The following is a 66,627-nucleotide window of genomic DNA, read 5'->3' as shown; positions in this document are numbered from 1 at the left end:
TCACGTGTTTATAATCAGGCATTGACCAAAAGTAGAGATAACGTCTCAAAACCTTACTCAATTAAAGCAGAAGAATACTCAAGTGAGTCTAAAAGTTGTTAATTTTAAATGTACTCAAGTATAAAAAAAAGTGAACAGTAAATTATTTTCAGCTGATGAAATTAAATTATTCGTGTTTCATGTGAAAAAGTAAGTTGTATTCCTTGTCGACAACAATCAGATGATTTTCATTTTAAAGCAAGTCTAAAATGAACATTTTACCTGAAAACATCATTCAATGTCTCCAAATAAGTTGTTGCTCATTTACAAGAAAAACGCAACACACGAATGAATGAATGAATCAGAAACAAAATATCCTTGAGTAAACACCCCATATTTACCATTAATAAGAATGTGGCAGGGCAGCACGGTGGTGTAGTGGTTAGCGCTGTCGCCTCACAGCAAGAAGGTCCGGGTTTGAGTCCTGTAACCAGCGAGGGCCTTTCTGTGCGGAGTTTGCATGTTCTCCCCGTGTCCGCGTGGGTTTCCTCCGGGTGCTCCGGTTTCCCCCACAGTCCAAAGACATGCAGGTTAGGTTAACTGGTGACTCTAAATTGAGCGTAGGTGTGAATGTGAGTGTGAATGGTTGTCTGTGTCTATGTGTCAGCCCTGTGATGACCTGGCGACTTGTCCAGGGTGTACCCCGCCTTTCGCCCGTAGTCAGCTGGGATAGGCTCCAGCTTGCCTGTGACCCTGTAGAACAGGATAAAGCGGCTAGAGATGATGGATGGATGGTTCAGCAACACGCTCTGCCATTTTGTTTTTGTTGTGATGCGCCTCTGAGGGATTCTCACAATCAACGGGCAGAGACTGGTGTTGAATCTGCTGCCGGTGTTCAGTTATTTTTCTTGTACATTGCAAGTACATCGAGTTAATTATTAAATAAATATATGCAAAACATTCTGAAGATTTAACAGTTATTCCACGAAATCGAGTTACAACCCCGATTCCAAAAAAGTTGGGACAAAGTACAAATTGTAAATAAAAACGGAATGCAATAATTTACAAATCTCAAAAACTGATATTGTATTCACAATAGAACATAGACAACATATCAAATGTCGAAAGTGAGACATTTTGAAATTTCATGCCAAATATTGGCTCATTTGAAATTTCATGACAGCAACACATCTCAAAAAAGTTGGGACAGGGGCAATAAGAGGCTGGAAAAGTTAAAGGTACAAAAAAGGAACAGCTGGAGGACCAAATTGCAACTCATTAGGTCAATTGGCAATAGGTCATTAACATGGCTGGGTATAAAAAGAGCATCTTGGAGTGGCAGCGGCTCTCAGAAGTAAAGATGGGAAGAGGATCACCAATCCCCCTAATTCTGCGCCGACAAATAGTGGAGCAATATCAGAAAGGAGTTCAACAGTGTAAAATTGCAAAGAGTTTGAACATATCATCATCTACAGTGCATAATATCATCAAAAGATTCAGAGAATCTGGAAGAATCTCTGTGCGTAAGGGTCAAGGCCGGAAAACCATACTGGGTGCCCGTGATCTTCGGGCCCTTTAGACGGCACTGCATCACATACAGGCATGCTTCTGTATTGGAAATCACAAAATGGGCTCAGGAATATTTCCAGAGAACATTATCTGTGAACACAATTCACCGTGCCATCCGCCGTTGCCAGCTAAAACTCTATAGTTCAAAGAAGAAGCCGTATCTAAACATGATCCAGAAGCGCGGATGTCTGGAAAGACACCATCAATGCTGAAAGGTATATCCAGGTTCTAGAGCAACATATGCTCCCATCCAGACGACGTCTCTTTCAGGGAAGACCTTGCATTTTCCAACATGACAATGCCAAACCACATACTGCATCAATTACAGCATCATGGCTGCGTAGAAGAAGGGTCCGGGTACTGAACTGGCCAGCCTGCAGTCCAGATCTTTCACCCATAGAAAACATTTGGCGCATCATAAAATGGAAGATACGACAAAAAAGACCTAAGTCAGTTGAGCAACTAGAATCCTACATTAGACAAGAATGGGTTAACATTCCTATCCCTAAACTTGAGCAACTTGTCTCCTCAGTCCCCAGACGTTTACAGACTGTTGTAAAGAGAAAAGGGGATGTCTCACAGTGGGAAACATGGCCTTGTCCCAACTTTTTTGAGATGTGTTGTTGTCATGAAATTTAAAATCACCTAATTTTTCTCTTTAAATGATACATTTTCTCAGTTTGAACATTTTAGATGTCATCTATGTTCTATTCTGAATAAAATATGGAATTTTGAAACTTCCGCATCATTGCATTCCGTATTTATTTACAATTTGTACTTTGTCCCAACTTTTTTGGAATCGGGATTGTATATATGAGCAGATAGCTGACAAGGCGCATAGCTATAACCGAGTTGTCTATAATCCGTGTACGATGAGATTGAGTGGAATAACTGTTTTATTCTATCCACATTCACTGGATTTTGAGAAACAGAGCATTTTTATTTTTTGCAAATTCGATAAATAGAAACTTTGTACAAAACGTCCGACAAAATCATTTCCGCTTAGAATGTAAACAAACCAGGGAGCGTTGTGGCTCAGGTGGATAAGGTGCCATACCATAAATCCGGGGACCCGGGTTTGATTCCGGCCCGAGGTCATTTCCCGATCCCTCCCCGTCTCTATCTCCAGCTCATTTCCTGTCTCTACACTGTCCTATCCAATAAAGGAGCAAAAAGCCCAAAAAAAATCTAAAAAAAAAAAAGAATGTAAACAAACCGGTGAAATGACAGGAGCAATTTGTGAAAAATACAATAATAATTCTTGAAAAAAAAAAAAGTTCTTAACATCAAATACTTTTATTTCATATTTTGTTGCTTTTTAAAAAATATTTTTTGGGTTTTGTTTTCAAGTCAATTTTTTATTTCGTCCTCGGTTGCTTCAGCAACACGCTCCGGCATTTTGTTTTTCTCTCCTCACGGTATATGAGCTGATATCCTAGGAGTAGAGTAGCCAATCAGAACGCGTGATTGCTCATATCCAGTGAATGTGGATAGAATAAAGTGTATATAGTTATTGGTTTGATGAGAAGGTGAGATCTTGGAGAATTCTAAGTAGCAGTATGTTGAAGGTCTAAATAAAAATGTGAGAAGTAAAAAAAAAAGTACTCGACAAACGTTCAATTTTAATTTTATTCAAGGAATGTATAACTACCAAAATAACACTTAACTATAGTGACAGAGTACTATTTCCACCCGTGCTTTCAATCTTTTCAAACTCATCTCGAAACCTTAAAGGGAGACTTCAGGATTTGTTAACCTGGGCCCTATTTTCAAATTCTTTCTAAGGACAAAAATGATTGAAATCGGTCCAGTATTGAGTTAGAACACTAACCGGCAACCGCAAAACGGCTATACAGTGTAATACTATTGGGCAAACATCTGCTTCAAACGTCTCGTCTCATCTCATCTCATTATCTCTAGCCGCTTTATCCTGTTCTACAGGGTCGCAGGCAAGCTGGAGCCTATCCCAGCTGACTACGGGCGAAAGGCGGGGTACACCCTGGACAAGTCGCCAGGTCATCACAGGGCTGACACATAGACACAGACAACCATTCACACTCACATTCACACCTACGCTCAATTTAGAGTCACCAGTTAACCTAACCTGCATGTCTTTGGACTGTGGGGGAAACCGGAGCACCCGGAGGAAACCCACGCGGACACGGGGAGAACATGCAAACTCCGCACAGAAAGGCCCTCGCCGGCCCCGGGGCTCGAACCCGGACCTTCTTGCTGTGAGGCGACAGCGCTAACCACTACACCACCGTGCCGCCCCTCGGGTTATTTATATGAAGGGCAAATACGATCACGTAACGCCTGTCTTATAGGAGCTGCATTGGCTACCAGCTGAATTTAGAATTATGTTCAAGATTAATCTACTTACTTTTAAATGTCTGAATGGCAGAGGTGGACAGTAACGAAGTACACTTTTTGAGTATCTGTACTTTAGTATTTTTTTTTTTGGAAACTTATGACTTTAACTTCACTACATTTGAAAGACAAATATCGTACTTTTCACTCCACTACATTTCTATCAAGGTCCTCGTTACTCGTTACTATGAAGCAGCTTTGAAAGTGGATGTTTTTTGTTTTCTTTTCTAAAACATGATTGGTTTTTTCGCAGGTGACACTGAGAGCCGATCAGTAATCACTAGGGTCACGTCACGTCCATAGACTGGATAAAATCAAGTTCAGTGATTTCTCAGCAGCGTTATTTGAACACGATCAGTCGATGGCGGAATGGAAGGAGGCGGTTTTTCTGGAGAATGCACGCACTCATGACCCATGAACCCATGTTTCAGTTTTCTGAAAAGATTAAAGATTTGTTTCGTTTTAAATATTTGCTTTGTTTGCCGAAAACGAACCACATCACGGCGTTCAAAAACTTGCCGTCCAACCTGCAGAAGCATATTGAGGAATGTAAACATTTTATTCCAAGAGAAAGCTTGCAGTGAAGTTGTCTGTGCTTTTAGCGCTAGCGATAACGTTACAATAGCTATGCAGTCTGGTTAGTCAAATGACTTTCTATGGATTTGCCCGCCAAGCTGCCGTAGCCTTGTCCACGGCTAACGATTATACATAGCTAATTAACTTGGACACTGTTAGTTAGCATGTAAAAACGGAGTTACGCTAACATGAATAATGTTAACTTTAGCATAATCTTTCTTTTCTAGTAACGTTAGCGACCCAGTATGATTTCGAGTTTGAAAAGAGTTTGTTAGCATGTCAGCTCTACAGGTTCTACAAACTAGTCAGAAAATCCAGTCGGTTGTTTCAGAGACATTAGGTTTTGTAAGTGTTGTGGCAATAATACAACGATGCATTGGCAGAAAATGTACTTTTAATACTTAAGTATTTTTAAAAGCAAGTACTTCAGTACTTAAGTAAAAATTTGACTGGAGAACTTTCACTTGTATCGGAGTCACATTTAACCAGTGGGATCTGTACTCTGGGGCAGCACGGTGGTGTAGTGGTTAGCGCTGTCGCCTCACAGCAAGAAGGTCCGGGTTCGAGCCCCGTGGCCGGCGAGGGCCTTTCTGTGCGGAGTTTGCATGTTCTCCCCGTGTCCGCGTAGGTTTCCTCCGGGTGCTCCGGTTTCCCCCACAGTCCAAAGACATGCAGGTTAGGTTAACTGGTGACTCTAAATTGAGCGTAGGTGTGAATGTGAGTGTGAATGGTTGTCTGTGTCTATGTGTCAGCCCTGTGATGACCTGGCGACTTGTCCAGGGTGTACCCCGCCTTTCGCCCGTAGTCAGCTGGGATAGGCTCCAGCTTGCCTGCGACCCTGTAGAACAGGATAAAGCGGCTACAGATAATGGATAGATCTGTACTTTGACTTAAGTAATAAACTCAGGTACTTCGTCCACCTCTGCTGAATGGTCTTGCGCCTTCCTACCTACAAGAGCTTTTGACAGTGTATAGACCTAGAAGAACCTTATGTTCCTCTACTTCCGCTATCCGGCTTGTTCCAGTCTCCTACAGACCGAACAATTATGGTTTGAGGTCTTTTTCTTCACATGCTCCGTTTCTTTGGAATAAATTGCCTGACCATGTCCGCATTTCCGAGAACGTTAATGTTTTCAAAGCCAGATTTAAGATGCATCTTTTTAGGCTCGCTTTTAATCTATAGCTGTTTAGTCTTTAGTTATTAGCCTTTTTAATGATTATTTACTAGTTTGGGATTGTAAAGCACTTGGAGCATATTTGTATAGGTGCTACTGTATATTATTATTCGAGTAGCCAATTAGCCTAACTGCATGTCTTTGGACTGTGGAGGAAACCCACACAGAAAGGCCCTCGTCGGCCACTGGGCTCGAACCCAGGACCTTCTTGCTGTGAGGCGACAGTGCTAACCACTACACCACCGTACCATCTGTATTTCTACTTCAATAACTGTTTAAAAAAAACAAACAAACTGTAAACAGACACAGGCGTATCTCTGTCGGGATTCTTTCCATGTTGTTAGACACTTACGTATAATAAGCTGGTCACTGACCAAAACATGTGGTTTTGTAATATCTGTATTATACTGAAACGTTCGTGACAAAGCTGTAAATTATTAGCATCCGTGATGCAGCATCTGTATTAAAATCCGTTACAACACCGCATTTTGTATCCTTTTTGATTATATTTCCGTAATCCGTGACCTATCTGTATTTTATCAACCACCGGAGGGTGTACATGGGTTGTTTTGGAGTCCAAGCTGTACAGTATGACCCGGAATAACGTGCTACTACTTGGAAAACATTTCCACGACTATTCCTAAGTTGCATGCATTTCTCTACCTGAGTGTCAGGACCGAGTGATATTATAGTCGGGATTATAGCTGTTGTGTTTCTGTTCCAGACTGGAACTAAATTCAGGTATAGGTATAGTCATAGTTTTCGGTGTTGTGGGACCGGGCCCTTAGGGTTCTTTGGTTGTCCTTCTGCAGGAACCATAACCTTTGGAATAGAAATAATTCCAGGTAGAACAGTTTAAAGGTATTCTTAACTCTCCTTGGAGAAGTAAAACAGTCCCAAAAAGGTATGAAAAAAAAAATCATATAAACCATTTGAGTGAAATCATTTAATAGGAAACAAAAAATAGATACAAAACAGTTTTGTACAGCGTATTTACAGCCCATGATTTATAGCTTGAACTTTTACGTATGTACAGAGTTGCATTATGGGTCGAGGCGGTGTATTATTGGCTTTCATACTGAGTGAGTGGACAGTGGATTAATTAATGACAAGATCAACTGGGCAGAAAAAAAAAGTGAAGAAAATGAAAGTGAGCGTCTTAATTAACGAAGGGACGCTTTAAGACGTAAACAATATCAACATGTAAACCCGAGTTACAGCTGTAGGCTGAAGAGCGTGTACACAGGGGGGAAAAAAAAAAAAAAAGTGCTTTTACTGTCACAGCGAAGAACAAAAAAACAAACCAGAAACAATACAATTTCAGGATCACCCTCTGGAACACACACACACACACAAAAAAAAAGTTACGTTAAGTTTCTTTCCTCATAACTGGTTATGATTTGCTCGTTAATCACAGCAGCAGTCGTTTTTTTCAGGAGTCTTGAGTACATCTCTTCAGTCGCGCGTAGTCCAGCGTTTCTTCAGTTCCCCACTTACAACTTTCATCTCATCTCATTATCTGTAGCCGCTTTATCCTGTTCTACAGGGTCGCAGGCAAGCTGGAGCCTATCCCAGCTGACTACGGGCGAAAGGCGGGGTACACCCTGGACAAGTCGCCAGGTCATCACAGGGCTGACACATAGACACAGACAACCATTCACATTCACACCTACGGTCAATTTAGAGTCACCAGTTAACCTAACCTGCATGTCTTTGGACTGTGGGGGAAACCGGAGCACCCGGAGGAAACCCACACGGACATGGGGAGAACATGCAAACTCCGCACAGAAAGGCCCTCGCTGGCCACGGGGCTCGAACCCAGGACCTTCTTGCTGTGAGGCGACAGCGCTAACCGCTACACCACCGTGCCGCCACTTACAACTTTCCTTCCTGCAATTCGTTCCTACGCAAATCATTATTAGGTCACGTTGTAGGTTTAATGAATAATGATTGTTGCCTGATTTGTGACGAACAATGTGAGATCCCAGTTGAACAGATATTCAAGTCAGTAATTGTACTAACCCACCCATACAGTGTCCTCCATAATTACTGGCTCCCCTTGTAAAGATTAGTAAAAAGATTAGAGGAAAAAAAAAAAATCCACCTTTTGGTGAAGTTACTTCATCTCACACTGGGGGGGGGGTGTGTACGGAAGCCGAGAGAGGCCCTTCATATAATCCTTTATTTATTTATTTAGGATCTCGAGAAAACAACACAACTAATTCGAGATCTCGAGAAAACAAAACCGTTATTTCGAGATCTCGAGAAAACAAAACCGTTATTTCATGATCTCGAGTAAACAGCTGAGAAATGGTTCATTCAGGTGCGCCAAGAGACTTGTGATATGCTGACTTTGGGGCTATTTCTCATTCTGTATAGACGCAACTTTGGTCATTAGAATGTCTGGAATAATCGATCTCCTAATAAGGCAATATTTTGATCAGGGGTTGACACAGGGAGAGATTGCATTAAGTCTTTTAATAAGGGATGATGTTCTCCTCTGGGACCCCCCTCTCTCTCAAGGCATCGTAAAAAGCCATTTCTGCTCTGTTACATGCCCGCCAATTTCTAAGTCTTCGTTGTCTGACCCACAGGGGGCGCAGCTCTGCTAGAAATCTCAGCTGTTTTCTCGAGATCATGAAATAATTGTTTTGTTTTCTCGAGATCTCGAATTAGTTGTGTTGTTTTCTCGACATCCTGAATTAATTATGTCGTTATCTCGGGATAACAAGGTGAATAAAAAAAGATTATATGAAGGGCCTCTCGCGGCTTCCGTAGAGAAGTCCAAACTTTAATTGAATAATTTATTCAGAGAGAAACAAATCCCTGATCAAGAAATAATTATCGAACAAAACAAAAACAACCCCACCATGTGTCATTATTATTGGCACCCCAATGATACTGAAGCATGTTTCCCATTATATTTGTACATTTATGAGTTGATTGGGGCGGCACGGTGGTGTAGTGGTTAGCGCTGTCGCCTCACAGCAAGAAGGTCCGGGTTCGAGCCCCAGGGCCGGCGAGGGCCTTTCTGTGCGGAGTTTGCATGTTCTCCCCGTGGGTTTCCTCCGGGTGCTCCGGTTTCCCCCACAGTCCAAAGACATGCAGGTTAGGTTAACTGGTGACTCTAAATTGACCGTAGGTGTGAATGTGAGTGTGAATGGTTGTCTATGTGTCAGCCCTGTGATGACCTGGCGACTTGTCCAGGGTGTACCCCGCCTTTCGCCCATAGTCAGCTGGGATAGGCTCCAGCTCGCCTGCAACCCTGTAGAACAGGATAAAGCGGCTAGAGATAATGAGATGAGATGAGATGAGATGAGTTGATTGGAGTGTGGAAGAACTTTCAAGTTGTAATCCAGGACTTCCTGATTAACTGGGGAATAAATATAAGGTGACGCATACAGATGACAAATTCCCTCAACCAAATAAGAGAGAAGTGTGTTGACCTTCAGAAGTCAGGGAATGATTATTGTGGAAAAGAAAAAAAAAACCCAAAAAACCAAACACACACGTGTGTGTGTGTGTATATATATATATATATATATATATATATATATATATATATATATGATGTTTTTTTTTCCTTTTCCGCAATAATCATTCCCTGACTTCTGAAGGTCAACACACTTCTCTCTTATTTGGTTTGTGTGCTCGCTTCTCTTTCCCATGTTGATGTTGAGGGACTTTGGCTTCTGTATGCGTCACCTCATATTTGTTTCCCAGTTAATCAGGAAGTCATGGATTACAACTTGGAAGTTCCTACACGCTCCAGTCAACTCCGACACGTGTTTTTGTTGAAAATATATATTTCTTGATTAGGGATTTGTTTTTTTTTCTGGATAAATTAATTTCAATTAAAAGGGTGGATTTCTCCCATTTTTTCAGCGTGAGATGAGGCGACTTCACCGAGAGGTGGATTTTTTTCTCATCTCATCTCATTATCTGTAGCCGCTTTATCCTTCTACAGGGTCGCAGGCAAGCTGGAGCCTATCCCAGCTGACTACAGGCGAAAGGCGGGGTACACCCTGGACAAGTCGCCAGGTCATCACAGGGCTGACACATAGACACAGACAACCATTCACACTCACATTCACACCTACAGTCAATTTAGAGTCACCAGTTAACCTAACCTGCATGTCTTTGGACTGTGGGGGAAACCGGAGCACCCGGAGGAAACCCACGCGGACACGGGGAGAACATGCAAACTCCGCACAGAAAGGCCCCCGCCGGCCACGGGGCTCGAACCCGGACCTTCTTGCTGTGAGGCAACAGCGCTAACCACTACACCACCGTGCCGCCGTGGATTTTTTTTTTTAAACCCTTTTTACTCATCTTTACAAAGGAGTGAGAATAATCATGGAGGTCACTGTACATGAGATGGACTTCACTAAATAGCCAAATAAAAAAATGGACAATCTGAGATGTTTAATGTATCGGCATTAAACATCACTAACTAAGTTAATGCATGATTTAATACAGTGCAACATAAAGCCTTTCTACGCAGAAACCTTATCCGATTTCCAGCACCATCAAAACTGACACGACAATAAAAAAAAATAAAAATAACGATCCTGGACCATGCCTTGACATTTTTTTTTTTTTTAATTCCCACTGTCCTGTTTCAAGTTTCTCAGCCTCGTTTAAAGACACAGCCTGAATAGAAATACCACCAAAAAAAAAGCAGCAGCTCGAAGTGGGTGTTCCTTCAAGACCATAGATGGGAATGTGGGTGTGTCTGAATCCCCCAGAAAGGCTTTCACAAGACTTAGGCCTCTTGTTAGCCGACTAGCTCTCACGAATTCACCTGACGGAATTTCTGGACTGCATTTTAAATGTTTTCACAAGAGACAGAATATTTCAGGAAATACACTCAAAATTTCTCAGACGCATCCATATATGGGCTCAAAGACACGCCCACCGATCCCCCTTCCAGAAGATGACGCTGTTGATCGAGGCTGGATTCGCCTCAGGAAGTACACGGTACACGTGTCAGATTAACAGCCGAATCTGCACAAACTAAAGCTACAGACAGCAGTGGCATCTTTCCCTCTTTCTCAATTCTTTTTTCTCTTCTTCTGTCTCTGGTACAAGAACAGATCCAACACCTTTGCCTTCTCTCTCTCTCTCTCTCTCTCTCTCTCTGCGTGCTCAGTGCAGGGTGTGACGGAAAACAGGGATGTTCGTGACGTCCGAGGTCATCTCTTGACTTTGGCGTCCTCTTTGATCTTCCATATCATGAGCTCCATGCAGGCGGCGGCGTCTTCGCTGGAGTCGTGGCCCTCCACTAGAATGAAAACGATGAGATAATGTTTAAAAAGAAAAAATTAAAAGGGAGATAAGCACTGGCTGCTATTTTGAAGGAACAGGAAAATGAAAATTTCCTCCAAACGGACTCTTAAGACTAAGAGCGTCTTTAACTACCTCTTAAGATCCATTGTTAAGCTAATGTGGTTTTCCCGAGCTAGTTCGCGCTTAACTTACGATGGACCTGGATCACTCTTTCACAACAAAAGAGTGACACAGAATGTGATGCGCCTCTGAGGGATTCTCACAGTCGACGGGCGGAGACTGGTGTCGAATCTGCTGCCGGTGTTCAATTATTTTTCTTGTATATTGCAAGTACATCGAGTTAATTATTAAATAAATACACATTTTTTTTAACACGCATTAGGAATATTTAACCGTTATTCCACAAAATCGAGTCGTACATGAGCGGATAGCCCACGAGGAGCGTAGCTACCGTATAACCGAGTTGGCTATAAGCCGTGTACGACGAGATAGAGTGGAATAACAGTTTTATTCTATCCACATTCACTGGATTTTGAGAAACGGCGCATTTTTATTTTTTGCAAATTCAATAAATAGAAACTTTATACAAAACTTCCGAGAAAATAATTTCTGCTTAGAATGTAAACAAAGCAGCGAAATGACAGGAGCAATTTGTGAAAAAATGCGATAATAATAATAATTCTTGAAAAAAAGTTCTTACCATCAAATACTTTTATTTCATATTTTGTTGTTTTTTTGGGGTTTTGTTTTCAAGTAGACTTTTTATTTCATCTTTGGTTAGTTCAGCAACACGCTCCGCCATTTTGTTTTTCTCTACTCACGGTATATGAGCTGATAGCCTAGTAGCAGAGTAGCCAATCAGAGTGTGCGATTGCTCATATCCAGTGAATGTGGATAGAATATATTATTTATATTAGTGCTGTCAAGCGATTAAAATATTTAATCGCGATTAATGTCGCGACTGTCATAGTTAACTCGCGATTAATCGCAATTTAATCGCACATTTTTGTCACATGAAAAACCATGTAATTCTCTTATCAGCATAAAAAAAGTGAATGGGCTTGCTCACCGTTCGAACTATGGGGGTACTCGGGGGATCCGAGATCCCCTGAAACAGACATGAGATCCCTTGAAAACATGATTTGGGAAATGTTGGGGGGTCTCTAAAATATTGGCAAAATGATGTTTATTGACATAGCAATCGTGTGTAACGGGAAGCATTTGCATATCCGAAGTGAGCGCGCGATGGAGAGCCGCGCTCTGAGACAAGCGCAAGCACCCCCTCCCCCCCCAAGGGAAAAAAAGGGACCCCCCGAAAATATCGGCATAGTTCGAACACTGGTTGTACCAATGTTTTTTTTTTTTTTATTGCAGAGCATAACACGTCTTGTCACAGCCACTGCAAAGTCGGGCTGGAGCCGTCGATGGGAAAACGAAACCTAAGCCGAGCACCGTGGCTCTTCGGGGGAGGGCAGAGGACTCTGGCTGTGCGGGGCGTGGCATTACAGTCTAGCTGCTATCGTTTTTCTAAGCAAAGTCTCTGTTCCAAGTTCCTGGCAGTTTCAAAAGCTTATGAAAAACCTACATCATGTCACAGAGCATTAATCTTGCGATAAAAAAATTATCGCCGTTAAAATTGAGTCAAGTTAACGCGTTAATAACGCGACATTTTTGACAGCACTAATTTATATACAACATTGCCAACTGGGCATTGTGGATAACAACTGAAATAATCCTGACTGCATGACTAGGTAACTGAAATGAGTGGGCACGGGGAAAACATTTACTGAATTGTTTAGCTTATTATTTGTTCATTTTTTCGTATGATGTTAATTTAAATTTAAAAACATGCTTGGAATTAAAAAAAAAAAAAATAGTATTGTCCAAAAATGTAAAATAGTTTCAATTGTTAATTACCACGTTATATATGTAATCTTTAATGACGATACAATATATTAACATATGTTAACACTTTACATTTCATTGGTGGTTTTTTTTTGGTACAAAATGAAATGTCATGTGACCTCATCGATTGGATTTAGCAACTACTTATGCCTATTTTATCTAAATACCCAGGTACAGAGAGTGATTACTGATCCGACATGGGAAGTTCTGGGCGGCTCCTTTACTGAGCAAGATTACTGAGCCCGTCCTTACTGTAGAACCAAAAGTCCAGAGGGTGGAGCTGGACCTGATCCAACTCCTCCTCCAAGCCTAACCCCTCACCCACGAGACTCAACAATCCAGCCTGAAACTTACAGAGCTGTCGACACCCTCCCGACTTTCGGTTCGACTCCGCCCTAGTAGGAGGAACTGGATCTGATCAGGTCCCGCTCTAGGACTTTTGGTTCTGCAGCAAGGGCAATTATGTGCACCCCAGTGAAGGGTTATAAGTGGGAGTTGTTGAATAGTAGGGAGAAGACAGGTCTTTAAATTGAGTCATGAGGATTAAACGGGAATTTATTGGACGTCAACTCGGAAGGTGAAGCTTCAGCCAGGGCCTTTGTTCAAATTTTAGTGAATTTTGATTTTCCATCTTGTCCATGGGTGCTGTACGGTTTTATTATTGCAGTGGGACACGGAGAAGATGGAAATATTTTTGCAGTGGGAATGTGCTGGGTGTGAGTGAAAGAAATAGTGCTGCGCTCACCGTTGTCCTGGATGATGCGCTTGAGGTGATCGGCCATGATGTTGCGCAGGGCGCGTTTGTACGGCAGGCCGAGGCGGTGAGGGAAGACCACGGCCGTGTCGACGACGGTGCTGTGCAGAAGCTGAGAAAGCACAGGTATGGGGTTAAACCACCGAGCTCGATATAAAATCTAGAGAGCTCATAGACTTGTCAGAGTGAAGCCATCTGGCCGCCATCCTACCACTCGCATCGCGTGTCTTTGACTTGTGTGAAACTGTTGCGTCTGATCAAATTTGCCCCAAGAAAAGTATCCCCTGACTTTTTTTCTGCTCCTTTCTTTACCTCCTTATTTTCTCAACTTTACCCCCATTCCTTACATATTTTTATAGCGCTCCGCTTCACTATTATTGTTTTTTCCTTTTCCAGTTCAGTCTCTGATCAATTTTTTTGAACGGCTCTTTTACTACCGTAATTATTTTTACGGAGATTGTTTCAGTTTTTCTCTTATACAGTGCATCTTTCTCTTTCGTATAGTTCTTCTTCCTTTCTATTTATTTATTATGCCAACATAAAGGCAATACAATACTTCCTTTCTGTTTAGGACAGTTGTCGAAACAGGATTATTTTCTTGTGCTATTTGCCATTTTCACTTCGTTTTCTTAGTCACGTCTTAACAGTATTTATTGGTCACATAATTCACTGTCACAACATTCATGCAGCTTGTGACCAATAAATACCATTCAGACATGACTCTGAGAATGAAGTGAAAACGGCAAATAACGTGAGAAAATAATCCTGTTTCAACAACTGTCCTAAACAGAAAGGAAGTATTGTACAGTGTTTGTGTCGATATAATAAATAAATAAATAAATAGAACGGAAGAAGAAATATACAAAGAGAAAGATACACTGTATAAGAGAAAACCTGAAATAATCTCCCTAAAAATAATTACAGTAGTAAAAGAGCCATTCAAAAAAATAAGATCAGAGACTGAACTGGAAAAGGAAAAAACAATAACAGTGAAGCGGAGCGATATAAAAATATGTAAGGAATGGGGGTAAAGTGGAGAAAATAAGAGCAGGTAAAGAAAGGGGGAAAAACAGTCAGGAGATACTTTTCTTGGGGCAAATTTGATTGGATACACTGGTTTAACATGTAAGACAAAGACACGCGATGCGAGTGGCAAGATGGCGGCCAGATGGCTTCACTCGTCTCTACAGCGGGGAATGGGCTCTGAGCTCTCTAGATTTTATACAGAGCTCAGTGGGTTAAACACACACACACACACACACACAATACGAGACAAGATGCCTGTGTGCTTGTGTGTGTTAATTACCTTAAGGGCAAAAAGATCGCTCTCTAAGCTATGGCCAATCAGGATGGACTCTGCGCTGAACATGTTCAGTAAGACGGCCTGCACGTCTCTCAGCCTCATCGTGGCGTTCTCAAGATCCTCCTCCGTCACACCAGAGAACCTGAACACACACACACAAAGAACTTCACTCTTCAAATGTTCATTTACAAATATTTTAAATCCGTTTTTTGACCACATGCCACTTGATGCAAGAACACAGGTCTTAATAACACTCTTACTCCAAATGATTAATTTTCTAATGAAAGTGATATTACAATATTCCAACATACAATTTGGACACACCTCCTAATTCAATGCATTTTCTTTATTTGTATTAATTTAAAAAAAAAAAAGTCACTTCATGTCTTATAGGAATGATGGATGTCGTTTCTCTTTACTTAGTTGTTCGGTTCTTGATCTAATACTCTATGGATCACTACAGTTGTGGATGGAATAGGGCTATTTTATTATCTGTATTTTTATCATTTATCATCATTTACTGTTTGATGTCAAACATATTAAGGCGGCAAGAAACTCGTCCACTAATTAACTTTTGACGAGGCACACCTGTTAATTGGAAAGCATTCCAGGTGACGACCTCATGAAGCTGGTTAAAATAATAATAATAATAATAATAATAATAATAATAATAAACAGCATGCAAAGTGTCATCAAGGTAAACACTGGATACTTTGAAGAATCTAAAATATCAAACATTTTTTTAACACTTTTTTTTTTGTTTACCACATAATTCCATATGCGTTCCAGATGTTATTTCATAGTGTTGATGTCTTCAGTATTGTTCTACAGTGTAGAAAATAGTCACAATACAGAAAACACCTATGAATGAGTAGAGCAGGGGTGTACAAACTTTTGACTGGTACTGTATATATAATAAATAAATCAATATGGTGCTTTATTGGGCATTTCCTGCACTATATAGGCAACTACTGTCATTTTAAACCCTATGTAGTCAGCAGATATGCATTTAGTGAATATGAGTACTGTGCAAAAGTCTTAGCCCCCTATTTTTTTTTCCCACACAAACTTTGTTATAGAGGTTTTCGACCCACGTGACCGTTGCCATGTCGACAAGTAGATGGCGCCATTTTGGCGGTCACAACAATGGCGACTCACGCTAGATCTGTATACCTGTATCCCACATGATCTGTATACCTATGTCGTTAAAAACCCATCGCCATACACAGGTATTGATCTGAAAGCGTATAAGAGTTTGGATGCCTACAAATATTTTGTGTCAGGCTGGGTAACATGCCTACATCAGCAGGTCGTCCCTGGAGCCGGTGGTCGCCATCTTATTACAGCTAAGGTTTGTTCACATTTTCATTTACTTTCGGTCCTCAGGATAAACAAAATGTTATTAAATGTCATTGAAATAACTTCTTAGTCTGTTGAGACATGGCCCGTTATAAATTTGCTGTTACCAGGCAATGACCAAGAACTGTATTATTAGGGTCGGTGTCTGTGTTGTAGCAGTGTACTAGCAGCTAGCTGTTAGCACTAGCTAATGTCAACAACATAGCTAGTATGTTACTGTAGCAATGTTTACGTTCAGTCATTTGGATGACTGTTAAAACCTTTCAGTCTCAAGTTTTTCCTTTACTGTATTTACTAGTTTACTGAGCTAGCGCGCTCGGGCAAGCTGGGAGCTAGCGCGCTCCGGTGCGCGCTAGCTCCCGGCCTGCCCGAGCGCGCTAGCTCCCGGCCTGCCCGAGCGCGCTAGCTCCCGGCCTGCCCGAGCGCGCTAGCTCCCGGCTTGCCCGAGCGCGCTAGCTCAGTAAACTAGTAAATACAGTAAAGGAAAAACTTGAGACTGAAAGGTTTTAACAGTCATCCAAATGACTGAACGTAAACATTGCTACAGTAACATACTAGCTATGTTGTTGACATTAGCTAGCTTGACCTTCAAAATGGCGGACACCGAGGTGTCACGTGACCCTGTGACATCAGGTGAAAAACCTCTATAGATTTCTATTTTATGACTTCTACATTATTCAGTCAGTACAAAAACATTTTAGAGTCCAAACGTTCGTTTTCCAGCACAAAATTAAAACTTTGTATCTGAGCAGCATATTACACAAGAGCCCACTCTTCAGATTAAAAAAGAAAACGTAACGAAGGCTGCTGGGTTTTGGTGCAAAATTAAGACGCGAGTGTGACAGTCATACCTTAGGGCATATCTAACAACCTGTGTCCCCCCCCATCTGTCCCTCTGAGTTACATGTCGGTCCTGGGATTGAGATGCTGGCCTCTTCTGCTCCTCGGACCTGCCTGATCCATCCTGGTGCCCTGTGTCTGGTTGGAGTTTTATCGCATCGCTCCTGTGGAGGACGGCCCCATGAGGACAGTTGAGGGAGGACGCTCTGGACTCTTACAGTAATGCTTTTATAGTTGAAGACTACCGTTGTCTTGCTAACTTTAGGACTGCAGTTGTCATGAACAGTTTTGCACTCAAGTTTCCATCAATGAAGAGTTTATAACATCAACGAAACTGACTTCATGTTAAAACTGTTAATGTTATAGTCATGTTGTCTGTTGTCGCCCAAATGAGGATGGGTTCCCTTTTGAGTCTGGTTCCTCTCGAGGTTTCTTCCTCATGTCGTCTGAGGGAGTTTTTCCTTGCCACCGTCGCCACAGGCTTGCTCATTGGGGATAGATTAGGGATAAAATTAGCTCATGTTTTAAGTCGTTCAAATTCTGTAAAGCTGCTTTGCGACAGTGTTTATTGTTAAAAGCGCTGTACAAATAAACTTGACTTGACAGTCAAAGTGTCCAGAAGAACTGTGGCTGGTTCTGGAAGATGCTCAGTAAAACCTACAGCTCGTTTTCTTATAAAACTGCACACACTGGACGTCACACTAAATATTGACTTTGTTATATTGATTTATGGTGGCTTACTGTTTATAGTATTTAATATTGAAACATTTCATTTTATTATTTTTGACCCATTTTTGGTCGACAGCATTTCTTTACACATGCCTAAGACTTTTGCACAGTACTATAGTTTAAAAAAAAAGAAAAGAAAAAACCCCCGAACCCCTCACAATTCTCGTGTATAGACGATTTCAACAGGGATGGTTAAATATATACCGGTACATCACTGACAAGAAATCTTGGATATATAAATAAAACATAATAATAAATAATTAAAAATACATCATAGCCTGATTGCAGAGTGATTTTTAAAAAAATTTTATATATAAACACTCTTACCGTGTGTTGTAGTCCACCACTTTGCTCTCTGGCTTCACAAACGTGTCATAAACCACTTTCAGGTCAGAGTTGATGACCGTCACCCGGGTCAGCTCCAAACCCTGCTTTGTGTAGCACTAAGGGGAAAAAAAAAAAAAAACAGCTTTGAACCACATGCAAGTATGTGTGGTATAAGCTAGCTCATAATCTTCTTCGTCCAAAATATGCCCCATCTCTAAGTATACAGTATATCGTTGTATTTAGATCTATGCACGTGTGTGTGTGTGTGTGTGTGTGTGTGTGTGTGTGTGTGTGTGTGTGTGTGTGTGAGAGAGAGACTGTTCTTACCATCTCACAGTCCAGAGCATACACTCCTGCATTTCCATCAGATGACGAGGGTTTGCTGAACGTCTTTACGTAGCCCTCTAAAGACTCCTTACGGCTGTCCTGCACGTGTTGCTAAAGTCAAGAATGACAGTTAATTCAATTCAGCTAGTTATTTGTATATAAAAGTATTTATTCAGCGCTGCTTCTAAGTGCTCTTTGCAAATGGGTTTTCATATGTTCCGTCGCCATATTTCTGAGCAATACATGAAACGACTGTGTTACGATTATATTTTCAGTACATTTTGCTTTATGGCTTGTTGAACAAAGCTAATTAAGTGAAACTAAACCAAATCAAATCAAAGTGCCCTGAAAGAAAGCAATTATATAATCAAATTCTCCAACAGAACAAGAAATGCAAATCACAAACCTCAGAGAAGATGTAACATGATCAAATAATAAAAAACAAAGCTAGATTTGTATTTCCTGAATGAAACGTACACTGCTTGGAAAAGACAGGCTTATATTTATTCATGTATTTGACTGTCAAGTGAATTGAACAGATTTAAGTCCATTTTAATTTCAAATATATATATTTTTAATATTAATTAATATTTATTACGTGAGTGGAAAAAAAAAAAAACACTCTACGGCTCCAAAATATAATTACAGTTGGCATATCAGACACTTGCTGGCCGTGCTGTGAAAACTGTCCATGCAGACGCTCATCTAAGTTTCCAAATCTGTCGTTGCTTAACTCTTTTTATATTTTCTATCGTGAATATTATCATTAAAAAGCTTATAATCTCTGCTTTCCAAAGAAATGCATCTGGTTAAGATCTGTTCAGTACTTTGGGAGTAACGGCAGGTTGAAGTCAGTACAACAGAGTAAAAACTCTGCTCGCGGGACGTCAGGAAACTGCCGGAGCTTTTCTTTTTGAGTCACGGGAAAGCGCTCAGGCTCTCTCTCTCTTCTGATCGGTTTCCGACTGGATTACTCGTCAATATCAAACCAGATAACTTTTACAGGGATGTTCTCTCGCTCTCATTGTTTCTGATGAAGGATTCAGCAAAATTTTCCGTCTGCTAGTTTTGATGTTATGCATCACGGGAGACTCTGAAGTGAGTTTTCGTAGCTTTACCTACTTATTTTTTCAAATCAAACTGATTCATGTAAATAAATAACTATTTTAGAATATAACTAGAGTTGCTTTGATGAAAAATATTGAGATCTTAGTGGCCGGAATGATATTTTAAAAAACCCCAAGTCAGAAACGCGAGCGTCAATTTCAGTTCAATTAATGTGAACTGTTTACTGGATGTGGATCAGACGGTTTTTTCGAGGCTCACCTTGAAAGCTGTGAATATTAATCGAAATAATCAATCATTTATATTCTTTCATATAAACACTACGAGGCCCTATTTTTGAGAAATACAAAGGCCTACAGAGCACAAAGAGCGGATTAGAAATAATCTTTTATTACTTTTTTATTGAGTTTACCAATTTAACCTAATTAGCATAATTAATACTAATTAAATGCTAATCTGCTTTTACTAATTTTTCAAACTTTGTATTCAGTATCCAACCATCTATGTGCCTGCCAATTTCCATGTAAATATCTTGAATAATAAAAAAGAAAATGAAGAAAAAACATTTTATCTCATTGGTTAATGAGGCCCATGTTGGACCATGTGATCCTCATACAGAATATTACAGCAGTTTTCTAAAAATTACACCTTTTTTTCCCAATCTTTGATTTGTAATATCTCAAGAATGGATAAACATATTTTAATTTTGTAAAAAGTATGTTGCATTCAATTCTGAACTCAATGAGAGCAGTTTCAAGCAATTTGGATTAAATTTGATTTGTCACCTGATATGTTCATTTACACTACCGTTCAAAAGTTTGGGGTCACTTTGAAATGTCCTTATTTCTGAAAGAAAAGCACTGTTCTTTTCAATGAAGATCACTTTAAACTAATCAGAAATCCACTCTATACATTGCTAATGTGCTAAATGACTATTCTAGCTGCAAATGTGTGGTTTTTGGTGCAATATCTCCATAGGTGTATAGAGGCCCATTTCCAGCAACTCTCACTCCAGTGTTCTAATGGTACAATGTGTTTGCTCATTGCCTCAGAAGGCTAATGGATGATTAGAAAACCCTTGTACAATCATGTTAGCACAGCTGAAAACAGTTGAGCTCTTTAGAGAAGCTATAAAACTGACCTTCCTTTGAGCAGATTGAGTTTCTGGAGCATCACATTTGTGGGGTCGATTAAATGCTCAAAATGGCCAGAAAAATGTCTTGACTATATTTTCTATTCATTTTACAACTTATGGTGGGAAATAAAAGTGTGACTTTTCATGGAAAACACAAAATTGTCTGGGTGACCCCAAACTTTTGAACGGTAGTGTACATATTTAAATAATTCAAGCCTGATATCTGATCAGCATTTATTTATTTATTTTTAAAAACAGTTATAGGCGTCCTTGGCTGCAAAATGTTTGACAAGTTGTTCAGCATGGCTCGGAGCTGTAATCAAGTTATAACTAAAACCGGATTTCCCACCCCAGGCTTATTACATCGAATCACACAGACGTACAGAAAAACAAAAACAGCACCATTCCGTCATTCCTAAAATCATCCGTATTTGATTAATTGATTGCTCTACAGTAAATATGTCCGAATAGATATTTCTAAACCAGGACGCACCCATTTTCCCAAACTATAAAAAAGCTTGACAGCTCAGCGTACTCGGAGCATCAATACTCCGATAATATGCAATGAGAGATTAATGTGACAGATGGCACAGAAAGAACGACAGACACAGGTGGCAGTGCTGGTTAAGACCTCAGTCAGATGAGGAACATGTAGGCGGATGGGGTAAGGTGGGGGTGTGAGATCAAAAGTGCAGGGTCAGAAGACTTACTTTAGCCACCTGACATCCAGGAGAGCCCACGGCACCCGAGCAGCAGCTGTACTGCGTCTCCCAGCCTCCAGACACTGTGAAACACACACACACACACACACACACACACACACACACACACACCAAAAATGGCCAAGATTAATATTAAAATAAGTAAAAACCTCCTTTATTTAGCTTGTTCCTCATTTCCTCTTTCAGAGAAGCAATTTCTTACCCTTGTATCTGCGTAATCTGCCCCAGTGGTGGTCACACTCCTCTTTGCGGATGCAGTTGCCGTTGGCGTTGACTTTATACTCGGCGCCACACCGGCAGCACACCTTAGTGAAGGCTGATGAAACACACAACAAAAACACAACATTAAATTATACAGCCTCATAAATCTAACAAGGTGTTGACCAAAATTGTGTTTTTCTGTCTTTGACACCTGGAACATATTTCAAGCAAAAGATCGTATTGTGCAAGAAACCATTTTAACATTTAAGTTTTACCAGATTTTGGGGGAAAATTTTTTTATATATATATATATATATATATATATATATATATATATTTTTTTTTTATGTGATTAAGAAACATGCAACAGAGAAACATATTTCAGTTTAGGAAAGTCTGTAGTTCAGAAAATGTATTACAAAATACTAAAATTTTCTCAGATGAATGGATAAAATGAATGGATAAAGAGACACGTATGTGAGTCCTCGTGTGTGCTGAGAGGTTTAGGGATATTGGGGTGTTTGTGATGATGTGGGGCTCAGTTAGGGTTGATAAATAATACAGGAATGAGTAAATGACCCATTTAAATGATGGTGTAAGTAATCGTGTATTTGCTAAATGTCCGAATTGCAACCCAGAGACCAGAAAGACAGCAGGCTCTGAGAGCTGAGAGCTGAAAGGAAAGGCAGTATCACCATCTAGTGGTGGAACAACTGCTGAGTGAGAAAGAGAATGAAAAGAGTGAGAAAAGCAAGTGGACAAAACGAAAACGTAAGTGGACAGGGTGAGGAAAGGAAGTGGACAGAGAAAGAAAAGGAAGTCAACAATAGTGGACAGGGTGAGAAAAGGAAGTGCACAGAGAGAAAAAGAAGTAAATGATAGTGGACAGGGTGAGAAAAGGAAGTGGACAGAGAGAGAGAAAATGAAGTGAGTGGAAGTGGACAGAAGGAGAGAAAAGGAAGTAAATGATAGTGGACAGAGACAGAAAAGGAAAATCAACAATAGTGGACAGGGTGAGAAAAGGAAGTGAGTGGAAGTGGACATAAAGAGAGAAAAGGAAGTGGACTGTGAGAGAAAAGGAAGTAAATGATAGTGGACAGAGACAGAAAAGGAAATCAACAATAGTGGACAGGGTGAGAAAAGGAAGTGGACAGAGAGAAAAAAAGTAAATTATAGTAGACAGAGAGAGAAAAGGAAGTAAAAGGAAGTGGACAATAATGGACAAAACGAGAAAAGGAAGTCAACAGTAGTGGACAGGGTGAGAAAAGGACGTGGACAGAGAGAGAGAGAGAGAGAAAAGGAAGTGGACAGAGACAGAAAAGGAAATCAACAATAGTGGACAGGGTGAGAAAAGGAAGTGGACAGAGAGAGAGAAAAGGGAGTGGACAGAGAGAAAAAAGTAAATTACAGTAGACAGAGAGAGAAAAGGAAGTAAAAGGAAGTGGACAATGGACAAAACGAGAAAAGGAAGTCAACAATAGTGGACAGGGTGAGAAAAGGAAGTGGACAGAGAGAGAGAGAAAAGGAAGTGGACAGGGTGTGAAAAGGAAGTGAATGATAGTGGACAGAGAAAGAAAAGGAAGTAAAAGGAAGTGGACAATAATGGACAAAATGAGAAAAGGAAGTCAACAATAGTGGACAGGGTGAGAAAAGGAAGTGGACAGTGAGAGAGAAAAGGAAGTGGACAGAGAGAGAAAAAGTAAATGATAGTAGACAGAGAAAGAAAAAGATGTGGACAGGGTGAGAAAAGGAAGTGAGTGGAAGTGGACATGAGAGAAAAGGAAGTGGACAGAGAGAAAAGGAAGTGGACAGAGAGAGAGAAGGAAGTGAGTGGAAGTGGACAGAAGGAGAGAAAAGGAAGTAAATGATAGTGGACAGAGACAGAAAAGGAAATCAACAATAGTGGACAGGGTGAGAAAAGGAAGTGGACAGAGAGAAAAAAGTAAATTATAGTAGACAGAGAGAGAAAAGGAAGTAAAAGGAAGTGGACAATAATGGACAAAACGAGAAAAGGAAGTCAACAATAGTGGACAGGGTGAGAAAAGGAAGTGGACAGAGAGAGAGAAAAGGAAGTGGACAGAGAGAGAGAAAAGGAAGTGAGTGGAGGTGGACAGAAAGAGAGAAAAGGAAGTGGACAGAGAGAAAAAGAAGTAAATGATAGTGGACAATAATGGACAAAACGAGAAAAGGAAGTCAACAATAGTGGACAGGGTGAGAAAAGGAAGTGGACAGAGAGAGAATGGAAATGTGTTGGATTTATCAATAGTTTTATCAGGTCACTCTCTGTCCATCCATCCAGAAAGGACAGAATGAGATGATGATGATGAAGCAGTAGATGTTCATACGGTCTTGGTTTTTCTTCTCAGGAACGTTATAGATGATGGCGTGGCCCAGGCGCTCAGGATGAGGTCTCGGGTAACCGTGTTCCTGCAGCTGCTCCTCACTCAAAACGTATGCTTTCAGTTTCCGGTAGAGAACTGCACCTGCAGAGTACGCGTGCGCGCGCGCACACACACACACACACACACACACACACACACACACACACACACACACACACACATTATCATCACTTAAAGGTGCAGTTTATACCATTCATTAATTTACACTCGTTCTTAATCATGACTGGAAAAGGTTCCTTGATGTCAGTTGCGTCATCTGTCTTTCTATTTGTCCTCTACAGTCAATAAAAACTGTAAATAATCTCGTTAGAGTGAATGAGGTCGTACCTTTGAGCTGTACGTCGTGCTGTTTGCCCGTGCGGCTGACGGAGTAGCTGGTCGTAGCTGCCAGTCGGCCGCTCAGAACTCCCTCATGAAACTGAGTTTTCCTGCTTCCAGACACGGCAGATTTCTCTGAGGAAGAACAACACAGGAAACACGGCTTGTGGTGAACCGGATTGTAAAGTCATAACCTTCTGTACGGTCAATACAGCAATCGGAATCACTTGTCTGACTTAAAGCCAGGTGCTGAGAAGAGAAGACGAGACATACTGGTGGACAGCGAGGTGGGCGGAGGAGGGGTTGGAGGGGCGGGGGCCGTGCTCTTACTGCGCAGTTTCTTCAGCGTGTTGACTGCGACGTTCAGGTAGATGTTTTTACTGCTGCTCCGGTCGTACACCAGCTTCTCCTCATCCAGAGCCTGGAGGGGAGGAAAAAAAAAAACAACCCACACATACTTAACATCTACAGTATACTCAACACCATACAGTGGGCTATAAACCCACAATTAACCAAAAGAATATGTTTTGGGTTCAGAATTAAAAAAAAAAAAAAAGTCTGAGATGAATGAAAATCAACCAACAACTATCCACTCAAATCCTCCATTTAAACCAAATCCAACAAATATATAACATCGGGCTTTCTTAAAGGTCCCATGGCATGAAATTTTCACTTTCTGAGGTTTTTTAACGTTAAAATGAGTTCCTCTGACCTTCTTAAGTCACCCCAGTGGCTAGAAATTTCATAATGTGTAAACCAAACTATGCCCAACATTTGAGAATGGCGCGTCAAAACGGCGCGTTGATAAGCTCTTCCCTTTACTACGTCAGCAAGGGAGATGATCCCCATGCTCCCCTTCTGGATTCCCACCCACCGTATGAATTGCCCGCCCAGTTGTAGTGAGGAGACCATAGAGGACACAACAACATGGCATCACCTAAGCGAGCGAAACATGGAAGTTGCGCTGTACATGGATGTGACAACACAGAAAGGAGTCTGTTTTTACTGCCGACGGGAGAGCCCCTGAAGACGCAGTGGCTTAATTTTATTTACTCCAATAATACGCCGTCGAGTCTACCTAAGACGGTGTATGTTTGTCGGAAGCATTTTCCTGATGAATGTTTCCACAACTTGGGACAGTACAGGGCAGGTTTTGCACATCAACTGTCACTGAAGCCTGGGTCCGTACCAAGCATCCCTGCCGCATCAGCCACAAACACCGAACAAGTAAGTGTATAACTGTTAAGTCGTTTTGCCGTGTTTTAAAATCGGTGCCATGTTAGCCTTGCAATGGCTACATTAGCTGTGCAGCTAACCGCTTCCTGCAGTTAGCCAGGTACTCTGCGCTACAAAACCAAAAAGCATGCAGCATGCTCTGTTATAATAGCCAATCAAAACAGTTTTTACAAAGACACCCACATTCTTTTTTTTAAGTCACTCGTTCATTTTATTTGTTTGTCTGTTCAGTAAAAACCCAAACATTTGCTGAATTTATTTTATTTCCTCGCGTCGCACCTTAATGACGTCAGCGCGCGGTATTTTTCCCTTCGCGGTTTGTTCCTTCTCTCTCGCCATAGTAAGACACCCACATCCGCTTGTTCTGACCCACTGGAGGTAGCGTCACAGTGCTGTTAGCCAATCAGAGGTAACACATTTACATGTCATGAATATTAATGATAAGACCCACCCCCACCCTTCCCCGCCTCCTGCTTCTCATTAGCAAAACGACGCACTGGGAAAAGCGCTGAAATGGGGCTTTCTCCCAGGAGGCTATATCTACGTGCCGAGGGTTCATTTCGAGAAAGGCTGCGGATATAACATCCGGAAACCTCCACGAGCCCGTTTAAAGCATCAACAAACCACCATACCATGGGACCTTTAAAATTTTATTTCAATAACAGCATCTCTGCTAGTGTTTATTTCCACAACAATTCAGTGGAAATGTTGTGGCGACTGTACTTTCTGAGGAGGCTGAGGAAGTTTGGTATACCACCCAAGATCCTCAGCAACTTCTACAGCTGCACGATTTAGAGCATCCTGACCAACTGCATCACTGTGTGGTACGGCAGCACTACAGCAATGGACCGCAAACGCCTGCAGAGGGTGGTGAAGACTGCGGAGAGGCTCACCAGAACTCCGCTGCCCTCTCTGCAGAGCATCTCCCACCGCAGAGTCCACAGAAGAGCTGCCTCCATCCTCAAAGACCCCGCCCACCCCCAGCACGGACTGCTCACACTTCTACCCGCAGGCCGGAGGGACAGAAGTCTGAAATGTAAGACTGTCAGACTAAAGAACTCTTTCTTTCCCACCGCCATCAGACTCCTGAACAGCTGACAGGAGTCTATAACCATGGACTACCTCCCTGTAAACCGTCCTTGACTGTTTACATCTGTTTACATTTGTTTGCACATTACTGCCATTTTGCTGCCGTTTCCTGGACTGGTTACATTGCACATTCGCACATTACTGTCCTTCTACTGTATTGCCTTATTTTTGTATTACACTACCTATTTTGCACTACATTTACCTTTATTTTGTACTATACTGGGTCTTTTTGCTGCTTTTGCTTTTATTTTTGCACTATATTGCCTTTACTTTGTATTACTTCTTCTGCCTATTTATCTATTTGTAATTGGCATTCATGGTGGACAGCAAACTAAGAATTTCATTGTACAAGTGGACATGTCCTTACTGTGCATATGACAAACACCTTGAACTTGAACTTGTTGCTGTTGAGTGTTCTCCTGATGGTGGACTCATGAACATTAACATTATTCCAATGTGAGAGAGGCCTTCAGTTGCTTAGAAGTTACCCTGGGGTCCTTTGTGACCTCGCCGACTATTACACGCCTTGCTCTTGGAGTGATCTTTGTCGGTCGACCACTCCTGGGGAGGGTAACAATGGTCTTGAATTTCCTCCATTTGTACACAATCTATCTGACTGTGGATTGGTGGAGTCCAAACTCTTTACAGATGGTTTTGTAACCTTTTCCAGCCTGATTAGCATCAACAATGCTTTTTCTGAGGTCCTCAGAAATCTCCTTTGTTCGTGCCATGATACACTTCCACAAACATGTGTTGTAAAGATCAGACTTTGATAGATCCCTGTTCTTTAAATAAAACAGGGTGCCCACTCACACCTGATTGTCATCCCATTGATTGAAAACACCTGACTCTAATTTCACCTTCAAATTAACTGCTAATCCTAGAGGTTCACATACTTTTGCCACTCACAGATATGTAATATTGGATCATTTTCCTCAATAAATAAATGACAGAGAATATATTTTTGTCTCATTTGTTTAACTGGGTTCTCTTTATCTACTTTTAGGACTTGTGTGAAAATCTGATGATGTTTTCGGTCATATTTATGCAGAAATATAGAAAATTCTAAAGGGTTCACAAACTTTCAAGCACCACTGTACAAACCTGCAGAAAACATAGACTTTATATTTATTTGGCCCACGGAAGGTTTTATTTTCTTCTTCAGTAGCATTTTGTGAAAACTGAGTGAAATCGTCTGCAACGACCACCAACTGTGTCTTTACCGTCGTCTGCTACAGCGTGGTCACATGGTCTGGCTCAGCCAATCAGAGCGCAAGAAATCAAATTAACAAAAATGGCGTCGCTTCCAGTCATGTTAGACCCAAATTGAAGACAATTTCGTGGTGAAATAATTGGATTTGCAGCAAAGACGATATAAATCGCTTGAATATTGAAAGGCAAAGTTCCCCCCCCCCCGGGATCGAGTTGCCGGCGCAGACCCTCTGTGTAGGCGGAGAAGACCGCTGGTTACCGGCGCTTGTGGACATCTCTGTATGGGTCTAGGTTACAAGTAATAAAACTCACCATCTGGAAAGCGGTTTCCTCTGAAGGGCAGAACTTCAGACATTCGTCGATGAAGACGGTGAGGTAGCGCTGGCGTACGTTAGTGGGCACTTTCGCTCCAAACTCCGTAGGAATGACTGGCCGCTTCATAGAAGAGCTCTAAATCAAGACAGAACAGAAAAGCAGACGGAGATAATGCGTTACAAAAGACAACATTTTGTTCAGCTGTACAAATAGATTTTTCATTCACAAATACACTACAGTCAAATGAAGACGTTCAAGTCGCTGCCGACTGAATCCTGGATTGTTTTTGCCCGTGTAAGTATTTTTATGCCTCCGCCACCTTAAAGTGCCATTCCACCATTGGATGTATTCTTTGGCATAAAATACAATATATTTTATGACAACATGACTAGACAGAGAAATCTTTTAGCTTCAAAATGATATATCAAACATAATTTTTTGACAACGACAAGTATATTAATTTTGCGACCAAAGTCACCTACCCTTTTAATTTCCGCGCGGTAGTGAAACGTGATGTCATCGGCAGGTTCCCCTTCTTGTGTACCACGTGTCGGTCTATTTTTAGACCAGGAAACCCCCAAAGTGAGAGAGTCATTTCTCCTCGTATATGGGGGCCAAAAAAATTGCGAAAAATTTGGAGTTAATCTTTCAGTTAGCTAGATTTATTGGTATTAGCTAGATTTATTGGTATTATTTTTATCGCGTTTTATCCGCCATTGGTGATAATATGTGCCACGTCACACGGTACACAAGAAGGGGAACCTGCCGATGACATCACGCGCGGAAATTAAAAGGGTAGGTGACTTTGGTCGCAAAATTAATATACTTGTCATTGTCAAAAAATTATGTTTGATATATCATTTTGAAGCTAAAAGATTTCTCTATCTAGTGATACCATTTATATATGTTGTCAAAATATATTGTATTTTATGCCAAAGAATACATCCAATGGTGGAATGGCACTTTAAGGTGCAGGAGGCATTATGATTTCGGGTTGTTCGTCTGTCCGTGCGTCCTGAAACCTTGTAAACACGATATCTCAAAGGCTGATGAAAGTAATTTCACCAAACTTTCACCATTTGTGCATTTGGGGACAAAGATAAACTGATTAGATTTTGAGATCAAAAGGTCTAAGGTCAAGGTCACTGTGAGGTCAAATGTCTGTCCAAAAACCTTGGGAACACAATATCTCCAAGGCTAATACAAGTACCGTATTTTCCGGACTATACGTCGCTCCGGAGTTTAAGTCGCATCAGCCAAAAAATGCATTATGAAGACGAAAAAAAAACATATACATCGCACCGGACTACAAGTCACACTTTTTTGAAGGGTTATTCTATCCATAGAATCTGTGATTCTATCTATAAGCGGCGCGCGGTTACTGCACAACTGCATTGTTTATTTAATAAACGAACAGCTGAGCAGTGATAACGGAGAGTTATTTTTAAAAATGCAAAACAAAATCATTTATAATAGCCCAGAGAAAAACTGGCTGAATATGTACCGTAACATCAAGTTATTCAACAGCCTATAGGCCGAAAATCATTACATAACTTATTTAAATAACTATAGGCCTATCATTAATAATAAAACACAGGTCAATCAAGTTTATCAAGCTGACGATTTCACTCCAAATCAGCAAATCCGTTTAATTCCTCATCCTCCATTTTCTTTTTGACGGCATATTTCTGTTCAGTCGTTGTTGTTGTAATGCTAATTTGTTTTGTTGTTGTCAGTTGTAACGGTATTTTTTTTCTTTCAGTGGTATTAATAGAGTGCACGGCACATACTTGCATGCAAAGCTACATAGCGCCCTCTCGCGGTGAAAAAAACCCCCATATATATATATATATATATATATATATATATATATATATATATATATATATACGTCGCACCGGAGTATAAAGGGGTGTTCACACAGCACATATTTGCATCGATGCTGCACCGATGTATTTTGTTGCGATATATCTTACACCGGTGTAAATTTTGTGGAGCGTTCACACGTCACAACCCTGCTTACTAGAGAGAAGCGTGTTAGCACCGGTGCAGCCCCACTTGCTGTCACATGGCAGTTTTTGCGACCGTGCTATAGTCGCAAAAACTTTATTACTATCAAAGGAAATGATAGTAATAAAGTTTTGATATTTCCTTTTATTACTATAATTTCCGATAGTAATAATGCGGAAATGAAATATGCGCATGCGTGAAAATGTACTTCCTTTTCCCGGTTGTCATGGCATCACCAAGCGCCGGGAAAACAACGTGGATGAAGACACGAGTGTTGCCAGATACCGCTGACGTTTTCCAGCCCAAAATATGTTCAAATCCACCAAAATGCACTTAAAACCGCCCAATCTGGCAACACTGGAAGACACGCAGTTCTGTTGTTGTTGATATTCGCCATTTTGGAAGCGCAAAATACCAGGATGCAAATTATGCAATGCCCGTATGTAATCAACTCTCCTCACGCGTAGCGAGTCTACCCCTGTAGCGTTCAGACGTCCCATTTTATATCGGTGCTGCCCCGCAAACTAGCATTTACTCCGGAGTAAATTTCTTAAACCACCTCCCGAGCAGGGTTAGATTTGCACCGGTTTAAGCAGCTTTCAGGGGCGACACCGGTATAACTTTGTACCGTGTGAACGCTCTACCGGGGCAGCCCCGGTGCTACACCGGAGTAAAAGTTGCCGTGTGAACACCCCTTAAGTCGCATGGCCAGCCGAACCATGAAAAAAAGTGCAACTTATAGTCCGAAAAATTTCACCAGGTCAAGATTACTGTGAGGTCAAATGTCCATCCCCAAATCACAACTTAATAAGGTGTGTAGTCTACCGGGCGGAGGCATCCCCATCGACGCCATTGGCATCGAGTTCTATCTAGTTTTTTTTAAGCTTTTTGTTCACGTCTTTACAACGAAGTGCTGCAAGTTGAAGAGTCAACAAAGAACAGTTGGCTTGATGGAAGAATTTTGTCGCGACCTTCCTTCATGCAAACGGACTTTGTGAGGAGTGAACAAAGAAACAGCTGGGGACTTTAGCGCTTCGTGACTTTAAAAAAAGTAGCGTAAAATAACGACACATAGCAAGAAAAGTACTTGGAGAACAGTAAGGACGTAGCTGAGAGGGAAATACAAACCTTTCACCAAGTGATCACTGCAAACTCGAGCATGCTTCGACTCGGCTCCCTTCGATTTCAGTGAGAGGTTCGAAAGCCACCTTTCTCCATGTCTTTTTGTGAAATCCTGTGTTCGTTCACCCTTTATTAGTTTACGTGGAACGCTGAAGAAACTTATCAGTTTTACGGTTTGATTGATTCAAACAACCTAAAACAACGCAAGCGTAAGGTATTTTTGATGCGAGCAATGCACCTTCTCCGTACAAACGCTTTGTCAACTGAGCTTTGGTCGACCACCAGCTATATATCAGCTGGGAGGTCCGTATCGTGAAATCCCGTGACCGAGGTCTTGAAAGTACTGAGCGAGGCCCTCTGGGCCGAGGTCACGGTATTTCACCATACGGACTGACCTTAAGCTGGTAAATAATATATTCATTTTGTTCTTTACCAAATTCTAACAGAAAACAAGAGCGCCCGAAAGGGAAAACCGAGCCGAGCCGCCATTTTGAATCCTCATTCACGGCTGTAATGCAAATGGCTTCCTCCTCGGTATACAAGTGCACTTCCATGGCAGGAAAAACACTACATTTTGCCGCCTATGTAGTCCCCTATTTATACAAAATTGAGTCATTCAGGATTCAGCCATGTTTTTGCTCGGCGTTAGCAAGTTAGAGGTTTTTAGCTTTCTCCTGAAATGTTTTCTTTTATTTCTTCTTCCTCAGGGTAGTAAAACTCGCTTTCGCTGTGAACACTGTCGTTATCGCTATCCATGCTGTAAAATTAATGCTATTCTCCTGAGAAATGCTGGCAAAAATTTATAAGATTTTTGATAATCTTATAAATAAATCTTATAAAAAAAGATAAATGTTGACAAAAAATGCTACTATGTTTGTTGTTGTTGTGAACGAGCGAGTCGCCAGAGGTCCGTAACCGGGGTCTGTAACTGGGGTCCGTACCGTAGGATACGGACCCGCTCGCCAGCCAATCAGAGCGCAGGATTTGGACTGTGGGAGAAAGAAAAAAAAAAAATGTATATATATTTTAGTGACAGTGTTGTGTGATTGACACACCTTGAGTGTAGGAGTGTGTGCCACTCTCTTTTGCGCCATAGCGGACACGGTTTTGGACAACATGCCAGCTGAGGTGTGTGCTTTGGCCGTCGGTTGATCTGGTACGCCTCTGCTGGGTGATAAAACCCCACGGCTAGCCTGCTGCGACTCTGACAAAACTACACAACACACACAAAATAAATAAAACAGTGAGTCATTCATTATATCACTTACAACACATTCTATGATATCTAACTCATCTTTTTCGATTAAAAGTGAAGTCAATGCTATTTAATTGCATTTTCAGAAGATTTCTTCTGTACCAGGCTTTTTTGCCGAGACGAGGGCAGGGTTCGGGCGGTGCATCACCCTGCGTTTCTCCCCCGACACTGCAGTGCTGGACGGAGGACGTGATGAAGGGGCTGGGTTGCTGGCGGCGGATGCGGCGAGCTGTGCCGCCTGCTGCTGAGCGATCTGCATGCGCTGATAACACATCTCCTGAGCCGTCAGTCTGCGCTGAGGCTTGGGCAAGACGTTCAGCGACGTCTCCGTCTGATCAGCGTTAAACCGGCAAGCAAGAAATAAATAAATGACCGCGTTCGTGTTCTGATTCAGGAACATTTTTCAACTTGATCCAGGTCTACTCACATGTAACAGACGTCTAAGGGCAGGTGTCGAAGTTAAATAAACAAACAAACACTGGAAAACAGATGGACGTATAGTGCAAATTGAAATAAAGCTGTTATGGCTAGACAGAATGAGGAAGGAGTTTATTACAGCTCTTTAAAATTAGAGCAAAAACAACAAAGAATATTTGATTTCTGACTTTTCAGAATTGGAAAGTGCAATAATTCGAGATGTGCTGTTACAGGAAAACAATCAACAACGTGGTGGCAGTGTGATGAAGCGAAGTGGATTATTTTCCAATAGCACCGTGTCCCGAAATGTTTTTATTCCTCTTATTTGCCAAGTATGACATTTTTTAAAATGTATTCAAAAAATGCCACATCAAATGTTTTATCCATTTAGAGCTGCATTGTTTGTGTGTGAAGTTAGTTAGTTCCTGTACTCAGCAGCTATAAAGCCACTTTTTACCAGCCTCGCTTTCACTGTTAAAGCGAGACGTCCTTTCGATTTCATAAATTCGGTGAAATTTAGTTCTGTCTGAAATGTGGTCATTGTGATATATATTTATTTCTGTAATATCTCACAAAATATCAGTCATCATCATCATCATCATCATCATATTTCCGTCTTGGCACATTACTGGCCTTGGGGCGCTCCTGATGGGGGTAGTCTAATGGTGATGATACACGGGGCAACTTTTTGGGCAATGTTGCCGAGAAATGTTGCTGGCAACGGGCAACTAGGTGAGACACAGGGCAACTTTTCAGGGCAACTAACAATGGGCAACAACAGTTAGCAACGGCAGTTTACAGTTAGCTAAAAAAAAAAAAAAAAAAAAAATCGATGTCTTAATTTTTGCTGTGACCATTTAATCAAGCTGTCTTGTTTTTTAGAGCTTTGGTGAGGTAAATTCCTCCATATAGAATATTAAAATAACAACTTACCGGTGTAAAAACAGATGAGGAGTCTCTCCATCTCTTCACTCCACTGACACTGAGCGGCCGCCATATTTGTTTGAAATTTCTGATCCGAACCTCACCGGAGGTCACATGACTCGATACTCGCGTTCTGATTGGCTTATCTCAAAAAGTTGCCAGAGATTATCAAAACCATTCAGAAAGAAACAATGTTGCCCAATCTCAATAGAAAAGAGTCAAAACGCAATTGCCCAGCAACATTGCTCGGCAACATTGCCCAAAAAGTTGCCCCGTGTATCATCACCATGACATCCATCAGTTGCATAAGCCTTGTTTTGTCCATCATACACCGCCTAGCCTGTGTCCTATCCACCCCAAGCAACTTTTCGACCTTAGTCCAGACTTTGGTCGGTGTTCTACAATCAAAAAGAACTTGCTTTTGTATGGCCCAGTTTTGTAACCTGCAAACATGGCCTAGGTATTTCAAATACTGGCGTTGACAGAAGATGCGGATAGGAGGAGCGTTTGTAAGTTTCCTCAGTTTTTCATTGGAAATTTTGTATCTCCAATCTAGTTCACTGTCATCGGACACTTGCTTTTCTCTTGTGGCAGCACTGATGCGTTGAAACCCACCCTTGACCATTTTCCTTATGGTGATGATACACGGGGCAACTTTTTGGGCAATGTTGCCGAGCAATGTTGCTGGCAACGGGCAACTAGGTGAGACACAGGGCAACTTTTCAGGGCAACTAACAATGGGCAACAACAGTTAGCAACGGCAGTTTACAGTTAGCTAAAAAAAAAATCGATGTCTTAATTTTTGCTGTGACCATTTAATCAAGCTGTCTGTTGTTTTTTAGAGCTTTGGTGAGGTAAATTCCTCCATATAGAATATTAAAATAACAACTTACCGGCGTAAAAACAGATGAGGAGTCTCTTCACTCCACTGAGCGGCCGCCATATTTGTTTGAAATTTCTGATCCGAACCTCACCGGAGGTCACATGACTCGATACTCGCGTTCTGATTGGCTTATCTCAAAAAGTTGCCAGAGATTATCAAAACCATTCAGAAAGAAGCAATGTTGCCCAATCTCAATAGAAAAGAGTCAAAACGCAATTGCCCAGCAACATTGCTCGGCAACATTGCCCAAAAAGTTGCCCCGTGTATCATCACCATTAGAAATCCGTTCCAGATCACTTCCACTGTATCCAACTCTTTTTCAGTCAGTGCACATGCCTGTATACTATATAGAAGGCGAGATCGCACGCACGTGGTGAGGAATCTGACTCGAGTTGATAGTCTGACTCGCTTATCTGTGAGGATATGTTTTAACTCATTCCATTTCTGGTAGGCCGCTCCAATTCTTGCAAATAGGAAACGAGACGTCTTTTCTTCATCGTTGGTAACTGTATACCCGAGGTATTTAAAAACCCTTACATTCTTAATTTTGTTACCATCGATGGTGAGCAGACGTGCCTGGCTCTTTATTTCCTCATTTACGTTGAAGGCCATAGTTTCTGTTTTTACATAAGACATTTTCAAGCCGAAGCGTGCAAAGGTTCGATCGTAAATCTCTAGGGTGTTCTTTAGTTCATCTATTGAGTTTGCAAAAATCACCTCATCAGCAGCATACAGCAATTCGGTAATCTGGGTAGTTCCACGTGCTGGGGCCTCGGAGCGGTATTCCCGTGGTGATACTTCATTGGGAATGCAGTATGTAACGTTCACACCTGCTCCTGGGCAATCCCCTAGTACTTCATTTCGTGCTACCCTGACTACAAAGTCCATATAGATATTAAATAGGACAGGGGACTCAAGTGCGCCTTGGCGACATCCTACCAGTGTGTCGAAGAGATGCTTACTTCCTTTCACAAACGCTTTTGTGCCGGTGTACAGTGCATGCAGTATGGATACTAAGACTACGTTCAGACTGCACCCTGAAACGACCCATATCTGATTTTTTTGCCCATATGCGACCCGTATCCGATTTGTTATTGACAATCTGAACGACACAGATCCAATTTTTTCACATGCGACCCAGGCCGCTTGGATATGTGGTCCTAAATCCGATGCTTATCCGATATTTTCACATGTGACTGCAGTCTGACCGGACAGGTCGCATTCATGCGACCTACACGTCATCAACAAGAGACAAACATCACTATTCTGCGTTGGCTAATCCCGCCTCTTTGGTGGAAAACAACAACATTTGTACAGTTTTCAGAATTTAAATAGACTTTTATAGAATTGATCAAGCTAATGGTGGATTTGGTAGGGACCTGGATGTTGATCTGTTGATCATAGGTTTCCCTTATTCTTTCAACAACTATTCCAGACAGGACTTTGGATATCGTGGCTATTATACTGAGCCCTCTGCAATTCTCTGCCAGTGATCTTAAACCCTTCTTGTATAGGCAAGTAATACTAGCTGTTAGCCACTTTGCTGGAACTTGAGCACAAGACCAAATCAAGCTGATGAGTAGTACCATAAAGTTAAGAAGACCTGATGATTGCGAATATTTCAGTTGTTCAGCATATATTTTATCCGTTCCTTGACATTTGCCATTCTTAATCAGGCCGTTCTGTTCTGTGGCTGGGAAATTATTTAATTTGACGGGATTAAAGCAAATAATGTGCATGAAATCGCTCGCTTCACGCAGTCAAGCAGACAGAGGAAGTCCGCGCAGGTTTCCCTTTGAGCGTGCACTGACAGTTCCATCATTCTGTCGCTAAACGAACACTGATCACACCGAGGTGCTCGCTGAGCGCTGATATTTATTAGTTTGGTCCTGCGTTTCCTTTCCTTCGTATATCTAGAACCAAACAAAGGGAACTCGCACACCTATATGCCGATATAATAATGCACTTTTATTGCATATTAAAACAAACAAAAAGTGCTACCCAAGTGAAAAGTGCAAACGTTTCGGTCACAATCAGACCATCCTCAGTGCAAACAATTAAAAATAAAGATACGCCCATATATAGACAAGGCCACGTACACGGAAAACAGGTAGTAGGTCTGCAACCAAGCTTGAATACAGGTTAGGGTGCATGGATAAAGACATCCTATCATCAGTACCGTTCCTGTTATGATTTAACTAATGACATAATTTATAGTCATAATAAATGTCATAAGGAAAGAAAATAACAAAAAAAAAAAACCATCAGGCAATAAACGTAAGACTAAGTGTACAAACTATTCATAGAAAACAAGTCAAATCAAAATCATCATTCAATCCATTCGGTTGCAATGTTTTTAAATAAAAAATCCATCTGGCCTCACATCTAAGTAAAAACTGACTAGTGGTCCTTTTCCACTACCCTTTTTCGGCTCACTTCAGCCCAACACGGCTCGCGTTTCGACTACCTCAGAGCAGCACGACTCAGCTCGCTTCAGCCCTGCTCAGCACCCAGAACTCGCACGGTTTTGGAGTGGGGCTGAAGCGAGCCAAACCGAGCCGAGTGGGGCTAGGGGCGTGAGGAGACACTCCCCTGTGCACTGATTGGTGAGGAGGAGTGTCCTCACACGCCCACACACGCCCCGCGAGCACGCTGGGATCTGTAAACACCGTAAACCCGGAAGAAGAAGAATTACGAATTACAAGAATTTCTGAAGCCTTATGCGCCTCGCCTCATCTATACGCTCTTGCCAGTATCTGTTGGCGTTGTCGGTGACAACAAGCCACAGCACCAAGACCAGCAACACTAACGACTCCATGTTTATTGTTTACTATCCGGGTCGTGAGACTCCCGCTTAAAAGATCACTGATGTCACTGTTTGCGCCGCCTAACGACATCACGTGACGTCCACCCACTTTCGCTAACTCCACCCAATGTGTCCACCCACTTCCAGCCAGCATGGTTCAGCGCGGTTGCAGTGTTGCCAGATACTGCTGACGTTTTCCAGCCCAAAATATGTTCAAAACCTGCCAAAATGCACTTGAAACTGCCCAATCTGGCAACACTGCGCGGTTGTAGTCGAAATGCAACTCCAACAGCCCCACTCAGCTCGACTCAGCACGGCACGGCTCAGCCCAACTCAGCCGCGTTGGTAGTGGAAAAGCGGCATAGTACAGCTACTACGACGGATGGATTGAATGATGATTTTGATTTGACTTGTTTTCTATGAATAGTTTGTACACTTAGTCTTACGTTTATTGCCTGATGGTTTTTTTTTGTTATTTTCTTTCCTTATGACATTTATTATGACTATGAATTATGTCATTAGTTAAATCATAACAGGAACGGTACTGATGATAGGATGTCTTTATCCATGCACCCTAACCTGTATTCAAGCTTGGTTGTAGACCTACTACCTGTTTTCCGTGTACGTGGCCTTGTCTATATATGGGCGTATCTTTATTTTTAATTGTTTGCACTGAGGATGGTCTGATTGTGACTGAAACGTTTGCACTTTTCACTTGGGTAGCACTTTTTGTTTGTTTTAATATGCAATAAAAGTGCATTATTATATCGGCATATAGGTGTGCGAGTTCCCTTTGTTTGGTTCTAGTTATTCTATTGGAACTTACACACCCACCAGGTATCAAATTAAAGGCGCGGTACCTTCATTGGAAAGCACTTTCCTTCGTATATAACAAAACGTCTTTTCTTCTCACTTTCCGTTACTGTAGTCGGTCTTTCACGTTTCATTCGCACACTCACGTCCTCCATTTTTCTCTCCTGTTTCAAATTTGTATCCCACAATGCCTTGCGCGAACGGGGAAAGCCCACCACGTGATGTCATGCATGACGTAGTATCTTGTATTGAGTCATGGTGAAGCAGGAAAAAGTAGTGGAGAATTTCGGGACACGTGGTGCTAAATTGTTCTATTTAAAAAAAACCTCTAATAAAATTGGAAGTCTGTGATTCGAATTCAGTAGCTTTCGGTCCACTAAACAAAAATAATTAGGTGTCGGGGAAAATTCTTTTTATGACCTACGCTTGAAAAATCCGAAAGGCCGTCTAGCTTTAATAAAACAAAAACAAACATTGCTTATGTAATCATGCCACATCAATGATTACATGGTTTTCTTTGTTAAATTGTGAAGTTGTCACGATACAAACAACATATATGAATGAGTGCATTCATATAAACCGTCAGAGCTGCTGTTATAGAAAATCTCATCTCATCTCATTATCTGTAGCCGCTTTATCCTGTTCTACAGGGTCGCAGGCAAGCTGGAGCCTATCCCAGCTGACTACGGGCGAAAGGCGGGGTACACCCTGGACAAGTCGCCAGGTCATCACAGGGCTGACACATAGACACAGACAACCATTCACACTCTCATTCACACCTACGGTCAATTTAGAGTCACCAGTTAACCTAACCTGCATGTCTTTGGACTGTGGGGGAAACCGGAGCACCCGGAGGAAACCCACGCGGACACGGGGACAACATGCAAACTCCGCACAGGAAGGCCCTTGCCGGCCACGGGGCTCGAACCCAGGACCTTCTTGCTGTGAGGCGACAGCGCTAACCACTACACCACCGTGCCGCCCGTTATAGAAAATGTGAAAAAAATAAAAACCTACATCTTTTGATCAATCGGGGTCAAGAATCGGCTCTTTACATCTAGAGGTCACATGCTTGGATACCGCATAGCAACGCCATACTGGAGAGCAAGCGTTCAGGTCAACAAAACCCTTGACAAGGTCAGGAACAAAAGTTTCAGCAGTTTATAGCACTTAATCTCTTTCCTTTTCTAGAAGAATTGTCAAAAGTAGTTTTGTAAGTTTAATTTAAGCCTAGGTCACAACCGGCCGTACGTGCTCCTACGGCCGGTCTACGTGCAAAAAACGCAAGACACGCACGGAGGGCGCGCGTGTGACGTGCTGATTTTCGAGCCGTAGACCGGCCGCAGAGGTTCTTTGTCATGTCAAACAAATGCCGCTTTTCTACTACAAACGCGGCTGAGTTGGGCTGAGCCGTGCCGTGCTGAGTTGGGCTGAGTCGAGCTGAGTGGGGCTGTTGGAGTTGCATTTCGACTACAACCGCGCTGAACTGTGCTGGCTGGAAGTGGGTGGACACATTGGGTGGAGTTAGCGAAAGTGGGTGGACGTCACGTGATGTCGTTAGGCGGCGTAAACAGTGACATCAGTGATCTTTTAAGCGGTAGTCTCACAACCCGGATAGTAAACAATAAACATGGAGGACATGGAGTCGTTAGTGTTGCTGGTCTTGGTGCTGTGGCTTGTTGTCACCGACAACGCCAACAGATACTGGCAAGAGCATATAGATGAGGCGAGGCGCATAAGGCTTCAGAAATTCTCGTAATTCTTCTTCTTCCGGGTGTTTACAGATCCCAGCGTGCTCGCGGGGCGTGTGTGGGCGTGTGAGGACACTCCTCCTCACCAATCAGTGCACAGGGGAGTGTCTGCTCACGCCCCCAGCCCCACTCGGCTCGGTTTGGCTCGCTTCAGCCCCACTCCAAAACCGTGCGAGTTTTGAGTGCTGAGTAAGGCTGAAGCGAGCTGAGTCGTGCTGCTCTGAGGTAGTCGAAACGCGAGCCGTGTCGGGCTGAAGTGAGCTGAAAAAGGGTAGTGGAAAAGGGCCAAAACTCTACGGGCGCTTATGTTTTATTCAGGTTGCAAGACAAACTTACGACCAACGTGCGTCTTTCTCCACGAACAAAAAAAACCGCAGCGATTTGGGAAACGCCAAAAATCGCACGGCCAAAAAATCGTACGTCCGGTTGTGACCTCGGCTTTAGATCAAATGTAACTTTTACAAGAAAAAAAAAAAATTATCGCAAAGGCACTGACTTTCAGCCGACGGCGTTTGGATCTTCGCGGCCTAACAACATGGCGACTTCGCAAGGTATGTACACCAAAAAAAAAAAAAAAAAAACAACGTTGTGAAAGCACTTGTTGTAACTCTAACAGCTCCATAATAAAAGTTTTCATGGTATACGGTTGCTTTTGTAAGGTTTGGTGGCATCTTGAAGATATAAACGGGCATTTTTTCCCGGAACAGCTCGTGTTTAGGCGGGCAGTTGCGCCGGGGCAACTTGTTTCGGGAACAAAGTGTTCTGGTGCAAGTGCAAGTGTAAAAGCAGCTTAAGAATGGCAGGTAAAGGAAATTCAACAACTGCCCTTAGACTTCTACTGTAAGTGAGTTTGGAATAAACAGGATGATATTTTGTCAGCACAAAGAAATGTTTCTAAATTCTCCTCAGAACATCCTGCTCAATGGGAATTGAACATACAGGTCTGGTGGGGGGGATCTCTGGCGTATACCTTTAACATAAGGAATTCTTTGTTTGCACGTGAGGTCATCACTAATTATACAACTGAAACTGGGCCATGTTGGAGGATGTACACAAAATCGGGCTGATCTAAGTGATGAGAAAGTAAAAACCGCATGAGTCTGCGGTGAACATTTTATCAGTGGTACGGTAAGTGATGCAAACTAGTTATTAATGAAAGAAAGATCGCAATATATAAGAAATATCGGACCGTTTAATAGCCTGGTCGTACAGAAACTCGCCGTGATCATCGAGTGTGTGATCCGACAATCAAAGGCTTGTACGATTATTTCATTTTAAAAGGATAGTTCGGGATTTTTGACATGAATCTGTATGGCATCCCCATCAATAGTGTCGTGCAAACACACTGACTTACCCCTGACAGCATCCTGTGAGTCCAGTTCTTGTCCAGTTTTGGTCCAGACGAAAGTAGTCCGGCAAGTTTGTTGGGGGTCACGAAAGTAAAACGTTTTTCGTCTCAAAACAGTATGTGTTCAAAAGAGTGATATATTTGCATCACAAAACCGTTGCCAAATAAAAAGTCAGACCTCGAAATCGCTTGCCACTATTTTCTCTCCCTTCTTATCACTGCGCGCTGCCGCCAGGTGACAGCGAAACGCAGACCCACTAAGCTGGTGGGAGACCAAGGCTGCACTCTATCCACGGCTTACACACGTGATGGCACGGAGGATGTGTATAGTGGCAGCATCTGTCCCCCCAGAGAGGATCTTTTCAAAAGCAGGACAGATTATAACTGAGAGGAGAAATAGAATCAGAATTAACTAGTTAATTGCAGCAATTAAAGTGGAGATTCTCAAACTGTGGTATGCGGGCTCCATTCTAGTGGTACGCCAAAGAATCACTTAATTAAATATAAATAAAAAAATAAGTGAAATACTATCCATAATATCTGAATGGATGAAAATATCTTATCAACCGATGACAAGAAAATGAAAGGAAATACAAATTAAGTTAATAATTTAAAAAAGTTTGCAAGTGCTTCTGGGTAGCCATACGTAGCGTACGTACGCATTCCCGCCGGTTCCGCCGACAGACGGTTATCCGCCATTGGTAGACTAGGCTGTGATGGGAAAAGGTGGAGATGGCTTTGCTAATTATGACGAGTACGACAAAATTACTGTCGTGGCTTAAATCCGCGAATGGGAGCGTGGATCAGGGGAGAGGGAGAACTGAAGAGGACGTGTGTGAGCCGAGCGCGGATGCTAACGACAGTGGCAAAACCAGCCCCAGAACTGCTAGCAAACAGCAGAAACCAGTGAGGAGGAAGTATGACGAAAAATACATAAAACTGGGATTCATTTGGAGCGGGACAGAGGAGCTGCCCAGGCCGCAGTGTGTTGTATGTGCGGGGACGTTCTGAGCAATGAGTCCATGAAACCGTCGCATCTCAAACGGCATCTTACAACCAAACACACAGCACTAAAGGACAAACCAATGGATTTTTTTTATGAAAACGTGATGAACTGAAGCAGTCCAAGTCCACCATTCTGTCCTATGGTACACCCGTAGCCAAAGCACAGGAAGCTTCATATCATGCCAGCCTCCTGATCGCCAGAGCCGGTAAGCCGCACACAATCGGGGAACTGCTGTGTTTGCCATTAGCCAAAGAGATGACACGTATCATGTGTGGAGAGAAAGCTGCCAGAGAGTTAAACTTTTATGTGCAATTAATTTTATTTGATTCATTATTTAAGTACAGTGTTTTATTTTCCTATATTTAAACACAGTGTTACTGTTCAAAGTACTGTGTGTAATGTTACAGTGGCCAACAATATTAAATATACTTGTTAAATAAAACCTCCGCCTTGTTTTTAATGAATACTTAGACCTACTACGCTACTGTATTTTAATGTTGGTCATTATGGTGGTACTTGGAGAGCCAAGTATTTTCTGAGGTGGTACTTGGTGGAAAAAGTTTGAGAACCACTGAATTAAAGGAATAGGTAGGAAAAGGAAGGCGCAAAGACACCGCGCAGCGCCTGGGCACCCGTTTTCAGGCGCTGCGCGGTGTCTTTGCGCCTGCAGCGGTGCTTTGCCTGTGCTGTGGCTGAAAACAGTTCCAGATATAAATTGGTCTAGTAAATCCCTTCGTGTTAATTTGCATTGATATGTGTACTCGATGTGAATGTACAAGTCATGAGAAATAATTATAAAAAATCTTCCGAAAGAGCCGGCTCCTTATAGTAAGAAGAGCCAAAAGAGCCGAAATTCCCATCACTAGTAAACAATGAATGAAACAGCCGTGGCTGTCACCTGGCGGCAGCGTGCAGTGATAAGAAGGGAGAGAAAATAGTGCCAAGCGATTTCGAGGTCTGACTTTTTATTTGGCAACGGTTTTGTGATGCAAATATATCACTCTTTTGAACACATACTGTTTTGAGACGAAAAACGTTTTACTTTCGTGACCCCCAACAAACTTGCCGGACTACTTTCGTCTGGACCGAAACTGGACAAGAACTGGACTCACAGGATGCTGTCAGGGGTAAGTCAGTGTGTTTGCACGACACTATTGATGGGGATGCCATACAGATTCATGTCAAAAATCCCAAACTATCCCTTTAAAAAAGAGCTGTATGGCATTTTTGCTTTTCCTTTCCGTTCGGGAAACCAGTTGATCCCTCTACAATCTTACGGATCCAGACTGGGCTCCGACACAAAATATGGGCCACAATACAATAAAATCAAAAGATGGTACCTACTAAAGCAGGAGCTCGAAATGCTCGGCTTACAGAGTGCAGAAAGAAACGCAAAACCATTGAAGAATCTTCCCAAACGATCACAGAGCCAATCGAACAAAATTCAAGTCAATCCACGACCTCAAATCCTGCAGCTTCGTCACCCGGTGAAGGCTCTTGTAGAACTAAATACGTTAGACAGTGTGTTAGATCCCGATCTTTTGAAGCAGTCAAAATTGTTTTTAAAGGAGAACTAAAGGCAAATTTTTTATTATCAAAATTCTATTTCTCATTTTATTAAATATCGGAATGCATTTTTGATCGCTATTTTGTCGCTGCTATAGGAAGTTATGAGTGTTTGAAATATGCTCTGTAATACATCAGTCCATATGTCAAAGCGACGGCCGTAAACGAGATTCGTTGAGACCTGTGCGAGACATCGTAGGACGGAAGTAAAACGTACAGTGGAAATCAAAGTGACCGACATCTGCCAACGTTGTCAAAAGACGCGCGCGCCCTCTTTCGAATGCTGACGTAATCAAGCCGGAAGTTTTCCCTGTGTCCGAAATTGCTCCCTACTCACTATATATAGTGTGGACGCCATTTTCTAGTGCTGTCCGAAACCTTAGTGAGGATTATGTGGGAAATGCGCTCAGTATAATATGGACTTATCACAAAAATGCATATAAAGGTTATTTACCAGCTGGGAGGTCCATATCGTGAAATACCGTGACCGAGGTCTTGAAAGTACTGACTGAGGCCGAGGTCACGGTATTTCACCATACGGACCGACCTTAAGCTGGTAAATGATATATTTATTTTTTTCTTTACCAAATTCTAACAGAAAACGAGAGCGCCCGAAAGGGAAAACCGAGCCGAGCCGCCATTTTGAATCCTCATTCATGGCTGTAACGCAAATTGCTTCCTCCTCGGTATACAAGTGCACTTCCATGGCAGGAAAAAAAAAAAAAAAAAACTACATTTTGCCGCCTATGTAGTCCCCTATTTATAAAAAATTGAGTCATTCAGGATTCAGCCATGTTTTTGCTCGGTGTTTTTGCTCGACCAAAGTTATACAGTATTATGACCTTTATATTGCATAAATAAAGCCATTTGGTAAAACTTTGAAGAAGAGATTGTACTAGTATAAGGTTTTTACCAAACGTAATATTATGTATTAGGATAACATGGTCCAAAATGGGCCTCATTAACTAATGAGATCAAACTGTTAGCAAATTACAGGTTTTTAGCTTTCTCCTGAAATGTTTTCTTTTATTTCTTCTTCCTCAGGGTAGTAAAACTCGCTTTCGCTGTGAACACTGTCGTTATCGCTATCCATGCTGTAAAATTAATGCTATTCTCCTGAGAAATGCTGGCAAAAATTTATAAGATTTTTGATAATCTTATAAATAAATCTTATAAAAAAAATGTTGACAAAAAAAAATGCTACGATGTTTGTTGTTGTGAACGAGTGAGTCGCCAGGTCCGTAACTGGGGTCTGTACCGTAGGATACGGACCCGCTCGCCAGCCAATCAGAGCGCAGGATTTGGACCGCGAAAAAAATAAATACATGTTATTTACCAGCTGGGAGGTCCGTATGGTGAAATACCGTGACCGAGGTCTTGAAAGTACTGAGCGAGGCCCTCTGGGCCGAGGTCAGTATTCAAGGCCGAGGTCACGGTATTTCACCATACGGACCGACCTTAAGCTGGTAAATATATTTATTTTTTTTCTTTACCAAATTCTAACAGAAAACGAGAGCGCCCGAAAGGGAAAACCGAGCCGAGCCGCCATTTTGAATCCTCATTCACGGCTGTAATGCAAATGGCTTCCTCCTCGGTATACAAGTGCACTTCCATGGCAGGAAAAAAGTACATTTTGACACCTATGTAGTCCCCTATTTATACAAAATTAAATCATTCAGGATTCAGCCATGTTTTTGCTCGGCGTTAGCAACAGTTACAGGTTTTTAGCTTTCTCCTGAAATGTTTTATTTCTTCTTCCTCAGGGTAGTAAAACTCGCTTTCGCTGTGAACACTGTCGTTATCGCTATCCATGCTGTAAAATTAATGCTATTCTCCTGAGAAATGCTGGCAAAAATTTATAAGATTTTTGATAATCTTATAAATAAATCTTATTTAAAAAAAAAAAAGATAAATGTTGACAAAAATTGCTACTATGTTTGTTGTTGTTGTGAACGATCGAGTCGCCAGAGGTCCGCAACCGGGGTCCGTATCGTAGGATACGGACCTGTTTGCCAGCCAATCAGACCGCAGGATTTGATGGAAACCGGACCGCGAAAAAAATAAATGCATGTGTTTATTATTTTGAAAGCCCACCAGCCACCTGATCTGGCAGGTTTTAATTGTGCGACAGTAATTTTGTAAATACCAGCGCGACGGACTCGTCCTTATCCTGTCGTCTTTCCAACTCTTCTCTACTCCACGTTGGTTCGAAGTCGTATGGAATAATCTCCATCACTGATGAAGCTGGCTGGCAAATCTCAAAATTAATCTAAATTGGAATGATATGGCGACTGTGTAAACAGTTTTCAAAATGGCGGCGCCAACACTTCACGTTTGAAGTCGCGCGGATAAGCGACGCCTGCCGTGGACCGAACGAACTACATTCAACACGGCTAAAATCCGAAAAGGCCGATAAGCGTAATATAATATGCCAATACAAGTAATGATATAAGGTTAATAAAACCGAAAACATAATTAAATAACACGTTAATTAAGAAATAAAGCAAGTTTTAAAATGACTTCAGTTCCCCTTTGAGAAATGACTCCAAGCTTCTAAATGTAACTCCTCTTTACATTCCAGTTTGTACTCTTATCACTGTGTGCGTGCGCGTATAGCCTCGGTCACAACCGGCCGTACGTGCTCCTACGGCCGGTCTACGTGCAAAAAACGCAAGAAACGCACGGAGGGCACGCGTGTGACGTGCTGATCAGGCTTTCGTCTAAACGGGGGAACAGGGGCGCTGTGCCCTCTTACTCTCGGCATGCGCCCCCTTACCGACTCCGTGAAAACATCCCAGCAACACCACGTGACAATGTGTCTGATCATCAAATACGTTATAATTGCTCCAAAAATATTCCAATCATAGTAGATACACCGCCAGACGGTGCAAAAACAATCCGAACTGGCGTTTTCCAGACTGAGGCACCATGTGGTTTAGTTGTTTACTTGTCGCGGCTGCTCTCGCGAGATTTGACATGGGTTACATACAAGGTCAGCTGACTTGTAGAGCGAGATTTCTCGAGACTGAATGACCTTTCACCCACCGGCGCGGGAGCTTTTGACAGAAGTAGTTCGCGAGTTGTTTTTGTTGACACTTGGGCATTTAAAGATGTCATCCCGCGGCACGAAGCGGAAGAAAGCCAAAGACTGTCCGGGGCAGAAGATGATTACTTCTTTCTTTTTCAATGTTGACAAACAATTTGTTACAATTTCCCTCTCAGATAGCCTCAGAATGTCCCATTGGAGCATTTTTCAAAGGCTTCGCACAGCGGAGGGGGGGGACAACCGGCACCATCTCCCCCCCCCCGTTTCGCTCCCTCGCCATGGTGAGCGCCCTCATACTAAATTTTTCTAGAAAAAACCCTGCTGATTTTCGAGCCGTAGACCGGCCGCAGAGGTTCTTTGTCGTGTCAAACAAACTCTACGGGCGCTTACGTTTTTTTCAGGTTGCAAGACAAACTTATGGCCAATGTGCGTCTTTCTCCACGAAAAAAAAAAAGCAGCGATTCGGGAAACGCCAAAAATCGCACAGCCAAAAAATCGTACGTCCGGTTGTGACCTAGGCTTAAGGCCAATTTATGCTGACAACCCAGTCCTCGCAGACGGTGTCGCAGACAGTGTCTGCGTAGCCCCCCCACCTTCGCAGACGCTCTGCGCGCACCTCCCAAAAACTGTGACCACCGCAGAAGCCTCGCAGACAGCGCCGCAGACAAGAGGGCTCTGATTGGTCCACTCTACCCGCTGTACACGCACTTCCGCTTCCCTACTTTCCCGGTTTTTGTTTTCACGACCGGCATTTTTAAAAACATGAGTGAAGATGGAGCAGCATGAAGAGCGGTTGATTGAGGAAGTACGTACATCTATACGACTCCAGTTCTAGTCATTATAAAAAAAAAGTTCTAGTCATTATAAGTAACCGGAGGATAAACACTCCACTAACCACACCCACCAACTACTCCTAGCGACTTCGCCCCCCCTTGCGTTGTGCCGGTAACATCGCGCACGCCTATACTCCCCGCTCAACGATAAATTACCGTATTGGCTCGAATATAAGACGGTGTTTTTGTTGTAAAAAATAGCTCTTAAAAAGGGGGGTCGTCTTAAATTCGCGGACTAGACAAAATGCCGCCAAAAACGAAAGTGAAAGTGAGGACAGTGAGAGTGAGCAAAGTGAGGCTGCGGATCTCTGTGCTGAGTAGCTGTAATTTAGCAAACTACCCTTTCCATTGTTTCAGTTGCTTATTATTGTAAACCTTAATGTATTGTTTAATGCATTGTTTAAAGCATTTGCACTGTTCTGCAAATTTATTCCATATACCCGTAGGCTATGGGAAGTTAATGCATTGACATTCTGAAGTTTATAAACTTTCAATCTAAACCTGACAAATTTGTTGAATTACCGTATTTTTCGGACTATAAGTCGCACTTTTTTTCATGGTTCAGCTAGCCATGCGACTTATACTCCGGTGCGACGTATATACGTTTTTTTTTTTTTTCACCACGGAATAACTGGAGCTGATGCCGAGTCTGACAACAGCCACGCAGTAGAAGAGGAAACGGCGCTTCGTCTGCCGCTGGAGGCAGAGTTGTTCAGAAGCGACACCGAGGATGAGGAATTCAATGGATTTGCTGATTTGGAGTGAAATCGCCAGCTTGATAAACTTGATTGACCTGTGTTTTATTAATGATAGGCCTATAGTTATTTAAATAAGTTATGTAATGATTTTAGCCAGTGCTTAATTTGTGAAGTGGGAGGTCCCGGAACGCAGGAGGTGGGTGGGTCCGGCGACTCAAAAAAAAAAAAAGGTGGGGGGTGGTTTACTATAACTTTACGCACACGCGCTTATTGTGTGTGTAAAAAAATAATAATAATATCAGACATTATGATCTTAGAAAACGCTTTAGTGACGAACAGTTACAGACAGTAATATGTTATAAAATGTTATTTTTATTAGGCTATATATTAAATTATATATTAAATTTATCTTCTAAAATAACAGACTACTCATATCACAACCGGTTTATTTCACCATTGGAGATCAGATCACACAAGACATGAGTTAAATTACTCTTTTTAAGGATTTAAGTAGGGGATTTAAAAGCGGTTGTTTTTTTTTTTTCACTAGACGGTTGTCTTTGGAGATGATATACCTATAGCCTACTTGACCTCTGATTTAATGAAATAAAATTCGACAAAAATGAAGAATGACTCTCCTCGATGATGACTACAGCTTTAATAACACAGATGAAAGAGCCATGAGGCGATAATAAGCCCTACCGATAAAAATAATCTAAAAGCAAACTGATTAATGCATCAGTAATAGGCTACTAATATTAGTTATAATAATAATACTATAGGCTATTAGTAATAACGATAGTGATAGTATTAAAGATAGTAGTAGATATTTAAAATAATCAGACTAGGCTACTTACAGGGCAAAGGGCGCGTTATCACTGCTCAGCTGTTCGTTTATTAAATAAACAATGCAGTCGCGCAGTAACCGCGCGCCGCTTATAGATACAATCACAGATTCTATGGATAGAATAACCCTTCAAAAAAGTGCGACTTATAGTCCGGTGCGACGTATATATGTTTTTTTCGTCTTCATAATGCATTTTTTGGCTGATGCGACTTAAACTCCGGAGCGACGTATAGTCCGGAAAATACGGTAATGCAATTTAAATGTTTTAATTTGGCTTGTCTAGTAGCCTGCAGTTTAACCTCTTTTTTTTACTTCTATGAAAAGTGTTAACGGAAATGAGACTGAAATGACCTCTATTTAAATGTGAAAAACAAAAGCCTCTAATTTTAAACAGAATTTTGAAATAAATACGCTTTATATGAATGAACATTTGGTCTTCAAAAAACTTTTTCCCCAAAGATGAACTTGGAAAAGAGGGGGTCGTCTTACATTCAGGGTCGTCTTATATTCGGGCCAATACGGTACAACTGTCTGCGAAAAGCTATCTGCGAAAGCCTTGTCGCAAGAGCATGCAGAGGCCTTTATAGTATATCCTCCAACATGGCGGCCGTTTATGAAGCAAGCAGTTTTGGTCATGTGGTTGCACATGAAAGATATTCTCCTGGCCTCTGCTACATGACACTCCGAGTAAACGGCTCAACACTCACGCTTCCTTTGGCTTTGAAATGTGAAACTCTCTTCTTCTGGCCGGGGAACAGTGTGGTTAAAGTGCTGGGTGTCTCTTGATCTTCGTCCTTCTCTCTGGGAGGCTGAAACACAACCACACACACACACACACACACACACACACTGAAAGCACAGTGAGATTTAAAAAAAAAAAGCAAAATTCCCCTTCATGGTTTCAGTTTTGGACTTCCATTGAACTCTACATTACAATAACGAACCCAAGAACTGCGCACTCCCTCACTCTCATCAACATATTTGCTAACTAATTAACCTGGGCGTATAGATCATAACCTGGTGACTGTAATACCTGTTTAGCTTGCCTTCCTTTGTCTTCCGTTTTCACATATTTGGACTCGTTAAAGATCCTGAGACACTCCTCCATGGGATCCGAGTCGTAATCTACGTCCTCCTGAAGCAGACAAAAGTCTGGAGCATCACCTTCATCAGTGTGCTCATCGTCATCCCCAGGCCCAATATCGTCCTCTGACGACGTCTCCGTGGCATCCGATGCCTTCCTCTTGCTCGCCAGGCTGCCTCGTTTGAACGCCGAAGCGGACTTCCTGACTATCCGTTCGTCTTCCTCGTCCTCCACTTCCTCTGGGCTCTCGTCTCCAAACAGGTCGGCGTGACTCAGAGAGCGCGGCTTGGCCTTCGTGTCCTTCTTCTTCACAGACGAGCTGCTCTTCTTGTTTTTGTCTTTGCTGCTGCTCGTACCGCTAGTGCTGCTTTTCTTTCTGTCCTTCTCTCGTCCGCTGCTGTCTATTCTCCCGTTTTTCTGCTCCTTGTACTTGGCGCTTTGGTGCAGCTTGTCCGATTTGGGCTTCTTGACCTCGCTAAGATTTCGCTCTTTATCTCCATGGCTCTGTTCTCCTTTCTTCTTGTCTGGCTTCTTGCTTTTCCCGTCTTTCAATTTCAATTCTTTCTTTCCTTTGTCCAAATCTTTAGACTTGCCCTTCTCTTCTAGAACCTTGCCATGGCTCTTGTCCTTCTTCCCGCTCTCCGGACACGGCTTCCTCGAGCTCTTTTCCACGCCGCTGCTTCCTTTCTTCTCTTTATGGCTGCTGCTGCTCTTCTTGACGGACTCGGCGATCTCTTTCCTCGACGTTGTTCTTTCGCTTTGAAGAACTTTCTTCACCTGGATGCTGTTCTTGGTCCACTTTTTCTCCAGCGCCTCGTCATCGAGAGGCTCCAAGCTGTCGGATTCTTCATCGTCGTTATCGTTTGTGATTTCCTGCGCTAGTGGCTGTCTGCAGGTTCCCGTTTCTTTCGATTTCCTTTTTTCATCGTCTAGCGAGTCCGCGCTGCTTTTCCTCTTCTGCAGGCGGTTCATCGGTGTGGGACGGTACTCGGTTCCAGAACTTTCTTCATCAGATTCAAAGTTGACTGTGTACTTTTGAGGTTCTTCGACCGGAAGCTGTCTCGGCTTCTTCACCACAGGGACGTATTCCTCGTCGGTGCTTTGCTTCTGCCAACCGGGGTGGACTCTTTTCCTCCCGTCTCCCTCTGTCCCTGCGTCTTTGACACCTTTGGTACCCGGTTTAGCGGAAAAGTTTGACAGCGGATCGTACTCCATGTCCGTCGACGGTTTCGAATTGTCCAGCGTGTACTTATTCTTTGACGAAGACGAGCACGTAGAGGGAATACGGGACGTTGGAGCGGGTACTGCTTTTTTTCCCACCGCTCTAGAGACTGCTGTTGGGATGTACTCCATGGAGTTTGCGTAGCTGCTGCTGTTGCTCTCGGAGTCCAGTGTGTATTTGCTGGAGCGAGGAGTTGGGTTGTACTCAGACGTCTGGCTCATCTGATAACTCCCCGGATCGTAAGCGCTATGGGACGACGCACCAGCGACAGCCTGTCTGCCATAACCCGCTTTGATAGAGCTGTTTGCAGGATCGTATCCTTGCTCGCCGATCCGAGACAACTTCTTCTTCTCCTTCTCCATTTCGCTCTGGACGGCCTCGATGGCTCGGTTGACCAGTTCCAGCTCCGTGGGTCCTGGATCCATAACCGGGCTTGCTGGGGGCTCTGCATTGTACTGTTCTCCGGGTCGGACCACCTCCGGGTTAAACGGATCATAGCCTTGGTCTGCACAGAAGAGTCAAAATACGATATACAGTTATAATTCAATACGGTGCTTTTATTAGCAAGACGTACACTCAGTTTAGGTGATTAGAAAACTGGAAAGTTACAATTAACCCTTATTGTCTTAAATGATAGCGGGGGGGGGGGGGGGGGGGGAAGAGAATGGTCGACTTGCTTTGAGCTGAACAGGAAATCTACAGGAACTCAAAACCACTCTGTGAGCAGAAAAGCATCTCAGAACGCACCTCACGTCAAACCTTGAGATGGATGAGCGACAAAAGCAGACGATCACGTCAAGAACAAGAATCTGACGTTACAGGACTGGAACCTAACGTGTTCTTGTTTTCTGTTGCATGCTGAGATGCTTTTCTGCTCAACACGGTTGTAAAGAGTTGCTACGAGTTACTACATCCTTTCTTCCCGGCAAAAAAAAAAGCTCAAACCAATCTATCAATTTTCCTCTGACCTTTCATATCCACAAGGCGTTTGTTTCCACCCACAGAACTGTCACTCACTCAACGTTTTTTGTTTTTCGCACCATTCTGCGTATAGAGACTTGTGCGTGAAAACCCCAGGAGATCAGGAGCAGTTTCTGAAATACTCAAAGACTACATTCAGACTGCACTCTGAAACGACCCATATCCGATTTTTTTGCCCATATGCGACCTGTATCCGATTTGTTATTGACAATCTGAACGACACAGATCCGATTTTTTCACATGCGACCCAGGCCGCTTGGATACGTGGTCCTAATTCCGATGCATATCTGTTATTTTCACATGCGACTGCAGTCTGACCGGACAGGTCGCATTCATGTGACCTACACGTCATCAACAAGAGACAAACGTCACTATTCTGCGTTGGCTAATCCCGCCTCTTTGGTGGAAAACAACGACATTTGTACAGTTTTCAGAATTTAAATAGACTTTTATAGAATTGATCAAGCTAATGGTGGATTTGGTAGGGACCTGGATGTTAAACCATCCTGTATTACAAGATTATAAGATTGTTCTGGAAATTTCCAGTAATTTGACACCTTCGGTTTCATTAGTCTGCTGCCCACATTAATCAGATTATTGTGCGAGTTCCGCCGCCGCCACAAAAACCACATCGCCAGGTCTCGCCTCATCTCCATGCTTTACTTGCAAACTTGAAGAGTGCGCTTTTTTTTGGTTTACGTATTACGTAGATGTGCTTATTACGTGTCAATTTGCGCATGCGGGACATTTTTGGGTCGTTTTCCGTTCATACTGGAGATCGCATACAAGTCTCATATAATTGGTAATGTGAACGGCCTAACAAAAAAATCGGATTTCACAACAAATCGGATATGGGTCGTTTCAGGTTGCAGTCTGAACGGAGTGAAACAAACCAGTCCATCTGACACAAACCAACACAGTGAAAGAAAGTCACGCTTTGAGATCGCACTTTTTCCCGTTCTGATGTTTGAACATTGTGAACGTTAATTAACTGAAGCTCTTGATTTGTATCTGCATGATTTTATGACATCATTGTGCTGCTGTCAATCAAGGGATCGGCTGATTAGAGAAGTGCATGATAAAACAGCAGGTGGATGTAGGGGTGTTCCGAATAAAGTGGCCCATGAGTCGGGTAAGGAGCCGGTTTAACAAATACGGTAGTGCGGGGGAAAAATAAAAATCAATCAATCAAGTCAAATTCAAGTCAAGATGTGAATTAAAAGGAGCTTCCGAGGAGTCCGATTCAATTTACTACGAGTGCTTTGTTTACTTTAATGAACTTTCGAAGACATTAAGAGCAAGCAAAAGTCACATGACTCAAGTTCAACTTAAATCCAAGTCCAGGACCGGAGTACGACAAACCTGACTCTGTTCAAATCCTTGCAAGACCTCAGCTGATGAAACGAGTCTGATATATTGATCATTACTGGAAATAAAGCTGTATGAGCGTAGTACTTGTGCAGCCGTGATTTAAAGCAGCTTGAGTTGTCGATCCTCTCTACTTTTTCCTGTCTGAAGTCGTGTCAGGTAGCATGGTCATAAATCATCATGAGCGATATGAGGAAAGGAAACCAGAAGATAATTAAAACTGATTTACTATTTAACATAAAGGAACATAACCGACATTTGAATATGCTGGGAAATGAGTCAGTTATGGAGAATATAGCTTTGCATAAGCACCTGGGTTGGTTTCATGCACATATACAGTGCTGAGCGTAAATGGCTGAGAACAGTTGAATGAACAAGTTGGCGACATTTTGCAACATCAATCTTTTTCCATTCTTCAACAACGACCTCTTTTAGTGACTGGATGCTGGATGGAGAGCGATGCTCAACTTGTCTCTTCAGAATTCCCCAAAGAAAATAATTTCTTTCCACCACAAAGGTGAAGGCTCCAAGATCATCAGCAAAGCTTTACTTATCAGTCAGAATACTGTAGCAAAAGTGGTACAAAAATTTAAGAAAGCTGGAACTGCAACCGTCTCACAGAGACGTCCAGGTCGTCCACGGAAGTTAACACCTCGACAGGAGCGTCTTCTGATGAGAAGGGTTGAAGAAAATCGGCATGCAAGTTCACTGCAGTTATCTAAAGAAGTAGAAACTATTTCCCGTGACACAATACGGTGTACACTGCAGAGGAATGGCATGCATGGATGCCGTCCACGAAAGAAGCCTCTCCTAAAGCCCAGGCACAAAAAAGCCCGCCTAGGGTTTGCCAGGGCCCGTGCTGACAAAGATGAAGACTACTGGGACTCTATACTCTGGAGTGACGAGACCAAGATAAATGTTTTTGGAACTGATGGCTTCAAAACTCTATGGCAGACCTGGGCATTTTACGGCCCGCGGGCCGCATCCGGCCCTTTGGTTCATTCTGACCGGCCCGCGTAAGGTTAATTAGAAATTACAAAATAAACGTATTTTCTAATTTTACCTCATGCATGGACTGAATGTGCATTGCTTTTATTTTGAAGTTGTGTTCAACAAAAACGCAATGCGCGCGACATGAAATCCCACGAAACCTAATCCCGCGATAACTACTTCCGTAATTTGTCCAGACCAACCACAAACTTGTACGGCATCCTTCAAACGGTCCAGCCAATCACATAGTGTGACGTCACCAGCAGGCGCCGGAGCCCGAGCCGATCTGTAGATCTGATTCCTGCACCGAATCGACTGATGATCATCTGTCAGCTGTGCTTCGCATCTCCACCTCAGACATTCAACCTGACTCTGATGCGCTCGTTAAAGACCAACAGAGACTAGATTTCTCTCACTGAACAAATAAAAAACTGAAAAACACCAAATGAGGTGATTAGCCTAGATTACAAATGTGGGCATCATTATTATAATATGATGTATCTTGTTTGATATTTGGAGTAGAAAGACAATACTGTGATGTCTTTATTGTGTTTTGGGGTGAATGTGACTGAAAAAAAAAAAAATGGTACAAACGTTCACGCTTTGTTAACCATTGTTTTGGGAAATTTGAATAAATGACATTTTTTGTAAGGCAACCTTGTTTTTTCTATACTCTTAGCAGTCTTAGCAGCTTGTAAAAACAATGTTATTTACTGCTTTATATAAAGAAATACAATTAATATTATGCAGAATGGGTGGCACGGTGGTGTAGTGGTTAGCGCTGTCGCCTCACAGCAAGAAGGTCCGGGTTCGAGCCCCGTGGCCGGCGAAGGCCTTTCTGTGTGGAGTTTGCATGTTCTCCCCGTGTCCGCGTGGGTTTCCTCCGGGTGCTCCGGTTTCCCCCACAGTCCAAAGACATGCAGGTTAGGTTAACTGGTGACTCTAAATTGACCGTAGGTGTGAATGTGAATGGTTGTCTGTGTCTATGTGTCAGCCCTGTGATGACCTGCCGACTTGTCCAGGGTGTACCCCGCCTTTCGCCCGTAGTCAGCTGGGATAGGCTCCAGCTTGCCTGCGACCCTGTAGAAGGATAAAGCGGCTAGAGATAATGAGATTGTATAACTTTGGAACTGTTGAGCTACCAGTAAATATAATACATCCACACTTTGTCACTTTTCTTTTCACGTTATGAACACATTCAGGGGGTGGGACAATGAGAATTAGAAACTTCATTTTTGAGTGGCTGAGCAGAAAAAGCATCTCAGCATGCAACAGCAGGAGAACAAATTGGGTTCCAGTCCTGCAGCTAAGAACAGGGAGCTTTGAATCAAGAGCTTTAAGTTCCTCTTAAAGTGAGCAGCGAACGTATAACCTGAAGGTCATCTAAAGACTGGATGGCTGGAGTGTTCAGACTCCTGAAACAGGATGCAGCTTGTAACTGACCTCAGAGAAAGAACACTGTACACACCAGCTGAACCTATACAACACTCAATAAGGAGAATAAGTCAAATATAGTTTACCGTCCGATTCGGATGGCCCTTGTTGGGTTTTTCTGATCTCATACACTCCACCAGATGCTCTTTGTCTGTTGTTGCTGTGTCTGAAGTGGCAGTACGGTCTGCTGCAGCCACTTTTCCCGTCACTACCTCCAGTGTAAAACGGGCAGTCAATCCCACGGAAGAACCCGGTGGACCTCAGCATGGTCACGCTGAGACGCTTTCATAACCACTCTCATTAATATTACTCAACACTAAACAATTTACTTTAGTTTCGCGTCCTGTTTTGACCCTAAAACGCCTTCGGTTTCTCCCTTTCTTACAGGAAAGCTTCCCTTCCTTTCCTAGCGCGCCGCCATGTTGTTTCGGGATTGGTTCTTATAAAAGCTCGTTTTAGATAACTAGTGCACTTGACGCTATTGCTATGCACCCTGTAAAGGCTGCATATGAAGGGTCGAGCTCGGGATTTGGAAGTGACTCATAAAAGGCCCCCAGCCGTCGTGTTTTTATGCCACATAGTACGCCTAGCTCTTTGCCTGTTTAAAAATGAGGCTAATTAAGTCTGATGTATGGAAGTTTCTAAATGCTTTAAGATGGCGTAGAAATGTGCTTCCTTATTAAAAACATGTGTAATCAGGCTGTCTAGTCAGCATTTATTTGTAAATAGACGCAATGTGATTGTATTCATGAAGCCTAGTGTAGTTTATTGGGAGGGGTGTGTGAGATATATTTTTAAAAACATTATACACACATTGAGTATTATGGACGCATAATACAAATTTTACTTCTCATGCTTCCCACCAATCTTTAGTGTTTGTATCAAGGCAGTAAAAGGACAAAAACAATAGAACTTTATTTCAAAGTTGAGCACAGATTTGACAACCCCCTTCCAGGCCCAGCTCATTTCTACTGTACATTTCAAGTAGGTCCAGGAGGTATACAAGTCCACATTTCTCACTGTAGATGCTCCAGCACTGCAGCACCTTCATGGTCTAATATCTGGATACCAAGCCACGAGATTCCATCTTCAGGCCTGTACATTCATATTTTCTCTAAAACTCCCAACACCACCTCCAAGTTGGTGTTGGAGTAGAGAAACCATTATGCAAGACCAGGGCTGGGAACTCTACACCAAGTTATAGCAGGTCACGCCGGTGGTTCCATCAAGAGCACGATAGGGTCCTTGGTACTTTTAGGAGGCTATGCATCATCTTGTACCTGGAGGGGAAGCCACAAGTTAATTGGCCCTCAAGACCACACTTTTTTTTAAAGCAAACTCATTTGAAAAGCTTGCCAGTTCTCCCTTCTAAGGAAGACACCAACTTCAGTCAGTCAAGTCAAAGTTCATGAGCCAGAGGCAGTCGGATTAAGGAAGTTGTTAAACTAGGTATTTTGGGAAGTTACAGGAGATGCCACATGTAAGACATTAAACATCAAATGACCCCCAGTTAGCTTGGTCCTTACTAGCAAAAGAGAAACTTATGTAATGCACATGGGTTCAAAGAGCTCATTGGAACTAAAATATCATTATGCATTACATTTTGCACAAGATGTTTGTCTAACATTATGTAAAGTTTCTCAATAAAGCTAGGAAGCTTATTTACAAGTAGGCCCCAGTCAACTACAGATGCCTTGTCCATCCTGTAAAACCTACAGGAAAATATTTAGTGGTGTGAAACTGAAACCAAGCCAAGTCAATTTAACTAAACTTTGACACACTATAAATATGACTCACACCCATTTTCCTTGCTCTTACAAGCATGCAGTAGTTTATACACAAACTATAGACATGAACATAGACTAGACAATTACACACGCTCACCATAGCAGCAAATTACCAACAGAAAGTCAGACATCCTCCACAAACAAAACCAAATAATGGGACTTCATTCCTTTTTATAAAATACTCGCAGCTGCAAACACTTAAGAGCAGATTAATGTCTAATGAGGGGTGTGTCCAGTTTAATGGGTCTGATTAAATTGCATGATGGCAGGCTTTGGTTAACCTTCCTTCCTTCCTTCCTTTTTGTTTGTTTAAAGACTTTTATTTTCAACCTGCCACCAAGCATCCTGTCTTCAGAGGACATAAAGACTTTGTTAGGGGGTGAAAAGAGAGAAAGAAGGAACAAGAAGAGAAAGCAAAATTTTAAAAAAAGAAAAAGCAGAAAACTATTTATGATGTCCGTGTACATGGACACAGCAACGAAACCAAACACAGACTAACAGCAAAACAGGAACAAGGCAGGAAACATGAAAAAAAAAAACACAGAATACAAGAGAAGAAGTTTTAATGAAAGAAGAAAATAGTTGTGTTTACGACAGCGCTGTTGAATTTGATATTGTGTCTATAACAGCGGCTCTGACAGTAGACTAGTTCTGGCTTCAAGTCAAATCACAGGTTTATATTAATACACCCAATCTGACCCAGTGAGGAAGCTGGAATCTCGGATCATTCAGGATCACAAGTTGTTTTTTTTTCCCTTCCTTTCTTATTTTTATTTCTATTTATTTTTCCATATGGGGATGAATGGAGATCAGGATCAAGGTCATGTTGGAGTCCAGGAGTGAAGCCCAAAGCCTGGAAGCTGTGACTGGTCATTTCTCACACAGTGGGTTCTTTTCCTATGGTCAAACCCCAGAATAGAACGGGATGTTGTGGTACACCTTGGACATGTCGCTAATCTATCGCAGGGGTAACACAGAGAGACAGCCAGCCATTCACACTCACTTTAGAGTAGCCAGTTGACCTAGGACACCATGGACTAATGCTTAGAGAAGCAGCTTTGAGACTAAAAGGTTGCTGGTTTGATTCCCTGGACCAGCAGGAATGGCTGAAGTGCCCTTGAGCAAGGCACCTAACCCCCAACTGCTCCCTGGGCTGCCCACTGCTATGGGCATGACAGGGTCCTGTTGTACATCTGGATAAGAGCGCCTGCTAAATATAATGTAATCCACATGTCTTTGGTCTGTGGGAGGAAACCAGAGCAGAAAGGCCTCAGCTGACTGGCAGGTTTAGACCTAGAACCTGCTTGCTGTGAGGCAACCAACCACGCTAACTACTGCACCACCCTTTTGTTATGTTTTATTTATTGAAAAATATGATTTTATTACTTTTATCTAATAGCAGAGCGACACTCCATGCTTAAGAGAATATGATAACGCATCAAACTGATTTTTTATAGCTTTTGCGACCGTACGATGTCTGTATGTATGAACGACGTGCATATACCACCACAGGGAACCCAATCTTAAGTGCAAGGCAACGTATCTCATAAACACTTGACCACCAGACAACAAAATTCGTATCTTTATTTACATAATATAGTTTTTTTTTAAAAAATCCAGCACTTATTTTTAATTTGCTTTTTAAAAAATAACATGGGCTTATTTACTAACACATTTTACACTCATCGGGAATTCCACTTTTAGGCAGTGTGTAAACATATATATTATACATTATACTATATGACTTGTCTGTAATATTGCACTTGTAGTAAATCATACATCCTGCTGTACTGTGTTTATACTTTCTCCGCATTTTAATACTACAAATATATCCTGCCAGGAAGACACCTATACTGTACTCTAGTGCCGCTTTTTGAGCAACAAGAAATGGGTTCTTGAACCGGTTCCATTCTGGATTCTATGAGCCTCGGTGCCTGCTAGTGAACCAGCCTGTGTTTTCACCAGTTTTGAGCAGAGGCAAGGCAAGGCAAGGCAAGTTTATTTGTATAGCGCATTTCATACACACTGGCAATTCAATGTGCTTCACAAAAAATAAAAGCATAAGAACAGTAACAAAGAATTAAAGTAAAAGTGAAATCATTAAAATCCAAAATTGAAAAGAAATTAAAATAAAGAATTAAAGTAAAATCATTAAAATCAAAATTAAAAGAAATTATCATTCATTCATTCATTCATTCATTATCTCTAGCCGCTTTATCCTTCTACAGGGTCGCAGGCAAGCTGGAGCCTATCCCAGCTGACTACGGGCGAAAGGCGGGGTACACCCTGGACAAGTCGCCAGGTCATCACAGGGCTGACACATAGACACAAACAACCATTCACACATTCACACCTACGGTCAATTTAGAGTCACCAGTTAACCTAACCTGCATGTCTTTGGACTGTGGGGGAAACCGGAGCACCCGGAGGAAACCCACACGGACACGGGGAGAACATGCAAACTCCGCACAGAAAGGCCCTCGCTGGCCCCGGGGCTCGAACCCGGACCTTCTTGCTGTGAGGCGACAGCGCTATAAAATAAATTATGTTAAAGGAAATTAATTACACTTTAGGTAAAAATTAATCAAGTGAAAGCATCTGAAAACAGCTTTGTCTTGAGCCTGGATTTAAAACTAACAACAGTAGGAGCATTTTTGATATCATCTGGAAGTTGGTTCCAAAGCTTAGCAGCATAGCAACTAAAGGCTGCTTCACCACACTTCGTTTTGACAGCTGGTATTACTAGCAAGTTTTTCTCCTGTGATCTTAGAGACCTAGTTGGTGCATATAATTGAAACATATCCAGTAGGTAGCTGGGTCCCATCCCATTTAATGTTTTAAATAGAAGAAGCAATGCCTTAAAGTCAATTCTATAGCTCACTGGGAGCCAGTGCAGAGACCTTAGGATTGGAGTGATATGGACTACCCTTTTTGTTCTTGTAAGAACCCTTGCTGCTGCATTTTGGATTAGTTGAAGCTCTTTGATGGTCTTTTTTGGAAGACCTGTGAGAAGGCTATTGCAGTAATCAACCCTACTGGAGATGAAAGCATGAATAAGTTTTTCTAGATCATGCTTTGACATGAGACCCCTGAGTTTAGAAATGTTTTTTAGGTGATAGAATGCAGACTTTTTTACCACTTTCATATGACTGTTGAAGTTAAGTTCACTGTCAATAAGGACACCAAGGTTTTTGACAGTATCCTTTGCTTTAAACCCTTTAGTTTCAAGAACAGTGGCAATCCTAAGCCTTTCCTCCTTTTTGCCAAATATAATTACTTCAGTTTTATCTGCGTTCAGCTGAAGAAAATTGTGAGACATCCATTTGTTAATTTGGTCAATGCGTCTATGAAGAGACTCAAGAGGGGCATAGTCATTAGGTGACATAGCTAAGTAAAGCTGAGTGTCATCTGCATAGCTATGGAAGTTTATTGAGTTATTCTTAATAATTTGTCCAAGTGGGAGCATATAAAGGTTGAATACTAATGGTCCCAGGATTGAGCCCTGGGGAACCCCACAGTTCAAGGACACGGGTGATGAACTGTGGCCTCCAATGTCCACATAAAAATATCTTTGTTGTAGGTAAGATTTTAACCAGTTGATTACTATACCAGTAAATCCAACCCAATGCTCCAGTCGATGTAACAGTGTGAAATGATCTACCGTGTCAAATGCAGCACTTAAGTCTAAAAGCACCAAGACTGATGTTTTACCAGCATCAGAATTAAGACGTAGGTCATTCATGACTTTAGTAAGAGCTGTTTCAGTGCTATGATTGGCACGAAAACCTGACTGAAACTTATCAAAACATCCGTTTGATGTCAGGAAGGCAGTTAATTGATTAAAAACAATTTTTTCAATTATTTTACCAACGAATGGCAAATTGGATATGGGCCTGTAGTTGTTGAGTACTGAGACATCCAGGTTATTCTTTTTCAGTAGGGGTTTTACAACCGCTTTTTTCAGAGATGAAGGAAACATGCCAGTTCGTAAGGAGGTGTTGATAATCTGAAGTACCTCGTCTGATATGAGGTGAAGAACAGATTTGAAAAAGACTGTAGGTAAAATGTCCAGTTCAGATGTGGAGGAGCTGAGACTTTGTACTGTTTTTCTCAGAGTCTCAACATCAATTAAACTAAATGTTGACATTGTATTACGACCCCCTCTCTCTTTATCCAATGGTTCCAGATTTTGAAGTGTTTGCACCTGTGTGGCTATATTCATACGTATTTTATCAATCTTTCCTTTGAAAAAAGATGCAAAGTCGTTGCATGTATTAACTGAGAGAAATTCAGAAGGCATTTGTCTTGATGGGTTTGTTAGCTTTTCAACTGTAGAAAATAGCACACGGGTATTGTTGATATTCCTATTAATAATGTCAGCAAAAAAAGACTGTCTTGCTTTAGAAATTTCTAAGTTGTGTTTACATAACTTCCCTTTGTAGATTTGATAATGAATCTGGAATTTAGATTTACGCCATTTTCTTTCAGACTTTCTACATTCCCTCTTTGACATTTTAACTGCTGGATTTAGTTTCCAGTGTGCTTTTCCTTTGTCTATGACTCTTTTGGTTTTTAAAGGAGCAATAGCATCCATAATATGTTTCATTCTTTTTTTTTTTGGCTTTTTGCACCTTTATTGGATAGGACAGTGTAGAGACAGGAAATGAGCGGGAGAGAGAGACGGGGAGGGATCGGGAAATGACCTCGGGCCGGAATCGAACCTGGGTCCCCGGATTTATGGTATGGTGCCTTATCCACCTGAGCCACGACGCCCCCAATATGTTTCACTCTTGAATTAAAAATTTCCATTAGATCATCTGCACAATCTAAAGATTGACATGGGAGTTCTGAGAGTGCCTGCTCAAAAAGAGCTGCTGTGCCATTGGTAATTACCCTCTTTTTTACAGTCACAGACTTGTTTTGAAAGTGAGGGGAAATGGAAACATCAAAGAAAACACAGAAATGATCAGATATACCCAGGTCCATGACACTAGTAGATACATTAAGACCCTTAGTGATGACAAGGTCAAGGGTGTGGCCATGGGAGTGTGTTGGCCCTTGTACGTGTTGTGTTAGGTTGAAGGCATCAATCATCTCATCTCATCTCATTATCTCTAGCCGCTTTATCCTGTTCTACAGGGTCGCAGGCAAGCTGGAGCCTATCCCAGCTGACTACGGGCGAAAGGCGGGGTACGCCCTGGACAAGTCGCCAGGTCATCACAGGGCTGACACATAGACACAGACAACCATTCACACTCACATTCACACCTACGCTCAATTTAGAGTCACCAGTTAACCTAACCTGCATGTCTTTGGACTGTGGGGGAAACCGGAGCACCCGGAGGAAACCCACGCAGACACGGGGAGAACATGCAAACTCCACACAGAAAGGCCCTCGCCGGCCACAGGGCTTGAACCCGGACCTTCTTGCTGTGAGGCGACAGTGCTAACCACTACACCACCGTGCCGCCCAAGCATCAATCAGTGTAAGAAATTCATTTGCATACGTGTTACCTAGATTATCAACATGGAAGTTAAAATCCCCAGAAATAATAAGATTGTCAAACTCTAAACAAATATTTGACAACAGTTCCCCAAACTCCTCTAGGAACAGTGGTGCAGAAAGTCTTGGTGGTCTGTAAATAGTCAACACTAATATGTTAGAAGAATATTTTAGGATTGCACTTAGGTACTCAAAAGATGTAAAGTCACCAAGAGTTGTCTGTTTGTACTGAAAACATGCCTTGTATATATTTGCTATTCCTCCTCCCTGGTTATTGGCTCTTCCAACACTCATAAAATCAAAGAGTGGGGGAGTTGCTTCAATAAGAGTAATAGAGCTGCTTGATTGTTCAAGCCAAGTTTCAGTAAGAAGCATAAAATCCAGTTTGTGTGTACCGATGAAGTCATTAATTAAAAAAGGCTTATTAAGTGATCTTACATTCTGAAGAGCTAGTTTTACAGTGAATGTGGGGGTAATTTCCACAGAAGCGTTCTGTGGTTGTTTTGGAACTGGAAGGAGATTTGACAAGTTTACCCCATTGATAGGATGTATAAGAACACCTCTCCTTCTTGTTAGCACAGGAATAGAAAAGTACGTCATGGGCCCCTTATTTTCAAAACTACCATCTGGACCCAGATTATATCAGTTCGTTCCAACATGAAGGTCATCACTGCTGCCGACAGTGGCGGCTCCTGAATTTTTTTTTCAGGGGGGGCAATTTTCCCCCGTTATGTCTACACAGACCATAAATGTCCACAGGACTGAAGTAAATTGACCTAGGTAGCAAATCAGTTGGCCGAACTTGTTTTTGCCTGGTAAATTCAGATATCAAGTTCGACAATATCTCTTCTCTCCACTAGGTGGCAACACTGAACAAGTTCTCATTCATCTCATTATCTCTAGCCGCCAGGTCATCACAGGGCTGACACATAGACACAGACAACCATTCACACTCACATTCACACCTACGGTCAATTTAGAGTCACCAGTTAACCTAACCTGCATGTCTTTGGACTGTGGGGGAAACCGGAGCACCCGGAGGAAACCCACGCGGACACGGGGAGAACATGCAAACTCCACACAGAAAGGCCCTCGCCGGCCACGGGGCTCGAACCCGGACCTTCTTGCTGTGAGGCGACAGCGCTAACCACTACACCACCGTGCCGCCCCACTGAACAAGTTAAAGGTGGCAAACTAAGGTAGCCTAGTAAACTAGACCCACCCGCCTAGCGGCCAAAAATATTTTTGCCTACGAGTGGCAAATATTCACATTTAGTCTGGCTTGCCAGGCTAAAACTAAGGAAGATTCATTGTGAAGCCTTCAAAGCAAAACATTTGGCATCACAATCAATTAATATTACATTACTCATTTATTTTCTCATATTATTCCAGTATTCTATAAGTAGACAAATTCTTAATTATAAACATATTCTAATTTCTTCATTCTAAAGAATGCAGTTAAAGTGGCAGGATATAAATCCAAAACAAGTGTTTATTTAAGTTTTGAAAAAGATGAAGAAAAGCATAACCATCAAACAAACATGTGCAGCTTAATTATGTGTTTTTTTTAATATGGAATTGCACCATTTTAACAACAAATAATAATTCTAAATAAATTCTGCAGTTTTTTTCCCAAGAATTCCTCCAGAAAGCCATGCCTTAAAAGGAAATTTAAAGTATTACAAGCATGTCAATGAACACAAAAGGCTTTAGTTATTTAGCTATATACACACACAAGGTTACACAAGGTTTTGTAAGTCAGTGCAACTTGGCTTAACAAGTTGGAAAAAAGGTAAGGTGCTGCTGGCTCCAATGAACACATATACTGTACAATATATAAAAACTGAAAATATGCTTAATTTACACCAAGTCAGAGAGAACTTGAGGCTACTGAAATATTCCAAGCATGGCAATGTTAAACTGCCATTGGCAAAACAAAAACATGGCAATGTTAAACTGCCATTGGTAAAACAACTGCCATTGGTAACACACACACACACACACACACACAAAAACTTTTGCCTAGTAAATTCAAATATCAGATATCACTGTACCGTCTGCTGTGCTACTTCCAGGATGGAAGAGAACGCAAGGGTAGCAAAAAAAGAGCATTGACTACATCACAGCCAGCTAGCCAAGTTTTCCAGTGGTACCAGTTCTTGTTAAAACCTCTTGAGTAGGTCTTCTCCCCCTTCGTAGACACTTGCTTGATGTTTAAATTCGGTCTAGGAGGTCCTCGCTGTTTGATTGCCGTTTTCTCCTCATTGGTACGACGACTAAAGGGGACTTCTTTCAGAGACGCTATCGTATTGTTGCACTCAACACTCACCATCTTCTTCATAGAATGTTCACACATTTCCCGCGCAAGTTGCGTTTTCCAGCCCAAAATTATGTTCAAAACCCGCCAAAATGCACTTAACCGCCCAATCTGGCAACACTTGCGCGGCGCAACAGGCATATGACGTAAGCACGCTGCTTGTGCGAGCACATAAAACCTAATAGAAAATGCATTGGGAGCATGATTTTCGAAAAAAACGTACGTACCATTAGTGTCAATGGGAGATTTTGGGGCAAATCTGAACCTGACAGAAATCGCCCCAAAAGGGCGTGGCTACACCAGGCACGACCTTAGCCTGATTGGACAATGACATTACTGTTTCCGTGGTAGTAGGAGTAGATAAAAAAAAATATCTCCCTCCCTGTTTGGGAGTGCGTCGCCCAAATCGCCCCTATTAA

At 42.1% G+C, this 66,627-nt stretch overlaps 1 protein-coding gene across 1 annotated transcript; it reads right to left on the bottom strand.

Moving 5' to 3' along the window:
• Positions 1 to 9,395: 9,395 nt before the first annotated feature.
• On the bottom strand, positions 9,396 to 57,024 carry rexo1 (REX1, RNA exonuclease 1 homolog). The gene is made up of 16 exons (XM_060932482.1): positions 56,688 to 57,024; positions 50,556 to 52,333; positions 50,230 to 50,331; positions 32,687 to 32,915; positions 32,385 to 32,542; positions 28,195 to 28,332; positions 24,619 to 24,766; positions 24,355 to 24,480; positions 23,971 to 24,108; positions 21,627 to 21,740; positions 21,413 to 21,486; positions 18,503 to 18,613; positions 18,176 to 18,291; positions 14,924 to 15,062; positions 13,609 to 13,729; positions 9,396 to 10,953 (listed from the first exon to the last, which is right to left on the bottom strand). Exons 1-16 carry the CDS (start codon positions 56,866 to 56,868, stop codon positions 10,865 to 10,867), a joined length of 3,762 nt encoding a protein of 1,253 aa, XP_060788465.1. The 5' UTR covers positions 56,869 to 57,024; the 3' UTR covers positions 9,396 to 10,864.
• Positions 57,025 to 66,627: the final 9,603 nt, after the last annotated feature.

Source organism: Neoarius graeffei, chromosome 10 (assembly GCF_027579695.1).
Source record: "Neoarius graeffei isolate fNeoGra1 chromosome 10, fNeoGra1.pri, whole genome shotgun sequence".
Lineage (NCBI taxonomy): Eukaryota > Metazoa > Chordata > Actinopteri > Siluriformes > Ariidae > Neoarius > Neoarius graeffei.
The sequence above is the reverse complement of the archived record's forward strand: the minus strand, read 5'-3'. Positions and strand labels throughout refer to the sequence as shown.

Bases quoted from the DNA above. Each gene is read 5' to 3' on its own strand.
- rexo1 (XM_060932482.1), bottom strand. From the start codon at position 56,868: ATGCTGAGGTCCACCGGGTTCTTCCGTGGGATTGACTGCCCGTTTTAC. The intron at 50,332-50,555 runs GTATTACAGTCA...GTTGTGTTTCAG, and splicing joins AAGGAAGGCAAGCTAAACAG to CCTCCCAGAGAGAAGGACGA. The intron at 10,954-13,608 runs GTGAGCGCAGCA...TTTTCATTCTAG, and splicing joins GCGCATCATCCAGGACAACG to TGGAGGGCCACGACTCCAGC.